This window comes from Chiloscyllium punctatum, chromosome 15 (assembly GCF_047496795.1).
Source record: "Chiloscyllium punctatum isolate Juve2018m chromosome 15, sChiPun1.3, whole genome shotgun sequence".
Classification (NCBI taxonomy): Eukaryota; Metazoa; Chordata; class Chondrichthyes; order Orectolobiformes; family Hemiscylliidae; genus Chiloscyllium; species Chiloscyllium punctatum.
The window spans coordinates 81,636,931-81,704,694 of record NC_092753.1 but is presented as its reverse complement, the minus strand read 5'-3'; the positions used below and the strand labels follow the sequence as shown (position 1 = coordinate 81,704,694).

At 40.3% G+C, this 67,764-nt stretch overlaps 1 protein-coding gene across 10 annotated transcripts; it reads left to right on the top strand.

The window, feature by feature from the left end:
* Window positions 1-7,731: 7,731 nt before the first annotated feature.
* Window positions 7,732-64,606, top strand: sh3bgr (SH3 domain binding glutamate-rich protein). Of its 10 annotated transcripts, none has more exons than XM_072585643.1 (11): window positions 7,732-7,946; window positions 39,131-39,316; window positions 41,923-42,003; window positions 46,100-46,159; window positions 50,153-50,248; window positions 51,120-51,191; window positions 56,514-56,543; window positions 59,202-59,228; window positions 61,650-61,679; window positions 62,765-62,835; window positions 64,042-64,606. In XM_072585643.1, the coding sequence occupies exons 1-10, from the start codon at window positions 7,902-7,904 to the stop codon at window positions 62,789-62,791; spliced, it is 654 nt and encodes a 217-aa protein (XP_072441744.1). In that variant the 5' UTR covers window positions 7,732-7,901; the 3' UTR covers window positions 62,792-62,835; window positions 64,042-64,606. The 10 variants fall into 10 exon arrangements, with proteins under 10 accessions (XP_072441744.1, XP_072441746.1, XP_072441747.1 ...); XM_072585644.1 differs by lacking the exon at window positions 7,732-7,946 and adding an exon at window positions 12,657-12,723; XM_072585645.1 differs by lacking the exon at window positions 56,514-56,543 and having other exon boundaries at window positions 7,733-7,946.
* The last annotated feature ends 3,158 nt before the right edge of the window (window positions 64,607-67,764 follow it).

The following is a 67,764-nucleotide window of genomic DNA, read 5'->3' as shown; positions in this document are numbered from 1 at the left end:
TTCCTGCTGCTGCTGACACTCAGAGAAGAAATTGCTTCTGTCGCTGCCAACACCCAATTACAATTGGCCTCACTGAAGTTGAGGTTGTCAACTTCCTGCTTCCAAGTTTCCTGCTTCTTGCTACTGATGTTCTCTCTGGAGTGTGAGTAAATAGATTTTATTTAAAGTTAGACATCTGTATCAGGCCCATTATTCTTTCAGTACCGAGAAGTTTTGATTAAAACTGAGTAGTGCAATCACCACCAAATATCCCCACTACTCTGTTGGAGGGAAGGTTACTTTTGAAAGGCTGAAGGTAATTCTGCATAAGACACTACCCCAAAGAATTCCTGCAGTGATGTCCTAGAATTGAAATGATTGCCCTCAAACAAGTACAATCATCTTTGTCTACGGTAGGGGTGACTCAGTTGGTTCGGAATGAAGTGTGTGGGGATGGGTAGTGTTCAGCACTAATCAAAACTGAAAATTTAACTAAATTATTCATATGAAGTAGGAGGACACAGACTGGATATTGTTCATTTACTGCTCACAGTGCCTTCCCATGATTTATAAGGCTCAATTTAAGATTGTGATTGTTTGCACATAGTTTACCTGGATTGTTGCAGTCACAAACACTCCACAATTTCAATGTCACTAAAGACGAGGCAACTTGCCCTCTAGATCACATGGCATCCTGACTTGGACACTGACAACCACTCCTTTATTGCCACTGAGTTGCTATTCTGAAAATCCTTGCTTAGTCATGGTGAAAACACCATTCCCGCAAAGAATGAACTTGTTGAAAGGATAGATCCATGACCATCTTCCCAAGAAAACTCAGGATGGAAAATAACAGTGGCCTTTCCAGTATCATTGACAAAACAAGACAAAGAGAAAATTTTCCACTTCTACCTCGATAAAGTCCAACCAATCTTCCCACATTTTATCCTGGTTTAAGACAGCAAAAACCTTCGGACTGCACAGCGCTATTCTGGAATATTCTCTCACAGTTGCCAACTGTCTGCTCTCAGACCACATATGTTTTCTCCGTGTAACATTTGATCATCTTCTACTATGGTGCGAAAGTTCATTGATCTGAAGCTACGAACACTAGTGCTACAAATATCTCAATATCAACCATGGCATGGTTGGTATGGTGTTTAATTTTCAGAAGGTTGTTCAGTCCCCTTAGCAGGGAAACAATCACTATTTCAATGCAGTACTGAAGGAACATGTTGAATTTCTAGTAATGCTGTCTTTCAGATGAGAAGTTAAACCTAAGGCCTGCCTGCTCTCGCAGATGGACACAAAAGAGCCCATGACACGATTTTGAAGAAAAGTACAGGAGTTAGCCTGGGTATTCTGGCCAATATTTATTTATCTGATTCTGGGTAATCCAAGATGGAGGACAGGAAAAATTGCTGGCTGTAACAGCTACTCCTTTTTTTTTGAAGTATTTTAGGTGTTGGAGGTGATTTCCTCGAATTCCAGGAGCAGCAATTACTGTTTCATATGCTGTTGCATTGTTTTGGAACTTTGGGAGAAAAAAGTCAAAACAACAGCAGTTTTAAAAAGGAAGAGGTACAGACAAAGGAAGCACATGGTGAGATCAGTGCAGGAGAGAGAGAGAGAGAGAAAGAAACTGACACCACAGTGAACCTGCACAGTTACTGCCTTTGCTGTTTGAGTTCATGTATCGCTGTACATTGGAGTGCATCTGGGAAAATTAACAAACAGTGAAATTCACAACTGATCTTGGAGAAACTGTTTGGGCGAAGTCACAGCACAGAAACAGATAAGTGAATAGTTTTAAGTGTGGCCTACAGAATATCTGCAGTAGTGAGTAGAGTGGGTTCTTTGTTGATTATATGTTTTTGGTATATGTCTCTTGATTAAACTTAAAATATAAGCCATAACTATTAATTTAACCTGGGGCAATGTTTTGTAGATGAATAAGACAGTGTTATTTTCTGGGTCTGTAGATTGTAAAGGAGTAAAAACGGTCTTTAGTAGAGTGATATGTGCTTCTTGTCAGATGTGGGAGTTTAAAGAGTGTTTACGGATTACTGTGGATTATATCTGCAATAAATGCTGTTGGTTGCGAATCCTATCAAATTGAATGGATTGGTTGGAGAGACAGTTAGATGCAATGAGAAATTTGCAACAGCAATGGTATGTGATGGATGGCAGTTATAGGAAGGGGGAAAAGTTACAGAGACAGCCACACAGATGTTTTAACTCCAGGAAAGGTAATAGAGGTAGGTAGTTCGTGCAGGAGTCTTCTGTGGCTATCAAACAAGTATGCTGTTTTGGAAAATGCAGGGGGTGATCGATTCACAGGCGAACGTAGCACAAACAGCCAGGTTTCTGGTATTGAGACTGGCTCTAATGCAATGAGGGGCACTTTGGGTTCCAAGACATCAATTGTGTTAGGGGACTCTCTTGTCCAAGGTACAGACAGATAAAAAATTAGAGTAGTGTGTTGCTTCCCTGGTGCCAGGATCAAGAATGTCTCAGAAAGGGTGCAGAATATTCTCAAGGGAAAGAAGGGCCAGCAAGAGGTCCACATTGAAACCAACGACAGAAGAAGGGAAAAGGTTGAGATTCTGAAGGGAGATTACAGAGAGTTAGGCAGGAATTTAAAAAGGAGGTCCTCGAGAGTCGTAATATCTGGATTACCTCTGGTACTATGAGCTAGTGAGGGCAGGAATAGGAGGATAGAGCAGATAATTGCATGGTGGAGGAGCTGGTGTATGGGAGAAGAATTCACATTTTTGGATCATTGGAATCTCTTTTGGGGTAGAGGTCACCTGTACAAGAAGGATGGATTGCACCTAAATTGGAAGGGGACTGATATACTGGCAGGGAGATTTGCCAGAGCTGCTCGGGAAGATTTAAACTAGTAAGGTGGGGGGGGTGGGATCCAGAGAGATACTGAGGAAAGAGATCAATTTGAGACTGGTACAGCTGAGAACAGAAGCGAGTCAAACAGTCAGGGTAGGCAGGGACAAGATAGGACTAATAAATTAAACTACATTTATTTCAATGCAAGGGGCCTAACAGGGAAGGCAGATGAACTCAGGGCATGGTTAGGAACATGGGACTGGGATTTCATAGCAATTACAGAAACATGGCTCAGGGATGGACAGGACTGGCAGCTTAATGTTTCAGGATACAAATGCTACAGGAAGGATAGAAAGGGAGGCGAGAGAGGAGGGGGAGTGGCATTTTTGATAAGGAATAGCATTACAGCCGTACTGAGGGAGGATATTCCTGAAAATACATCCAGTGACCTTATTTGGATGGAACTGAGAAATAAGAAAAGGATGATCACCTTATTGGGATTATATTATAGACCCCCTAACAGTCACAGGGAAATTGAGAAACAAATTTGTAGGAGATCTCAGCTATTTGGAAGATTAATAGGGTGGTTATGGTAGGGGATTTTAATTTTCCAAATATAGACTGGGACTGCCATAGTGTTATAAAGGTTTAGATGGAGATGAATTTGTTAAGTGTGTACAAGAAAATTTTCTGATTCAGTATGTGGCTGTACCTACTAAAGAAGGTGCAAACCTGACCTACCCTTGGGAAATAAGGCAGGGCAGGTGACTGAGGTGTCAGTGGGGGAGCACTTTGGGGCCAGTGACCATAATTCTATTAGATTTAAAGTAGTGATGGAAAAGGATAGACCAGATCTAAAAGTTGAAGTTCTAAACTGAAGAAAAGCCAATTTTGACGGTATTAGGCAAGAACTTTCAAAAGCTGATTGGGAGCAGATGTTCACAGGTCAAGGGGCGGCTGGAAAATGGGAAGCCTTCAGAAATGAGAAAACGAGAATCCAGAGAAAGTATATTCCTGTCAGGGTGAAAGGAAAGGCTGGTGGGTATAGGGAATGCTGGATGACGAAAGAAATTGAGGGTTTGGTTAAGAAAAAGGAGGAAGCATATGTCAGGTATAGACAGGATAGATCGAGTGAATCCTCAGAAGAGTATAAAGGCAGTTGGAGTATAATTAAGAGGAAACCAGGAGGGCAAAAAGGGGACATGAGATAGCTTTGGCAAATAGAATTAAGGAGAATCCAAAGGGTTTTTATAAATACATTAAGGACAAAAAGGTAACTAGGGAAAGAATAGGGCTGCTCAAAGATCAGCAGGGCAGCCTTTGTGTGGAGCCGAGCATTTTGCATCAGTATTTACAATGGAAAAGGACATGGAAGACATAGAATGTAGGGAAATAGATGCTGACATCTTGAAAAATGTCCATATTACAGAGGAGAAAGTGCTGGATGTTTTGAAAAGCATAAAAGTGGATAAATCCCCAGGACCTGATCAGGTGTACCCTAGAACTTTTTGGGAAGTTAGGGAAGTGATTGCTGGGCCTCTTGCTGAGATATTTGTGTCATCAATAGTCACAGGTGAGGTGCCAGAAGACTGCAGGTTGGCTTATGTGGTGCCACTGTTCAAGAAGAGTGGTAAGGACAAGCCAGGGAAGTGGAGACTAGTGAGCCTGACGTCGATGGGGGGGCAAGTTGTTGGAGGGAATCCTGAGGGACAGGATATACATGTATTTGGAAAGACAAGCACTGGTTATGGATAGTCAACATGGCTTTGTGCATGGGAAATCATGTCTCACAAACTTGATTGGGTTTTTTCAAGGAGTAACAAAGAGGATTGATGAGGGCAGAGCATTAGATATGATCTATATGGACTTCAGTAAGGCGTTCGATAAGGTTCCCCATGGGAGACTGGTTAGCAAGGTTAGATCTCACGGAATACAGGGAGAACTAGCCATTTGGATGCAGAACTGGCTCAAAGGTAGAAGACAGAGGATGGTGGTGAAGGGTTGTTTTTCAGACTGGAGGTCTGTGACCAGAGAAGTGCCACAAGGATCGGTGCTGGGTCCATTACTTTTTGTCATTTATATAAATGATCTGGATGTGAGAATAAGAGGTACAGTTATTAAGTTTGGAGGTGTAGTGGACAGTGAAGAAGGTTACCTCAGATTATAACAGGATCTTGATCAGATGGGCCAATGGGCTGAGAAGTGGCAGATGGAGTTTAATTCAGATAAATGCGAGTTGCTGCATTTTGGGAAAGCAAATCTTAGCAGGGTTTATTCACTTAATGGTAATGTCCTAGGGAGTATTGCTGAACAAAGACACCTTGAGGTGCAGGTTCATAGCTCCTTGAAAGTGGATTCGCATGTAGATAGGATAGTGAAGAAGGCGTTTGGTATGCTTTCCTTTATTGGTCAGAGTATTGAGTACAGGAGTTGGGAGGTCGTTGTGGCTGTACAGGACATTGGTTAGACCATTGTTGGAAATATTGTGTGCAGTTCTGGTCTCCTTCCTATCGGAAAGATGTTGTGAAACTTGAAAGGGTTCAGAAAAGGTTTACAAAAATATTGCCAGGGTTGGAGGATTTGAGCTATAGGGAGAGGCTGAAGAGTCTAAATAGACAAAATCTGGGGTGGGGGAGTCCAGAACGAGAGGGCATAGGTTTAGGATGAGAGGGAAAAGATATAAAAGAGATCTAAGGGACAATGTTTTCACGCAGAGGGTGGTACATGTATGGATTGAGGTGCCAGAGGAAGTGGTGAAGGCTGGTACAATTGCAACATTTAAAAGGCATTTGGATGGGTATATGAATAGGAAGGATTTAGAAAAATATGGGCCAAGTGCTGGCAGGTGGGACTAGATTGGGTTGCGATATCTGATCGGCATGGACGGGTTGGACCAAAGGGTCTGTTTCCATTCTGTAATCTCTACGACTCAATCATCAATATCGTCAGAACAACATTATCAAATTGCTGTTTGTGGGAGTGCTTTGAGCTTGAATTAACTGCTGCATTCCTTCTCTTACAATTGTCAGTACACCTCATAAGTGTGTAATTAATTGTAAAGCACTTTGGGATATCCATAAAATGAAAGTTGTTCTGACGTTAGGTCTTCTGCACAAGCATTTCAACCCATGAACACACAATCTGAAATATTGCTATAATGACTTTTGCTATAATGATCTATTCCTCTTCATACTTGTCAATTCTTTTCCCATCTTTTAAGATAGTTGACCACACCATCTTTTCCCAACATCTCTGTTGTCTAGATGGACAGGACTACCTTCATCTGGTTCAATTTCTATCTATTCAGTTGCAGATATGAAGTATTCAATGATTTCAGCACTGGCATTGTTACCTTTCGCATTCCCAAAGGATCAATCCTTGGCTCTGTCTATTTTTTCCTCCAAAGGTTTCCCCCTCACCTGTAAACATGACAGGTTCCATACTGCCCAACCTCTCTTGCCAACCCCACTGCTCCTGAAATATCACTCAACTTTTCTGATGCTCAAATGAGCAGAAATTTCCTCCATTTAAACTGATATTTCTCCTGGCCTTGCCTTAAATTATCTGTTCCTGAAACCCTCAACATGTCTTTCTTATTGTAGTCCTGACTATTCTAATGCTGTTATAAACTGGTCTCCCAGTTCCCCATGTGTAAATATCAATTCACCCAAAATTCTGCAACTGGTGTCCTAACTTGCACCACGTTCTGTTCATCATCATCCCTTGTTCTCAATGACCTACACTGGCTCTCAGTCTGGCAATACCTCATTCTCAACTGTGTACAAATCACTCCAAAATCAAATCACTCCATAGTCAACGCCCTCCCCCCAACCACCCCAACAAAGTTTGCTCCCGCCCTCAAACCCTGCCCTCTATCAAAATGCTAATTCTCATTGTTACATCATTAAGGGTTTGTATTTAGTTGCCAAGGCCTTGACATGCCAAATTCTCTTCACAAACTCTCTTTTTTCTCTAATATGCTACTTTGATGCTATTTTGTTTGATGACGCCATTGTGTGCTGGACATTTTAATTAATTCAAATGTGCTACCGACATGCAGTTGTTATTTTAGAGACTCACACGCCCTTTTCAATCTTAGTTTGTTTGCTAGTTCTTTAACATCCATAGCACCGTACAATTTGAAGTCCGTTGCTATATATGTTGCATCTTTACAATCTCGATTTAAAAAAAAGTCGATGGACAAAAATGTGACTTTTTCCACCATCTCAGCTTATTGGTAACATTGTACTGTACACCGTCGCCAGTTTTCTGCTGAACTAGTGTACAGGGAGAAAGTGAGGACTGCAGATGCTGGAGATCAGAGCTGAAAATGTGTTGCTGGAAAAGCGCAGCAGGTCAGGCAGCATCAAAGGAGCAGGAGAATTGACGTTTCGGGCATGAGCCCTTCTTCAGGAAGGGCTAGTGTACCTACATCGAGTGTACAGTCCTAGTTTGTTTTCTTTCTAATTTGAATACGGAACTAGCAGATGTTTTATCTATCTTGACTTATCAATCAGCCCGTTTCCGCGATAAGCCCCATTTCACGAGCTGGAATGGAAATCGCTTGCTCCTGTTTTTTTTTCAATCAATAAGCTATATAAATGCTTCTTCGAGAACCTTTACTCTTGGTGCTGTAACCATCAGGGACAAAATTTTAGATTATTAAAAAATATATGCAAACTGCTCTAAACTTAAACTAACTACACCTCTGCAGTTGCGTTCCTACGATCTTATTGGTTTGTGCCCTTCACTTGCCATATAGGGAGGGAGCGCAACTTCACACCCGGCCGTGGAGAGGCAATGCTTGTTGGGAGGGGGTATGATTGACGGGGAGCTTGGCCACTCGTGAGCAGGATTGTCATCAGGGCGCTTGTAGCTGTGCTGTTAGCGACCAATCAGAGCGCGGGTTTTCGTTCTCCTGTAGCGGGACTCCCCTGGGCTACGCTGAAGCTGCTTGTCTGTGCATGGGTGGGAACCTGCCAGGTTCAATTCGTTGCAGATATTTTCGCCTCCTCTGCCTTTTTTTTTGTTTTTCCCTCTATTTCTTTGGTCGGAGGCGGTGTCAACGTTGAGAAGCCATGGTGATCAAGGTCTTTATTGCAAGCCAGTCCGGTTCTACCGCGGTAAGTGAGGCTTGTTTTAAGTTTTTTTTTGTCTCCATTCACTGTGGAGGAGCTGCGTTTATTTTTATATCGAGCACAGCTGATAATACATACCAGACACAGACCAGCAATCAGTCAAACACAGACACTTCCCCACGCAGATAGTGTGCAGAGAATCTTCCAGAACCCAAAGTTGCATATTTACTTTCTCACAATTTGGACGAAATTTTGAACTAAACAATCCTGCATTAATTTATGAATTATCTTGCATTTAAACGGTGTGTTATAATAAGGCGACAGCTGTATATAATCGGTTGCAGAGAATAGATTTTAGGCTTCCACGATGCTTAAGACAATGGTGACTGAGCTGTACAAGGTTTCGCAATGTGTCACTGATCTCTGAATTGGTTGACCTCAGCACAGTTGATTCTGCGGCTGTTGCAAAAACTTTCAATACTGTACTCCAGGGCTAGGGAAGAAAAACTCGTCTTTTGGAGTCCTAGTCCAGTGATCCTTTTTGGCAATATGTCTATGTACCCATGCCTAGTTATTTGATCTCAACGAGAGTGCTGTTTCTGGGGGAGAAGTGATGGCTTGTTTCAGCTGGGTTTCTGTGCCTGATTATTACCTGTTAACGCGCTGAAAATGTGTCTTTGAAGAACAATTTGCGCTGATTGCATTAATAAGCAATGATATCGGTGAAGTTGTATTCCATCATGCATTCAGTGGTTTCAAAAGAGGAGGGAGAACTGAAGTAAAAATGTAATTTTAAATGAACTATTTTTCATGTTTAAAATATCATTTGCATTAAGCCTTGTTGGTTAATGGCATAAAACACAAACCTTAAGTGAAGGGCAAAGAATAAAACTGCTTTTGATTTTGCTGTTTGGATTCTACAGCAGATAAGTTTATTTCTAAATTACATGGGAGTGGACTTTTAAAGTCTTAACTATTAAAGTGATCAGAAGGTGCCCAGCCTAAAAAAACGACGCAACATCTGCTTATTGAGAGTGAGAGCAAGTATGGGAATCTTAAGCACAGAATGCTGGAGAAACTCAGCTGGTCTGGCAGCATCTGTGGGGAGAAGGCAGAGGTTCCTTTTTTTTTGATTGGTGACTCTTGAGTTTTGAGAAACTGGATTGGATGTTACTTTGCTTTTTCCTCATGATACCAGGCCAGCTGATTTTTTGCCAGCAGTTTGTTTTTGTTTCAAATCTCCAGTTCTGTTTTAGTTTTGAGGTTAAGTACAGCCCAGTCCCCTCGTTTTTTTTATCAGAACTGAGACACCTGTTGCAAAACATTAACTCAGCTTTGTCCCCAAAGATGCTGCCAGACCAGCTGAGTTTCTCTAGCAATTTCTGTTTTGTTTCAAATTTCCAGCATCTGCAGTTCTTTGTTTTATATTAAACTTTGGATATCACTGGTTAGGCCAGCATTTATTGTCTATCCCCAATTGCCTGTTTGGTACTGAAGAGTCAGTCACATTGCTGTGGGTCTGCAGTCATTTGTAGTTGAAAAGTGTGGTGATGCAAAAAAACACAGCAGCTCAGGCAGCATCTGAGGAGTAGGAGAGTTGACAGTTCAGGCATAAGCCCTTCATCTGACCTGCTGTGCTTTGTCCAGCACCACATTTTTTTGACCCTCTGACTCTACAGCATCTGCTCACTTCCTCCTAGTTGGAGTCATTTGTAGTCACCCTGCGCCCACACCTCCTCCCTCACCTCTATCCAAGGCCCTAAAGGAACCTTCTGCATCCATCAAAGTTTTACTTGCACATCCACCAATATCATTTATTGTATCTGTTGCTCCCGATACGGTCTCCTCTACATTGGGGAGACTGGGCGCCTCCTAGCAGAGCGCTTTAGGGAACATCTCCGGGACACCCACACCAATCAACCACACCGCCCCATGGCCCAACATTTCAACTCCCCCTCCCGCTCTGCCGAGGACATGGAGGTCCTGGGCCTCCTTCACCGCCACTCCCTCACCACCAGATGCCTGGAGGAAGAACGCCTCATCGTCTGCCTCGGAACACTTCAACCCCAGGGCATCAATGTGGACTTCAACAGTTTCCTCATTTCCCCTTACCCCACCTCACCCTAGTTCTAAACTTCCAGCTCAGTAACTGTCCCCATGACTTGTCTTACCTGCCTATCTTCTTTTCCACCTATCCCCTTCACCCTCTCCTCCCTGACCTATCACCTTCATCCCCTCCCCCACTCACCCATTGTACTCTATGCTACTTTCTCCCCACCCCCATCCTCCTCTAGCTTATCTCTCCACGCTTCAGGCTCACTGCCTTTATTCCTGATGAAGGGCTTTTGCCTGAAACGTCGATTTCGAAGCTACTTGGATGCTGCCTGAACTGCTGTGCTCTTCCAGCACCACTAATCCAGAATGTAGTCAAAAGCAGGTGAGGATGACCGATTTACTTAAAAATGAAAACATTTATAAGTCTGTCTTCAAGTTAATAATTTCTCCTTAGTTTGAAAATATAGCGAAATGTGGACTCCAATTTGAATTCCTGATCCAAGACTTTGTGACTTCCAGACTTGATCTTGTTTGGCCTGTCACTATACATCATTTATACAACAGTGACTGCATTTTAAGATAGTTTCATTGGCTGTAAACTACGCTGGCACATCCTGAGATCATGAAAGGCTCTATTTGCTGACTACCTTACACAAAGTCCCAATCACTCTGCTCTCTGACCTATTTTGGATCCAAATTCCATCCCCAGTTTTCACTGCTGTTTCACTATAGGCCATGCATTCAATAGCTAAGGCCTCAAGCTCTAATTCCCTCCTTAAACACCTCTACTTCTCCTCCACCTTACTTTAAGACACCGCTTCTACCTCTTTAACCATGTTACTGTCCTCATAATGTATTTACTGGGGCAGTGTCACAATTTCCTTAGAAGCCATTCCATTAAAGTGCCATGGAATGTTTCACCATGTTAAAAGGTGCTATATAAGATACAAGTTGTTGCTGTAAGATGTTTGTGGTCTTTTACAGCAGATGATGAAATTTGAATTTCAAACCATTCTGGTTTAAAATACAGCCAAATGCACATCTTGCAAACACTGTTAATTCTTTAAAAACATGTGGTGAGGCATTCATGATAGCTGGATGTACCAACAAAGTTTACAGCCAATGAAACAACCTTGAAATGCAGTCATTGTTGCATGGATGATGTAAAGTGACAAGCCAAACAAGATCAAGTCATGAAGTTTTGGATCAATTCAAGTGGAGTCCTCACTTCGGTTTACTTTCAAACTAAGGAAAAATTATTAACTTGAAGAAAGACTTATTATAAAGGCTTTCATTTTTCTAGCACCCTTCACAACCATTGTCTGGAAAGATGTTTGAGTGACGTTTTGAAGTGTTGTCTGTTGTAACATTGAAATGTGGCAGCAAATTTGCATTTAGAAAATTCCATTAAACTGTAATATGGTAATAACCAGATAAAATGTTTCTCTTAATGAAGTTGATGGGTGGGGTGGGGGAAACGCATGAAGTTTACATGACTAGGAAATCAGTTTTACGACTACAAGAGGTTTCAGTTGATTTTCTTCTGAAAGTATTTTTGGGAAGAGAGCAAGAAGTATTGTATTTCTCCATTTTGTACTCCAACTGTCAAACATTCAAATTTTAGATGTTGCACGCAAATAAAAGATTCATTTTTGCTTTCTGACTACTTGTGTTTTTAATGCAGTTTATGAGGTGTGTTTGTTAACATTGTGTTTTTTTGATAATTGCAACACCAGTGCTAAAATAAGCAGAATTCCATCTACTTCTTCCCCAAAACAAGCTACCTGTAATCTCATGATTTCTTGATGGAATTGTGATCATTGTTGGTATTGTAAAAGGGACCCAATGATCTGTCAAATTTGTATCTATTTTATGAAATACTGATACTAGGCATGACTCCTTCAAGTGATGAGCCTGTTTACATTTTTAAAAGTATGTCTTTTGGCTTTCCTATTATGTTAATTTTTCACTCTTGAGACCTATTTTCTCTTGGGTAAAGATAACCTGAATAAAAAGATTTGCAGGCTGTTATAGTTCAGGAAGACGGTCTACAGCAATCTATTTAAAGATGACCTGCATTAAGCAATATATGTTTCAGGTGTCCACATTGGGGGGAAAAAACATTGTTTTTAAAAATGTAATTTGTATGATTTGGGGGATGGGGTTAGTGAGAAGAATGATGTAATTAACTAATTGTTTTATTTGTATTTTTAATTCATACTGCAGTCCACAATTAGGCTGTTTGTAATATTACAGAGTGATTGCAACACGACAAAATTATTTCAGCATGGGAGGAGGCCATTTGGCTCACCAAATTCGCACCACCACTCCAAATAAGCATTGCACACAATGCCAATCGCTTGCCTTCTCCCTATAACCCTACATGTCAAGTTGCAGTCTAACTCCCTTTTCAATACATTAATTGTGCCTGGCTCTTTAATTCCCAGAGACATAAAGTAAAAGTTGATCTGTTTCCAAAATTCAGTTGTTGTAAGATTTAAAAAAATCTTCCTTGAATGAATTTATGGTTAAACTCATCAAGTTTTACCTATCACTGTCTCATAGACCAGGAAGTTCCAGGGTTTATTAGCTTTTAAATTAGGTGATTTGGAAGGCAGATGTTTGTTTTACTAGAGTTGATCTTAGTACCCTGAGCCAGGGCACAGGAAGTGATCTGCCATTGTTCCTATAGCCACTTCCTGTTCAGAGGCTTCTGTGCAAAGTGCTCACTTAAATGTTGAGAGAAATCAGAATCCGGTTTATCTTTGTAAGTCTAGTATATGGATACTTTATCTGTTTACAGTGTAACTGTGTAATATTGTTTAATGAAATGGAATTGAATTGAACCTTGCTGATTTATTGACTGAAAACCTGACAAGCAGTGAGTCAGGGTCAAAGCATGACTATTTGGAGTGGCATAGCTTACCATAAAGAAGGGTTCAAGGCCTGGTGTGTTTATTTTAAATAAGGGCAAGACATTTGAAATCATTGTTCAGGATCAGGAAATATCAAGGCTTAACCTGAGACATTGCGAGTGAATAGTATTTGACTTAAGCTTGGGTTTCAAAGAATTGGATACATTGAATGTTGCATTAAAACTGATAAAATGAATGTAGTTTGAAGGACATTTCAGAAGTCAACCTTTAAATGCTGAAGCTGCATATTTTGGGTTTCAAAGGCAGAGGAAGGAATGCAAGAGGAAAACATTGTCAAAGAAGACATACTATTGAAACTACCAGATTAAGATTAGGTCAAAATTAAAACCGATGGGAATATTGTGTACCATCTGATTCAGCCTGACGGTGTTACTGAGAAGGTATTTTGAGATGCAAGACAGTCATAGATGCTGGAAGAAACCAAAAAGTGTGGCTTTGTTTTGTAAAATCCTGACCTACACAAATTTGTTTGCCAACCAGACTTTAACATAAAACTAGACAGTCTGAGTCAATGGTGAAAGCAAAGAATTTAGTTACAAATCATTACATGGGTCCAAAACTAGCGCACAAAGTGCTGGTGAATTTCAGTAGGCCTGACAGCATATGTGAAGAGAGAAACAGTTAATGTTTTGAGGCAAATGTGAGTTTTTGGAATTGGAATTCTGGTCCATTGTTTTTTGCATTGGATGTAATGCCAAGGATCTCCCGCTTCAGGCATATTTTAAAAGTTGTGATGAGAAAATAGTATTCTGGAGTGATGAACTCAAATGAGCCACATTCATTTTAAATGATATTGAGCAAATTTGGTGACTGTTTTGAAAACTGAGGCACCGTTGCAGAGCAAAAGAAGAGGTCAGTGAAATGTTGGTGTTTGCACTGTGATCCAATTTCAAATTGAGCTGATTTTTGCACCATGTATGTTATGATTTGTGATTTTGCTTGTTTTCATTCCCATCTCATGTCATAGAAAACTCAATGTGAGTCCACATCAGTTAAAGGTTAATGACTTGAATATTTGTCTAGCTTCCCAATCAACCTTAATTCTTCTAAACTTCAGTTCAGAGGTGAGTAAAGCTCAGTAGTAGACCATTTGACTGCAAATCAGGAGGTATTAGGTTCATATCCAGGTGCCTGCTTAGAATTAACCCAAGGTGTGTAGAACTGGAATTGACTGTTCAACCTGTTTAAATTAGGCAAGGCATTTCTGATGAAAGTGTTCTCCTGAGTTTAATGTCCTTATCACTGGGTCAGGAGGCCTGAGTTCCAGTGCCACCTGCCACAAGTTTAGAAAATAAACCTCCGTTCATCTGAAACTTTGAAACCTGAATCCAAATGCGCACACTTGTTACTGTTGATCATGTTAACCTTTGTTAATTCCCTGTTCCTTTAATCTACTGACCTACACAAATGCCACCACAATCTTGATCATTTCTGTTGAAGTTATTAGTGTCTCAGCTTATTTTGACTTACAGGTCTCTTGTCACAAAGCACTTGAGCCTGACTCAGTTGTATAATATTAGAAGGTTATTGGTTTCCAAATAAAGAAAATGCTTGCAGTTTGCAACACAGCATTTATTCCCAGAGTCAGATTGGAGACATCCCTAAAGAATCAACAGTTTGGCAAGTTAACTACTTGGGCACACTGCCACTGACTCAGACATTATTCCTTGTGTCTGTTGAGTTAAACTAGAGCCCAAAAAGTACTGTATCAAATATTTTCTGTCTTTATTTTTACAATGTCTGTGGAGGCACAAATGTACAAGCTTAAAACAAATGTCAGTAATAAAGATGAACCAGTTGTTGGCTATGCAGTGAGGTCCTTGGACATGTTTACCATTATGTAGGGGAAATGCGATTAATATAACATCAGAACCCTGTACACATTATCACTTTTCTCTGAAACAATTGTTACTTCAATTTTAAATGAGGTGACATGGGGGAGATAATTACATACATATAAGTGCCGTTTGAATAATGATGTAGAAAGAATGAACTGGATGGTTATTTCTCAGATCTCGTTGTATTATCTTACTATGGTGTTGGCAGTCTTACTTTTGAGTTAGATGGTTGTGCAGTCAAAACCAGCAATATAATTGAGCATATAATGTAGGCTGACCTGTCAGTGACACTTTTGGATATATGAGACTTTGTATTAATTATGATGATAAGACCATAAGATATTGGAACAGGATTAGGCCATTTGGCCCATTGAGTTTGCTCTTGCCATTTGATTATGGCTGATATATTTCTCAACTCCATTCTCCTTGCTGTGTACCCATAAACCCTTGATTCCCTTACTAATCAAGAACCTATCTATCTTTTTCTCAAATACACTGAATGACTTGGCCTCCACAGTCTTCTATGGCAATGAGTTTCACAGATACACTGAAAAAATTCCTTCTCATCTCATGGCTAAAGGGTTATTCCTTCACTCTATTGGGGCTGTGCTCTCAAGTCATAGTCTCTCCTGCTGGTAGAAATATATTCTTCACATTCACTCTATCCAGACGTCTTGGTATTCTGTAAGTTTCAGTAGATGTAGTGGATAGTGAAGAATATTACCTGAAAGTTCAACAGGATCTTGATCAGATGGGCCATGAGTGGCAGATGGAGTTTCATTTAGATAAATTTGAGGGGCTGCATTCTAAAAAGGCAAATCATGGGAGGACTTATACACTTAATGGTAAGCTCCTGGGGAGTGTTGCTGAACAAATAGACGTTGTAGTGCAGGTTCATAGTTCCTTGGAAGTGGAGTCGCAGGTAGATAGGATAATGAAGAAGGCGTTTAGTATGCTTGACTTTGTCAGTGCATTGAGTATCAGAGTTGGAAGTCATGTTGTGGCTGGACAAACATTGGTTAGGCCAGTGAAAAGATTTACAAGGATGTTTCTGGGGTTGGAGGGTTTGAGCTATAGGGAGAGGCTGAATGGACTCGGGCTATTTTCCCTGGTGCATCGGAGGGGTGACCTTATTGAGGTTTATAAAATCATGAGGGGCATGGATAGGGTAAATAGACAATATTTATTTGGTAAGACAAGGTAAATAGACAAAGTCTTGTTCAAGAAATTGAGTAGAGACAATGGTAATTAAAGACCAGTGAGCCTTACTTTGTTTGTGGGTAAATTGTTAGAAAAGGTTATAAGAGATAGGATTTATAATCATCTAGAAAAGAAAAGATTAGGGATAGTCAGCACAGTTTTGTGAAGAGTAGGTCATGCCTCACAAACCTTAGAGTTCTTTGAGGTGGTGACCAAACAGGTGGATGAGGGTAAAGCAGTTGATGTGTATACTGATTTCACTAAGGTGTTTAACAAGGTTCCCCATGGTAGGCTATTGCACGAAATAGGAAGGCATGGGATTGAGGGTGATTTTGCGGTTTGGATCAGAAACCGCCTAACTGAAAGAAGACAGGGTGGTGGTTGATGGGAAATGTTCATCCTGGAGTTCACTTACTAGTGATGCACCGCAAGGATTTGTTTTGTGTCCACAGCTGTTTGTCATTTTTAAAAATGACCTGGATGAGGGCGTAGAAGGATGGGTTAGTAGATTTGCAGATGGAGTAAGGTTGGTGAAGGTGTGGATATTGCTGAAGGATGTTGCAGGTTATAGAGGGATGTAGATAAGCTGCAGAACTGGGCTGAGAGGTAGCAAATGGAGTTTAATGTGGAAAAGTTTGAGGTGATTCACTTTGGAAAGAGCAACAGGAATAGAGAGTACTGGCCTAATGGTACAATTCTTGGTAGTGTAGATGAGCAGAGAGATCTCGTTGCCACCCAGGTTGAAAGGGTTGTAAAGAAGTGATACGGTGTATTAGTTTTTATTGGTGGAGGGATCGAGTTTTGGAGCCATGAGGTCATGCTGCAGCTGTACAGAACTCTGGTTTGATTGCACTTGGAGTATTGCATACAGTTCCGGTCACCGTATTATTGGAAGTTTGTGGAAGTTTTAGAAAGGGTTCAGGGGAGACTTACGAGGATGTTGCCTGGTATGGAGGAAAAGTGTTATGAGGAATGGCTGAGGGACTTGAGCATATTTTGTTTAGAGAGAAAGATGAGAGGTGACTTAATTGAGACATTAGATAAGATAATCAGAGGGTTAGACAGTGAGAGCCATTTTCTTTGGATGGTGATGGCTGGCAAGAGGGGTGAAAGATATTGGACAGATCTCAGGTGGTCTCTGACATAGAGTAGAAGGGGCGTGGAATGCCCTGCCTGCAACAGTAGTAGACTTATCAACGTTAAGGGCATTTAAATGGTCATTGGATAAACATATGGATGAAAATGGAATACTGTAGGGCTTCAGGTTGGTTCCACAAGTCGGCGCAACATCGAGGGCCAAAGGGCCTATACTGCACTGTAATGCTCTATGTCTTCACCCCAGATTGGGGGAATCCAGAACTAGAGGGCATAGGTTTAAGGTGTGAGGAAAATGGTCCTTTTTAAATCTAAGGGGCAACATTTTCATGGAGAGGGTGGTGTGTATATGGAATGAGTTGCCAGAGAAAGTGGTGGAAGCTGGTACAATTACAGCATTTGAAAGGAATCTGGAGGGGTATATGAATAAGAAGGGGTTTGAGGGATATGGGCTAAATATTGGCTAATGGGATTAGATTAATTCAGGATATCTGGTTGTTGTCGACGAGTTGGACTGAAGTGTCTGTTTCTGTGCTGTATATCTCTCTGACTTTATGGCTGTATATCCCTCCCCTCATCCTTCTAAACTCCATTGGGTGCAGACCCAGAGTCTTCAACCATTCCTCATATAGGAGAAAGTGAGGACTGCAGATGGCTGGAGACCAGAGTTGAAAAATGTGGTGCTAGAAAAACACAGCAGGCCAGGCAGCATTCGAGGAGCAGGAGAATCGACGTTTCGGGAATAAGCCCTGAAGAAGGGCTTATGCCCGAAACGTCGATTCTCCTGCTCCTCGGATGCTGCCTGGCCTGCTGTGTTTTTCCAGCACCACATTTTTTAACACCATTCCTCATATGACAAGCCATTCATCCCCCGAATCAAGACTAGCTATCCTTCATTATATACAGGGCTTAAAACTGCTCACCTGATTCCAAATGCAGTCTGAACACAGCCTTAGCGTCTCAGCAGTACATCTATATCCTTGTATTCTTGCCCTGTTGAAATATATGCTAACATTGCACTTGCCTTCCTCACTGCCTACTGAATCTTAAGACAGTCCTGAACTAGAGCTCCCAAGTCAGACTTCCCAAACTTTTCCGCATTGTATTCCATCTGCCACTTCTTTGCCCATTCTCCTCGCCTGTGCATGTTATTCAGCAACTCCCTGCTTCCTCATCACTACCTGTCTTTGTGTCATTTGTAAGCTTAGCAGCCATGCTCTTTTGGATTGTTAATGTGTAATATTGTGGTCCCAACACAGACCCCTGAGTAACTCGACTAGCCAACAGCTGTTATCCTGAAAAAGACTCCTTTGTCCCCACTCTCTCTGCCTTCTAAAAGTCAGCTCATCCATGTCAGTACCATGCCGATAACACCATGGGTTGTTATGTTATTTAACAGCCTTCTGTGCAGCACCTTCTCAAAGGCCTTCCTCAAATTACGTCCCCTGGCTCTCCTTTGTCTAACTGCACATTACCTTCTCAAAGAATTCCAGCAGATGTGTTGGGCATGAACACTCCTTGATAAAGCCTGCTGACTCAGCCCTGTTTTGCTATGAAGCCTGCAATCTCATTCTTAATAATAGACTTGAAAATCTTATCAATGATTGAGGTCAGGCGAACCAGCCTGTTTCTTGTCTGCTATCTCCCTCTCTCCTTTAAACAGGTGCCTTGGGTTAGCCATTTTCTGGTCCTCTGGGACCCTCCCTGATTCCAGCACTTCCTGGACAATCACTACCAATGCCTCTACAATCTCCTCAGCTATGTCTTTCAGAACCCTGGGGTGTTGTCCCTCTAGTCTGAGTAACTTATCCACCTTCAGACCTTTCTGCTTCCCCAAACTTTATCCTTAGTAATGGCAAGTGCACTCACCTCCTCCCCCTAGCTCTTGGATTTGTCAAATGCTGCTGGTATCTTCCACCGTGAAAAGTGCTTAACACCTGTTAGTGGGAAAATGTTACAGTCTGTAATAAAGGATATAACAGCAGAGAAATATATAATTTGAGTCAAGTCAGCATGACAACATACATGTGAAATCCTGTTTGACAATCTTAAGAGATTTTTTTGAGGACGAAACAACAACAACCAGGATAGATATTTGTCCCATTCTGTCAGATGTACTGTTCTTTGCATTTTTTGAGTCCTTTTAATTTTATATTGAGATTAAATGCAATATACTAGGTTAATTTAATTACTGTATGTCCAGTGCAACAGAGTCTACAATGTCTCAAACTCAAAAACATGACAGCCAAAGAAGTAGTAAAATGTACTGAAGTTATTGTTCAGAGATGTACATAAACAATGACAAAATAAATGAAGTGGCAACAATTGAGTGCAAAAAATTCAGTACTATTTCAATGATGGCACAGTGGCTCAGTGGTTAGCACCACTGCCTCATAGCTCCAGGGACCCGGGTTCACTCTCTGGTGGCTGTGCAAACTCCACACAGACATTCTCCCCATGTCTATGTGGGTTTCCTCTAAGTGCTCCGGTTTCCTCCCACAGTCCAAAGATGTGCATGCTAGGTGGATTAGCCATGGGAAATGCAAGGTTACAGGGGATAGGGTGGCAGTGTGGCGGGGTGGGATACTCTTTGGAGGGTCAGTGTGACTTCATGGGCCAAGTGGCATGCTCCTGCACAGTAGAGGTTCTATGATTCTATGAATTACAATGATGTTGAAGTATAGTAAGAGTGTTTTGTACAATTTGCTGCTTTAGCTCATATGGAGGAGCTAGTGATATTGCAAGAGTGTCTGTATACAGTAACTACTAATTTGTTGGAGGATCAGGAACACTTTTCTTGAGTCTTTCTTGGCAGTTGCTGCAACTCTGTTTAATTGTTTGGAACCATTCCATTTTAATGTGTGAAAGTTAACAGCTTTGACTTTGTTTTTGAATAGTTTTGTTTATACTGATTAATAGCAGAACAAAATAGCATGACATTAGTTCTCAATCCTGACTTTGTAACAGCACTGAAATACTAGAATGTTTATACTTAAGACACTAATGCACTTACCCACAGGTTAAGTAGCTATATGACAAACTCTCTTTATATGTTCATTAATTCTGTGCTCATGGTGTCATCAGTACTTATGCTTTTGCAGAAATAATATGTTTATGAATAGGCTAATATTAATATGACTTAATAGTTAGCTGATCTTCAAAAGGAAATAAGAAATTAGTGGTCAATAGTTGGTCAGGATAGTATCCTGTTAATATAAAAAAAATTTCTAAATACAAGATGAGCCAATTTGCAGGTCTTATTGCAATGCTCACAATACTACAAATAAACGGGTTGATAGTAACAGTTTGATTTGAACAGTAGAACTTCTTCACTGTTGTATTTATCAATCTGGTAAGAGATTATTGCTTCAGTTCTTGCAAATTGTTGGACTAGCAGAAGCGTACTTTTTCAGTCATAATGCAAATAGTCACATGTTGAGTATTCCAAGAATACTGTTTGCACTTGAAAAGGAGGAAGAAAAGAGACCAGCAATGCTGTGCTGCTAATTCTACACCTAAGTCTTAACTGTCATTTTGATAAACCTTTTCTATATTATGGCTTACAATAATCCAACTAAACTCAAGGCATATTTAAGGAATGAAGCCCATCTTTACTTCTGAGGACTTGAAACTAGTTGCTCTAAACATTAGGCATTCATGCCCACCATCTTCATGGCAATGATTGGATGCATTAGATGTAGTCCATGCCTAGCTGGGAAGAAATGAAACATCTCTGTCGACTTTTTCAAACCACGTCCTTGAGAATGTTTTTTAAAAGCACACTTTGTTCAACCTTTTGTAAAAGAAATCTTTGAATATTGCAAATTAAATTTGTAAACGGGAGATACAAAAATGTTTCTCTCTCTCTCTCTCTCTCTCTCTCTCAATTGTAAATAACTATTGACTTAGTGGGTGGGTAGGATGTAGATTTTAATAACCTTTTGGAGTGCCTAAGGTAAATAACATAAAGGCCCTTTCAAGGGACAACTATATGAGGAAGAAAGGACCCACAGATAAGGTTACATGAGGTAAGGTATAAGAAGGCTAATGTCAAACATAAACACTGTTATGAACCTTTTTGGGCTGAAGTACATACTTCTGTGTTATAAATTCTAAATTGTTGTCTCAGATAAGTATTCCAGCTTGTTGTGAACTCACATTTGCTTGTATTTGGCCCATATCCCCCTCAACCCTTCCTGTTTTTGTATTTTTCCAAATGTCTTTTAAGTGTTGTCATGGCACCTGCTTCTACTGCTTTGTCTGGCAATTCGTTCCATATGATTACCTTCTAGTACAATCCCATCAAAAATGATCACCCCCTTCTGATTTCTCAGTTCCATCTATATAGCTTCACTTGATGATCCACTAGGAATATCTTCTCCAGGTACAGCAGTGATGTTTTCCCTAAGCAAAAACACCAGTCCCCCCTCCTCCTACCTACTTTTCTATCCTTCCTGTTGTATCTATATCCTAGAACATTGAGCTGCCAGTCCTGTACCTCCCATGTTTCTGTTCTCGCTATGATATCCCAGTCCCATGTTCCCAACCATGCCCTGAGGTATTTTAAAGAGTTTTGCGAAAGAAGCAAATGTGAGGTGAGGAAAAACTTTCTGTGAATAATCCAGATTTGGAAATACATTGCCTGGGAGTGTGGTGGAGGAAGGTGTAATTGAGGCATTCAAAAGGGTGTTGTATTTAATTTAAATAATCATCAAATGTGCAGTGTTGCTGGAAAAGGCAGGAGTTTGATATGAAGTTCAAGTACTCAGAGCCAACGCAGTCATGATGGACCGAATGGTGTCCTCCTGCACTGTAACAATTGTTCAACATTTAATATAGTGCTTTTCCCTTTGTTCCACAAATGACCCTGAGGCACAAATTGCAAATCTGGATGACGTTCTTCATCTTGGGCAGAACAGACATCATTAATCCAAATTACTTAGAGCGAAAATATGGGGCTGGGAAACAAGCAGGTGATTGACACTGGAAAAGAGAGCTGGTAGAGAAAAATGATCTTCAGTGCTGTAACATTCAATGGATAACCAAGATAGCTTCGTTCTGCAAGAATAGTCACGAAATATTTTCAAGAGTAACTTCTTAAATAGATTTTGCTGAGCTTTTGCTTCTGTAAGATTAAAAGGGTTGTCATCTTGGTAGTTCAACTCCAAATGATTGTGTGCCTGGTATTTACATACTGCAGAGAACAGCATGCGAATATTAGCAAAGGAAATATTGTAACCTATCAATGCAAACAGTGCTGTCCGAGCAGAAAGATCTCCAGCTGCTTTGTATGTGTATTTCAGTTGAAATTGCATGGTAGTCAGTGAGCGATTTAGATATCTAATGACATGAGGAATCCATTGCAGATTCCTAATGTCCAAAGAATCAAGTTCAAATGCGTATATGCTTCATAGAGTCACAGAGATGTACAGCTTCGGTACAACTTGTCCATGCCGACCAGATATCCCAACCCAATCTAGTCCCATCTGCTAGCGCCCAGCCCATATCCCTCCAAACCCTTCCTATTCATATACCCATCCAGATACCTTTTTTAAATGTTGTAATTGTACTAGCCTCCACCACTTCCTCTGGCAGCTCATTCCATACATGTACCACCCTCTATGTGAAAGACTTGCCCCTTAGGTTTCTTCTATATCTTTCCTCTCTCACCCTAAAACTTCCAGTTCTGGACACCCCACCCTAGGGAAAAGACTTTGTCTATTTATCCTATCCAAGCCCCCTCATAATTTTGTAAACCTCTATAAGGTCACCCCTCAGCCTCCAACGCTCCAAGGAAAATAGCCCTGGCCTATGCAACCTCTCCCTATAGCTCAAATCCTCCAACCCTGGCAACATCCTTGTAAATCTTTTTCTGAACCCTTTCAAGTTGCGCAACGTCTTTTCCGATAGGAAGGAGACCAGAATTGCACACAATATACCAAAATTGGCCTAACCAATGTCCTGTACAGCGGTTCCATTCAGTATCATTCGAGTCTCTGATCAGGAGATATTTTTTTTTAACTCCATAACTTGAAGAAGGATGTGTGTTTATGTGGTAGCTTGAACAATCTCAGAACATTGCAAAGTACTTTTGAGCCAGTGAAGTAAATATTTCAAAATCAGTGTGTTCAGAGATGTCATTACGCACTTCTGGATCAGGTGGGACCTGAACCTGGGCCTCCAGGTTCAAAACTAGGGACACTACTCCTGCACCAAACAAGTCCCTTAGCATCTTTTGAAGTGTCACTGCACAGGGGTTTGTTTAAATAAAAAAAAATAGATACACGTCTGGCACAGGTGAGACTTGACCACAACAGCCCTATCACCTTTTTGAAGTTGATTGTTTAAAAACAAACTGTCACAGATGTGCTGCATTGCACACTTCTGGAGCAGGTGGGACTTTGAACTCATCATGCCTTCTGATCCAGAGGTAGGGACACTACCACTGTGGTGTATGAATCTTGAAGTGTCATCACTATTGTAATGTAGGAAGTCCTATAACTAATTTGGGAAACTTATTCGTTTAACTTGAGACAATTATCTCTGCAGGCCTGCTGTTCAATTTTGGCAGTGTTGTGTGAGGCAGTATTTATAGTGGTCTGTACTTAATGAGGCTTTCTAGTCACAGAACCTTTGCATGTCTGTTTTCCAATTTACTCTTGCAGCTTCATTATCAAAGCACTTTGTGATCTGATTGTAAAGTAAAATTATAAATGATAAACAGACTTAAAATCAGGCCATTTGATCCAATCACTGTAATTTATATCCATCTTTCCTCCTTTAAATCTATTAATGTTCTGCTCTGTTCAATTCTTCCCCTAAATGCTGATCCAGCTCCCACTTTTTTAATACTTCAGTGGTACTGTAACCATTCCCTCTGGTGAAAAGCAAAAACATCTATTTTGTCTTAGCTTTGCAAATGTTTTTAAATTTGAATTTGGCATAATCTCCTAGACTACTTTGAATCCTTTGTGCTTCAAATGTAGAGTTTGGAAACATGGCCCCAGATTAATATAACGTAAGAGGTTACTTATGTGTTTACTCTAAGAATAGCTACTGAGTATGTGCTTAAGGAGTTATGTTATAGTGGTGTCAGATCAAATGGAACTGCAGCCTGAGCATGGAGTTCCAGAACAATTTCCTTTTATTGCCATACCTTCTAAACAGTTGTGTATAATAAAGCTTGTCAGTGTTCATTGTCACAAGTGTAGACCTCATTTTTCCACAAATAATGGTGAAGTGGTCTGTATTACAGAAGAGACAAGATTGGCATTTTTTCGGTGGAAATAATTTTCTTGCAGTATCCTTTTAACCAGTCGATTTATGCTGCAGCATTAGTTCAAATATAAGGCAGACCGATTTGCAAGTTCACAACTCAGTTCTTTGCAAAGTTGTGTTCTATTTTCTGTTCTTGTTCTAGCCACTTCCTGATACTGTGACTTTTTGTATTGGATAAAAACCAAGGCAATTTAAAAGTACACAATTATGAGAGAAAAGTTCTTTTCAGTCTCCTTAACACTGAGGTACATTCATCATCACAAATATACTGTTTTCCTTCCTATGTTGACATTAACAGCACTGAAAGCATCCCATTTAAATTTGTAAAATAACAGTGCTAAATTCAGCAAATACCTTTTCTGCCACTAAACAGCTTTTTTTATTTTGTTTTAATTAATGTGCCAATTCCTTTCTTTTGGAAAGCAACAATTGACACATTGTTATTCTCTGCTTTTCTTTCAGCAGTACAGGTATTGCTTGAAGAGGATTGACAGGATCTTTGTGCATTATGCTGACCTAATGGCACTGTCTACAACAATGCAACCCTGTCTCAGTATAATGTGGAAGTGTCAACTTTGTTTATGTACTTGTATGCTAATGTAGGGCTTGAAGTCACAATTTGCTGTTTTGGAGGTGAAAGAACAGGTTGAACTGATACACTGCATGAAAGTACTGTGGAGTTACTCGTGAATTAAGAGTAACTAGTTATCCAGTCTAATCTTAAATTGGTGTTCATTCCATCTGTAGGTTTTAATTTTTGAAATATTTGTAACTATAGATTTGGTCATTCATTACTCCAGAATGTGATGGACACTGGGACATTAAATAAGTTTGAAAAGGTAGATAGACAGACAGATTTTTAATTAGTAATGGGTTGTGGGGAGTAGGCAGGAAAGTGTTGAGGCCAGGATGAGATCAGCCATAATTGTATTAAATGGTGGAGCACACTCCTGGGGCTGAATTGCCTGTTCTTGCTGCTTGTTCTTAGGTCGTCTCTTTTCCTATGTATCATTGATAATTCCTTCAGATGAGCAATTTTATGTATGATAATTTAAGTCCATCAAGGTTTGAAATGGTAAATGTATATAATATTACATGAATTACATGAATAGTTACCTCAACTGGTTTGGTGTTGAAAAGCAATTATGCTTTATTTTTGTAAGCCCAGTATGATGATGGGTTACCCGACAGGTCAATATCCCTCACAATATGCTGCCTTTCTATTGTGATCAGATCTATGCTAGTAGTACTGATTCCAGATGGTATGGCCTTGCATCTGCCTCTATTATGGAAATAGCTAATTTGTTTTAGTTATGGTAGCTCAATCTTTATCAAGACCCACCAAATACTTCATCTTTCATGCAACAGGTTTCAAAGTCACTGCAATGTGACAACTGTGCTAAGAATCCCATTGCTCCCCCATATTAGAATGTGATGTGATGCATGGATACCAACCACTAGTGTGGTTGGGGTAGAGTGCTGCTGCCAGTTCTCCTCCCCATGTTCCACAGTCTCTGATGGAGGATGGATTTGAATAGGTATCAGCACAAGAGACTCTTTGATAACAATGTACTTTAGTTTTCCATATATAGTTGTAGTTAACATGCTGAAGAATTACTACCACAAAGAATTAGTGAAGACACATCTACATTAGGTAGAGTCTAACTGCTGTCAGCCTGACCTGACGCATGTTTCAACCAATGACATTGTTATCTATCAGAATGAGCTCCGGTTCACTCTTGCTGAATATTCACCCTTTCCTATCCATTACCTTATAACTTGCCTTCCAACATATCCACCAACTGCCCCAGTCAACATTTTTTAGTTGCTGTGGTAACATGCAAACATTATTTTAATCTTACAAGGTGTTCCACCTGAACCAAAACTGTAGACTGTAACATCCTTCTGTACTCACAGTATTTGGTTAGATAGGACAGTGACAGTCTCCACCAAATGAAGCTTAAATTGAGTATATATTTCTTATTGACATACAATCTCTCCTGTCAGTTGCGATAAATCTTCTACTTATCTAGATTTACCATGAATGTAGAAGAGAAATCTTTGAATGTGGATCACTCTTCTCACAGATGGGGACAATCTACTGTGTAGAGTTATTTATCCATGTATCGGCTGGTACGTCTACTGTCCTGGAACGTTTCTTGCCTCTGTGTCCATAGTTTTACAAAAGTAAAACACCTCTGTCATAACTGAACATTATTTGCTTGAGAGACTTCTTTGTTTCACAGTGTTGATGCTAATGCTAAATCTGTTATATTTTGCCTTTTTTTTTGTTGTGTTGGATTTGTCATGTCAGCTTAGTGTGTGTTTGTACCTTTTTCAAACCAATAGATTTTGTTGCTCTTATCTGGTAAAATGTTTCTTTCAGGATTTGTTTGTGATTTTCCCAGGTCCCTGCCTTCAAGATGATCTGGATAGCTTTTTCCAAGGATAAGTCTCTCCTGGATGAAAAAGATAGTTTGATTTAAAGCAAAAAATTCCAACACAACAGAAATTTGTCAAGGCTCTTTAGACAGCTCTTTCCAAACGCAAAACTACTCCCCATCTAGAAGGACAAGGGCAGCAGATACAAGGGAACACAACCACCTGCAAGTTCTCTTCCAAACCACTTCCCATCTTGACTTAGAAATATATCACCATTCCTTCAATGTCACTGGGTCAAAATCTTGGAACTCCCTCCCTCATGGTATTGTGGGTCGATTGCAGAAGGTCAAGAAGGCAACTCGCCACCACTTCTCCAAGGCAACTAGGGATGGCAATAATTGCTGCATAACCAACAGTGCACACAATTCTATAAGTGAGTGTACTCTGATTAGGGTTATCACTGCCTACAACCATGCGTGGCATAGCAGCTGCACTACTTACCAAGCTGGCTGGGTCCGAAAGGACATGGATGGCAAGACTGGATTGGTGTCTGGTGATAAGGGAGCCAACAGGAGGGAAAAACATTTTGGACATCAACCTGCCATGTATTCACTAATATTAGTCAGTGACCTCTGCAGTCCTTGTGGAGATAAAATCCTGCTTTCACATTGAGTATGTCTTCTATTGTGTAGTGTGCTAGTATAACCATGCTGACTTGAAAAACTTTTAACCACTGGGCATCCATGAGGTATTGTGGGCTGTTAGCAGAAGACATATTGTCATCCCAAAGCAAGCTCCAACCTTCTGGCTTGGCACCTCCCACACTCTACCATTACTTTCAAGCCAGGGGTTCAAACCTGACTCAATGAAGAGTGAAGGAGGTCATGCTTAGAGCAGTGCCACCTAAAACTCAATCTAACTACCAAACAGGACTAATTGCATGTCATAAAGTATAAGAACAAGTGATTGTCAGAGCTAACTGAAGCCATAACCAAAGGATTGGATCTAAAGTCTGCAGTCCCCCCACATCCAGTCATGAATGGTGGTGGACAATTAAACATCTCACTGGCAGAGGATGAGACTCCACATATATCCCATTCCCAATAATGGAGGTGTCCATCACATCAGTGCAAAAGATAAGACTGGAGCATTTGAAATAATCTTCAGCCAGAAGTACTAAAGAAAATTGGACTAACTGGAAATTGGAGAAGTTCTCTGCTGATCAAAGTCATATCTGGCTCAAAGGAAGATGGTGTATTTGTTGGAGGTCAGTTGTCCTGGTTGTAAGCCAGCTCTGCAAGAGTTTCTCTGGGTAATATCTTTGGCCCAACCATCTTCAGCTGCTTCATCAATGATCTTTCTTCCATCATATAGTCAGAAATGGCGATGTTTACTGATGATCACACACTACTTAGTACTTTTCACCACTTGTCAGGTATTGAAGCAGATCATGTTCAAGTGCAGCAAGACCTGGGCAATGTCCAAGTTTGGACTGACAGATGGCAAGTTATGTTCACACTACACATGTGTTTGGCAATGACCATCTTTAATGAGAGACAATTTAATTATTGCTCCATGACATTCAGTGGCATCACCATCACTGGATTCCTCACGATCAACATCCTGCGTGTAACTGATGAGAAACTGAACTTGGAGCTGCAGCATTTATCTGGCCAGTCCAGTTAAGAAAAGGTCAGAGGATAGGAATTCCACAGTGAGTAACATTCCTCCAGAATTCCCAAAATACATTCATGATCTACAAAGCAAGTCAGAAGTGTGATAGAATACTGCTACTTGCCTGCAGTGGCTACAAGAGCAAGTGAGTGGCTAAGAATTCTGCGGCGTATAACTTCCATCCTGACTCCCCAAAGCCTGTCCATCATCTACATGACACAAGTCAGGGCTGTGAAGGAATACTCCCCACTTGCCTGGATGAGTGCAGCTCCAACAACATGCAGGAAGCTTGACACCATCCAGAACAAAGCAGCCAGTTTGATTGGCACAACACCCAAAAGCATCCACTCCCTCCACCACTAACAGTGGCATCAGTGTGTACTATCTACAGGATACACAAGAGAAATTCACCACATATCCTCAGATAGCACCTTCCAAATCCATGACAACTTCCATCTAGAAGGATCAAGGCAGCAGATATATGGGAATACCATCACCTTCAAGTTCCCCTCCAAACCACTCACTATTCTATTTTGGAAATAGATTGCTGCTCCTTCACTGTCACTACCCTCGCTAATGGCATTATGGGCCACCCACACAAAGTTACTTGCAGTGGTTCATGAAGGCAGCTCACCACCACCTTTTCAAGGACTACTTGGGACAAGCAATAAATGCTGGTCAGCCAGTGATGCCTGCCTCCTACAACGAAATAAATTTTTAAAAGATTCCAGTAGTCGCAACATGCCAAGCTGAAAAAGATCCAGTATCTCTGCTCTTTGCCACCTGTTAGCTAACCAGTTCTTTATCCATGTTAACATTTTACCCTGTGCATCATAAACTGATAAGACATCTTATCAAAAATATTTTGGAAGTCCACACACACTCTACATCTGCAATTCCCTTTATCCACTTTGCTTCCAGACCCCTTCCAAACTAATGACCACTTCGAAGGTTTAAGTTATAAAGAAAGGTTGGATAGGATGGGCCTTTATCCACTGAAGTGTAGAAGGTTGAAAGGTGACCTTAGAGGTTTATAAAGTCATGAGCTGTCAACAGCGTTAATGATAAATGTCGTTTCCCTAGAACGGGGGATTTCAAGACTGGCGGGTGTACTTTAAAGTGAGAGATGAGAGATTTACAAAAGATACAAGGGGCAAATCTTTACTCAAAAGATAGTTCACCTGTGGATGTGAGTACTTTTACAGTGTTCAAAACACATTTGGATAAGTACATGAATAGGAAAGATTTTTGAGGGATATGAGCCAGGAGTAGGCAGGTGGGACTAGTTTAGTTGGGGATTATATTTGGCATAGACTGGTTGGACTGGAGGGTCTGTTTCCATGCTGTGTGACTGTGTTCCAGCTTCAATAGCACTTGAAGCTTTACGCTATCCAGGTCGAAGCAGCCCCATTGATTGATATATCATATCATATCATATCACACCACATTCACTCCATGCACCACTGTTCATTAGCAGCAGTGTGTACCATTTACAAGATGTACTGCAGAAATTCACCACGGCTTTTTAGACAGCACCTTCCAAACACATGACTGCTAATATCTCAAAGGGCAAGGGTAACAGATACATGGGAGCACCACTACCTACAAGGTCCTCCTCTGAGGCATCCACCCTCTTGACATAGAAATCGATCAGTGTGCCTTTGCTGCTTGGCCAAACAGTGAGACTTTCTCCTTTGATGGCATTGTGTGTCCACCAACGCCAGATTGTCTGCAACAGTTCAAGAACACAACTTATGCTACCTTCTCAAGGGCAACTTAAAAATGGGCAATAAATTCTGGTTTGCCTGGTGACATCCCATGAATGACTTTCTTTTAATATAACGTTCAGTAGTCTCTTCTTTCCTTCCAAAGTGCATAACCTCACATTTTTCCACAAGGTATTCCATCTTCAAGCTTTTCCCTTTCACCAGCACTTGCTTTTGCATCCAGTTTTTTATCAATCCCAAAACTTGGTGATAGATTGTGGTTATGAATGTACAAAGTCATCAATACAGATTGTGAATGATTGTGGCACCAGCACTGATCCTTGTGGCACTCCACTGCCCGCCCCCCCCCCCCCCCCCCCCCCACTTATTTTAACTGTCTTCTATTTGTTTGCCAATGCTCTATCATGCTGATATCCTGCTCCCAACATCTCAGGCTCAAAGTTATTAAGTAGCCTTATATGCAGTAACTTTATCACATGCCTTTCAGAAACTTTAAATATGTTACACTTATTGCTTTCCCTTAACGTAGTCTGCATGTTGTCACTTCAAAGTATTCTAATAAATATGTTGATCACTATTTGTCCTTCATGGAGCTTTGCTGATTCTGCTTGATTAAATTATGTATTTCTAAGTGCTCTCCTTAATGTATCCTTTATAATTGATTTTAACACTTTCCCAGTGACAGATGACTGGCCTATAGTTGCTTGTATTTTACGTCCCTCCATTTTTGAGTAAAGGTGTTTTATTGGCAATTTTCCAAACTGCCTTTCCAAATAATAGTTTTTTAAAATTTCTCAACATTGATCCCAGTAATTTGTTTAACATTGAAAACTATCCTTTCCACTATTTTTGAATAATAGAACAACTTTTGCTTACTTCAATATTCAGGAACTTCACCTGTATCTAGTAAGGGTTGCAAAATGATCTACAGAGCATCTGCTTTTTCTAGTATGGTTTCTATTAACAGCCAGAGATGTAACTCCTTTGGTATTAATGGTTTATCCACATTCATAGTTTGAATGTTCCTCCACGTAACACTTGTTTTATTTATTATTTCATGCTCCTTTTTAAAAGTACCCTTCCAGTATCATCTGAATCCATGCACAAATTCCCACATTAACATTTGACTTAATCAGAGTTGCATAGCACAGAAACAGACCCTTTGGTCCAATTCGTCCATGCTTCCCAGATATCCCAAAATAATCTTATCCCATTTGCCAGCATTTGGCCCATATCCCTCAACCCTTCTAATTCATGTACCCTTCCAGATGACTTTTTAAAATGTTGTACTCGTACCAGCCTCCGTCATTCCCTTTGGCAGTTCATTCCAAACATACACTACACTCTGCGTATAGCAGTTGTCCTTTAGTTCCCTTTTTAAATCTCCCCCTCTCACATTTAAATGCATGCCCCCTAATTTTGGACTCCCCTCATTTCAGGGAAAAGACCTTGCCCTTTTACCCTATCCATGCTCCTCATGATTGTATAAACTTCTACAAGCTCACCCCTCAGCCCCCGATACCCCAGGGAAAACAGCCGCAGCCTATTCCGCCTTTCCCTACAGATCAAATCTTCCAACATCCTTGTAAATCTTTTTGAGCCTTTTCAAATTTCACATCAACCTTCCTATAGGAGGGAGGCCAAAATTGCACACAGTATTCCAATAGTGGCCTAACCAATGTCCTGTACAAACTGTAACATGACCTCTCAACTCCTATACTTAGTGCATTGACCAATAAAGGCAAGCATACCAAATGCTGCCTTCACTATCCTATCTACCTGTGACTCAATTTTCAGGGAACTGTGAAATTGCACTCTTTGTTCAGCAACCCCCCATCTTGTGGGATCAAGAGCTCTACCGAAACTGGAGTCAGTGGAAATGGATTGGAGAACTATCTGCGGGTTGAAGTTGTAGCTTGTACAAAGGAAGGTGGTTGTGGTGATTGGAGATCTTGGTCACAGGATGGTTCAGCAGGTGTTGCTCAGAGTAGTGTCCTAGGCCTGGCCACCTTCAGCTGCTTCATTATTTTTTTTCCATTTATTGTAAGGTCAAAAATGGCGAGGTTCCTTTTTATTTTTGGTAAAACCTTTCTCTGGAATGATTGATCTTGATCTTCTCCTGCATGGACTTGGTGTTTAAATTTATTTCTTATATTCCCAACTTCGATATAGAGTTAAGGCCCTGCTTTAAATTTTTCAGCTGTTCCTATGGTGCCCATTCACACCTGTAACGATGATTGATTGTTTTCCTGGTAAGCACTTCGGTTTAGTTTTTCCAGATGTCAACCTAGGATTTGCACCAATTAAGGCAATTTTTCTAACCTTTTTCCTTGTTGGGGTTGGGGATATAACTTAATACTGGAGCTCCAGCATCCAATTACACTGCAGCCAAATCTTGACTCCGATCCAACCCTTATTGCCCAAGTATGACTCTGTAACCCATGCTGATTTTTTTTTTTCTTGTGCCTTTCCCTGTGGGTTTGGCTGTCTTTTTGCCTTGGAGTGCAGCTGCTAGCTGTCATAGCTTGCAGAAGTCTCTGCTTGCTGACTGTTTAAACTCTCTCAGATGCTGATTGGTTGCATACCTAAAAGTAGTAATGCACACTTACACATTTTTGCAGACTTTTCTGTTCCTTTCTCTTCAAGATTCTTATGAATTCTTTTCACTGTTGGTTTCCTTAGGACCTCTGTTCACTGCTATCAGCATGCCACAACAGTGATGAAAAATGCATTGTTGCACTGTTATAAAAATATGTCTGGGTAAAAACCACTGGTGGCTTGTGGTTGGGGTAGAGTTCTATCACCAATCCTCCTCCTAATGTTAGTTCACTGAGCTGTTCTAAAGTTGTGGCAAGGATGGATCACAAATACAGCTAAGCAATTTACCTCAGCAACTGTATACATATTGCATTAACTCGTTAGCTTTTTGCTAGGAGCAGTATTTATGCCAAGTGTCTCCCTGGTGTGAGACCATGCCAGAGTCCATGCTGTCAGCACAAACTTCTGGATTGTCCGAAGTTCCACCAAGTGGTGCCTTTATGTATCAGAATGGGTAGAGCTTTAGCTAAAGTGCAATTAGTCTGTTCGTATCATTACCTCCTGCCGCATCCATTAGGTGCAGAGTAAAAATGTGCTGCCATTGTGTGACTGAAAAGTAGAGTCTCGTTTCAATCCAGATCAATTTAGAGTGAAGAAATAACACTTACCCTTTTTAAATGTTGCTTCTTTATGCATTGTTAAGGCTTAGTATCTTACAAGATTTAGTTCTCACGTGAAGTAAAACTTCCAAAACTACATGGACTTTTGTTACAATATAAATGCAAACTATACCTTGATAATGTGAGCAGTGCATCTGGGGGCTAACAATGTAGTTTTGTTTTAGGGTTATTTATTCATGGGATATAGACATTATTCACTTGAGTTTGTGATGAACTGCCTTTATAACTGCTGCAGTCCCTGTGATGTGGATCTACCAACATTGGCTGTATCATGAGTTTGATACAACAGGCAATTTCAGAGGGCACTTAAGAGTCAAACATACTGCTATTGGTCTGGAGTCACATGTAGGCCAGATCAGGTACAGAAAACCTATTTCCTTTCCTAAAGGGCAGAAGTGAACTACATAGGTCTTAGCAGAATCATCATTTGTTACTTGGTCATTTATCAATTCATCTCAAATTCCACTAGGTACTGTGATGGGATTTGTGTCCCCAAAACATAAGATTAGATTAGATTCACTACAGTGTGGAAACGGGCCCTTTGGCCCAACAAGTACGCTGACCCTTCGAAGAGTAACCCACCCAGACCCATTTCCCTCTACCTAATACACCTAACACTATGGGCAATTTAGCATGCCCAATTCACCTGACTAGCACATCTTTGGACTGTGTGGGAGGAAACTGGAGCACCCGGAGGAAACCCACACAGACACAGCGAGAATGTGCAAACTCCACACAGACAGTCGCCCGAAGTTGGAATTGAATCTGGGTCCCTGGTGCTATGAGGCAGCAGTGCTAGCCACTGAGCCACCATGCCGCCCCGGTGTTAGGCTTCTGATTACTGGTCCAGTGATATTAATGCTACTCTTCCATCTTTGTTAATATAGTATATGATCGATTATATAAGTATTCCATTAAAAAGTCCAGGCCAAGAATGCCATATCTCTTCATACGGTATCACATGTTTCAGTCAGTGTTCAGGGGGAGGGGGAGGAGGTGTATCAGTGATGACTGTAGACCTATGCCATCTTTGCCAGTCAGCTTCTCTCCCTGTATTCTTGCATCACAGATGCAGCTTGTGTGTTGGTCTTGCTGAACTGAATTAAAATGATGTAGGATTCCATTTGCCGATTTGATTCTTTTTAATAGCTGTAATATGCAAATCAACTTCATTTTCTTGGAGCTAAAATAATGGGGAAAATATATTAATAGTGAAGAGTAATGTAGTGAAGATGGCAAATGTAGAGCAGTCTACTGTGACCAAGTGTGACTGGATTTATTCCAGTAGCATGTAATTTGATATTTTTTTTTTGCATGACCTTATTAAATCTATTAAATCCAAAATACCAGTGTGCAATGTTAAATTGCCCTGCCCCTCCCATTTTGGGAACTGAGTTTAGAGCACTTCAATTTATAATGTATATAGAATTAGTGAATCATACAATAGTTAGATCTTTAAGACAATTTTTCAACTGACCTCCATACATTTTTAAAAAACAGTGTAATAAACTTTAAAATGCCAAGACTGTACTGGGAATGTTGAGATGAAGATGTGAATTGGTTCGCTTTTGCATTAATTGCGTAAAAGCTCTGTGATATTACAGAAACTTCAATTCAGTAACAGTCATGTTTTGAAGTTTGATCCTAAAATTGCATTCCTTATTAGTTATTTTTAAATTCTAGTGAGTGCTGAGTGTAAATTTATTGCAGTTGGCTTACCATCAAAGTTCTTAATAAGTTGGAACATTGAACATTTTGCAGTGCCTTATCTGACATGTTAGTAACCTTTTTCATAAGTGGATTGCTTATAATTTAATTTTAAATCCTGAATGTTGTTATCTTGGTAAATACAGCCATTTTGTACACAGTAAGATTATACGTATAGCATGGAGATGAATGATCAGCTTTTCTGTGGTATTGATTAAGGGAAGTATATCAAATAGGACATAATGAAAGCTCTCTGCTTCTCCTTTGAACTGTGTGGGATCTTTAGTCACCTCACCTTGAGCAAAATAAATAACAGCCCTCCATATCACGTTCAAAAACTGCAGTAAAGTTGCAAATTTTTCTCATCATTCGTTCATACCTTGATTCACAAATGAGAATATGATCAACACTGACTTTTACTTAGATATCTTAATCTTTATGTTGATGATAAAGTGACCAAAACTACCTGTTGCATTATTTCTCTTTAAAAATACATATTTGAGTAAGGTGGTTATCAAACAGGAAATTCATTTCTTCAGTTAATGTAAATAAGTTGGCCAAGTTATAAATATCAGAGTTTAATCCCCAAAACACTTTTAAAATTAGAAATCATTATATTTGGAATGGAATTTGCTCATTCAGTTGGAGTAAAATAGTGGCCTTACACATACAGTAAGATAATGAAGGCTCCATTCAAGATTCAAAAGTCCTTCTAAACTAAGATGTTTTGAGAAGATGCTAATAGTTGCATTAAAAAGGACAATTAGTTTTCACATGAGATTATCATGAAACATATTCTAGATTAGTGGTGCTGGAAGAGCACAGCAGTTCAGGCAGCATCCAAGGAGCTTCGAAATCGACGTTTCGGGCAAAAGCCCTTCATCAGGAATGAAAGATATTCTGTCTGTAGCCGTGATTTACTTTTATTCATTCATGGACCATGGGAGTCACTGGCTGGCCAGCATTTATTGCCTGTCCCCTAGTTACCCTTGAGAAGGTAGTGGTGAGCTGCCCTCTTGAACCATTGCAGTCCATTTACTGCAGGTAAACCCACAGTGCTATTGCGGAGGCAATTTCAGGATTTTGACCCAATGAGACAGATGAAATGATGATATATTTCCAAGACAGGATGGTGAGTGAATTGGAGGGAAATTGCATGGTGTTCCCATGTATCTGCTGCCTTTGTCTTTCTTCGATCAAAGTTGTCATGGATCAGGAAGGAACTGTCTGAGGACCTTTGGTGAATTTCTGCAGCTCTTGTAAATGGTGCACACTGCTGCTACTGAGCACCAGTGGTGGAGGGAGTGTTTTTTTTTGTAAATTTGCCAGTCAGTGGACTCCTTTGTCCTGGTTGGTGTCAGGTTTACGTATTGTTGGAGTTGCATCCATCCAGGCAAGTGGGAAGTATTCCACAACACTGTTGACCTGTACCTTGTAGATGATTGACAGACTTTGGACAGTCAGGAAGTGAGTTAGTTGCAGTACTCCTAACCTCTAACCTGCTCTTGTAGCTACTGTTTATGGCAAGTCCAGTTGAATTTTTGGTTAATGCTAACCCCAAGTCTAATGTTAGTGGAGGGATTCAGTGATGATAACACTATTGAATGTTGGAGGGTGATGATTATATTGTCTTGGAGTCTTCGAGATACTCTGCATGGAAACCGACCCTTTGGTCCAACTCGTCAATGCTGATCAGATATCTTATCTAATTATAGTCTCATTTTCCACTATATGGCCCATATTCCTCTTAAACCCTTCCTATTTCATATATACCAAACCAAATGCCTTTCAAATGTTGTAATCTTACCAGCCTCCACCACTTCCTCTGGCAGCTCATTCCATACCCACGCCACTCTGTGAAAACGTGGTCCCTTAGATCCCTTTTATATCTTTGCCCCACTCACCTTAAACCTATGCCATGTAGTTTTGTGCTGCCTCGCCATGGGGAAAAGACCTCATCTGTTTACCCTATCCATGGCCCTCATGATGTTATAAACCTCAAAGGTCACTCCTCAGCCTCTGACCCTCCAGAGAAAACAACCTCAGTATATTCAGCCTCTCCCTATAGCTCAATCCTGCCAACCCTGGCAACATCCTTGTCAATCTTTTCTGAACCCTTTGCAAGTTTTGTAACATCCTTCCTATAAGAGGGAGACAAGAATTGCATGCAGTATTCCAATAGTGGCCTCACCAATATCCTATAGAGTTGCAACACTATGTCCCAACACCTATATTCAATGCACTTGCCAATAAAGGCAAGCATACCAAACGCCACTTTCACTATCCATCTCTTACTGGTGATTGTCATTGCCTGACATTGGTGAGGTGTGAGTGTTACTTTCCACTCATCCGCCCAAGACTGGATATTGTCCAGATCTTTGTTGTATTTGAACATGTACTGCTTCAGTTTCTGAAGTCATGAATGGTTCTGAACATTGTGCAATCATTTGTGAATACCCCCATTTCTGACCTTATGATGGAGGGAAGGTCATTGATGAATCAGCTGGATATTTGGGCCGACAACACTATCCTGAGGAATTTCTGCAAAGATGTCCTGGAGCTGAGATAACTGACCTCCAACAACCACAACCATTTTCCTATGTGTCAGTTATGACTCCACCCAGTGGAGAGTTCATCCCCTGTTTCTCATTGATTCCAATTTTACTAGGGGTCCGTGAGCCACACTTGGTTGGCTGTGCCTAGATGCCAAGGGCTGTCACTCTCCAATCCCCTCTGGAATTCAGCTGTTTTATCCATGTTTAAAGCAGGTCAGGAGCTGAGTAGCTGGCAGAACCCAAACCGGTGTCACTGAGCAGGTTATTCCTATCTGCATTGCGAATTCTCACTTCTGTAACTCAGATGGACAGTAAACAACTCCTGTCTTCCCTCTGTAAAGTTTCTGTATAATTGTGACCATTTGTGTTACTATGAGCAACTTTGGCAATCTCATTTATGATCATTTCTTATCTATATTATTTTTAACTATGTTCTTCATTTTATATATTTTCTTAGTCTCTGATACAATTAAAATACAACTTTCATCTTTTCTTTACTACCCAACTTGCTTCAAAGCAAAATTTTTGGTAATGTTTTCTTTGATCTTCAATGAATGTGGTCATTGTAGGAATGTAAAGTGATGTATAATGGAACTGACAACCGGAAGCGGCAGACAGGGCACTATAAATGCCAGAGGAAACATCACAGAAGCGCTTCACAGGAGGCTCCCAAGCACTGAGGATGTCACCTAGGCAGGGGACGAAACGTTTGCAAGATAAATTCCCAGCTCGGTGAACAGAACCACAACAGTGATGTATAATTCCTAGCATCTGAGCTTGATTCCACTGGCAATTGTTTCTGTTCAGGTTATCTCAACAGAGCTTATGTTATTTGGAGAGTTTAACACTTGTTTGAATCAGTATAATTTGGACATAGATATGATCCTGAAACTGTTTGAGGTTTGACCCAGATTTGTGGAATTTAAGTAGAATACTGTAAATAAAAGGAATTGAGAGAAAGAAAATTTCCGTTCGAACATTTTGGGGCTCCTTAGTTTCTCATTTGCTTAACTCAGGTGGACAATATTCTCTCTTCCCTGGTCCTTCGCTTTGTAAAGGCTCTTTAGCTTGGAACAGGTTTGCCTTCCAGTCAGATGTAAATAGGTTTACCTGCAGGAGAAATCCCTTATCCCATCCCCTTGGCAACCACTATCCTTCACCAAACCTACCATTCCTACTGGACCTTTGTGTACAGTTAGGTATTTGACAACCCATTACTTGATTGTATTTAACATGTACATTGACTGTCATTGCTTCAATTGACCTGGTGTTTTAGGTAATATTGAAATGTGCATTGGTACCAACTTAATGTCATAAATTCATGTCCTATTAATGCTGTCTCATTCACCATCCACATGCACATTTATAAATTCTTAAATGTGCTAGGGGAAAGGAGTGCTGATCCAGTCATAAATTGTTCATAGAACCGATGTGTTTATGTTAGAAATACTTGCAGAGATTACTATGCAAAATTACAAAAGGACTGTCTGATCTGTTCTTCCTCTGCTTTATTTATTATCTCACTTGGCTTATGCGCACAACTCAACAGTGATCCTGTTCACAGATCAAGAAGAAACAACAGGATGTGCTGGGTTTCCTCGAAGCCAACAAAATTGATTTTAAAGAACTGGATATAGCAGCAAATGAAGACAACAGAAAATGGATGCGGGAAAATGTTCCAGGAGAAAAACGTCCACAAAATGGCATTCCCCTCCCTCCACAAATCTTCAACGATGAACTGTATTGTGGGGTAAGTATTTTTATTATTTAATATTTTCTTTGTCTTCTGTTTTAAATTATATTTTATGCTTTTCTGCCCTCATCCCTTAAATGTGATGCCTTTTTATTTACAGTTAGCCCTGGGACTAAGTTATTAAACTATCTTCACTTGCATCTTTATTGGACCTCATTGTACAAACTAAGTACACAATGTCTCACTGCTTGAGAGAGGCAAATTGATGCCATCAAGCACATTGTTCCTGAACTCCTGCTTGTGGCTTCTCCTTTTCTTCAGCTACCTTTATAACTAACTGAGAACACAGCTGTCAACTGATGTCTGTCAGTTAATTGTTAATGCCTTAACTGCAAATAAGAGTATTGTGGTCTATGCTCTTTTATAATTATAAAATCTCAGTGGACGTCAGTGAGTTTAGCTGGCTGGCTGGATGGTTTGCAATGCAATGCAATGACACTGAGAGTTCCGGTTTACGTCCTGAACTGGCTGAAGTCACCATGCCTTCTCAATTTGTGTTATGATGTCATCATTATTGCATACCTCTTATTGGTAAGAAGCAGAATTGTAATGCTGTATTACAGCTATATTTTGCTACACAACTATATCCATTTTATACATTTAGTGTTGAAGTCTGATGGCTAATACGAGGTGAAAATGTCCTGAAAAGAAACACCTGAGAATGGAAACTGCAGTCCACTGTCCTCTTGACATTACGAGAGGCTTTGCTGGTTACTAAGTTGGTTAAAGGAACAGTCATTTCATGTATTAGCTATCTCCTATGGCAAGTCTAACATGAAAACTTACTCCATGGATCACCTCTGAAACATCTAAGTCTAGGCCAGTCCTTCAAACATATGTGAATTTATACCAAATGCTGTATTGGGGATTTTCATCTGGTTCCATGAAATTGGTCAATATTTTGTAGAAAAAAAAATTAAACAAAAGATTAAGAATCAACAAATAAAACCATATGATTTTCTGGTTTTCCAAATTTTAAAGTCATTCATGAGATTTGGGATTGCTGGCTAGGCCAGCACTTATTGCCCATCCTTTAAGAGTCATTGCTGTGGGTCTGGAGTCGTGTGTAGGCCAGACCAGGTGATAATGGAAGATTTCTTTCCTAAAAGATATTTGTGTTTTTATGACAATCAACAGTGGTTACATGGGCACTGTTAGGCTAGCTTGCTTTTGAAATGAATTCAAATTCATCTGCTATGTTGGAATTTAAACCCATGTCCCTATATTAAAACTAAAAATTGATGGAAAATCTCAGCAGGTCAGGCAGCAGCTTTGGAGACAAATCAAAGTTGACGTTTTGGGTCCAATGACCCTTCCTCCTTCAGAACTGCTGGTGGCTAGGAAAAGGATGGTTTTGATAAAAAGATTGGGTGGGTGTGGAGTAAACAATAGTTGGAGATAAAGCCCAGAGAGTAAGAGACTGTTATACAGTCAAAGGAGTAATTAAAGGTCAGTTTGGGGGAATCCAAAGCTGCTAATGGGGCCAGTTAGTGACTAACAATGGGTGGTGTATGGTTGGAAGCCTGGGGAAAGGTGCTCAAGCCCTAAAACTGTTGAACTTGATATTAAATCCAGAAGACTGCAAAGTTCCCAAATAGAAAATGAGATGCTGTTGTTCCAGCTCACACTGAACTTTGCTGGAGCACTGCAACAAGCCTAAGACAGAGATGTTGGCCTGGGATCATGGTGGTCTGTTGAAGTGGCAGGCAATTGGAAGTTCAATTTTTTTTTTGTGGACAGAACATGGGTGTTCTGCTAAGTGGTCACCCAGTCTAGATTAGATTTCTGCACTTCATTTTCCCAATGTAGAGAAGACCACATTGTGAGCACTGAATACTGTAGATTAGATTTGAGTGAAGACATTGCTTCACCTGGAAGGTGTGTTTGGATCTTTGGATAGTGAGAAGGGAGGACACATGGGCAGCACAGTTGCTCAGTGATTACCACTGCTGCCTCACAGCACTTAAGGACTTGGGTTCGATTAGGGTGGCATGGTGGCTCAGTGGTTAGCACTGCTACCTCACAGCATCAGGGACCCGGTTCACTTCCACCCTCTGGCAACTGTTTTTGTAGAATTTGCACATTTTCCCCGTGTCTGCATGGGTTTCCTCCAGGTGCTCTGGTTTCTTTCCAGAGTCCAAAGATGTGCAGGTTAAATGGATTGGCCATGCTAAATTGCCCATAGTATCCAGAGATGTGTAGGATGGGTGGGTTAGCCCTTGGGAAGTACAGGGTTATAGGTTGGGGGGGTGTCTGGGAGGACTTGATGGGCTGAATAGCCTGCTTCCACACTGTAAGGATTCTATTTTTATAAAAAAAGAAAAACAGACAGGTATTATTGTCTAGTGATTGCCTGGGAGAGTGCTATGGGGCTGTGGGCCATGCTGGGAATGAAGGAGGAATGGACCAGGGTGTCCCGGAGGGAATGGTCCTTGCAGAAGGCTGACAAGGGAATCCCTATGTATAACTCATTCTACCACTTACACCTCAGGTCTTACTCTCATGTTTTTGTGTTGATATTTCCAATGTTATTTTAAAGGAACATTTGATGCATTGCAAACACATCACAAACTTCTAAGCCATTGATCATTTTGATATTGTAGGATTTTGAAGCTTTCTTCAATGCCAAGGAAGACAATGGAGTTTATGCATTTCTTGGTCTGGATCCTCCTCCTGGTTCAAAGGTAAACCTTGACAATGTACACTGAACTGCACTCAACTTTCCAAAAAAAACCTACTTAATGTCATAAAGCTATGGTAGAAATGAATGTACAACTTATTGTTAATAACATTTTCTTTAACAATTCAAACAGTACTAAGGGAATTGAGAATAGGGATTAGGACCAGTCCTTGAACCTTGAGACTTCTCAATAGAAATAAACTGACTTGTGAAGCAATCCCTTTGCAAACCCCTCCTGGGCTATTATGAATCTGAATACCGTACTCTGCCAAATACTTCCTCTGTCGAACTCTGCTAGATGTAAAAAGTAAGCACTTCATGCTAATCAGAGGTGTCTCTCTTCAGGAACAGGGCTGGCTTTCCTTTTCATTTTGTTCACTCTCCAGATGTGGAAAATGTCAGCAAGGTTATATTTGTTGATAATCTTTATTTGCCTTGCTGGTGTTGTCTTTTTCCCACTTGTGTACTATTTCAATCATTTAGTTTGTCTATTGTCAGAAAGGAGTTGAGCAATTAAGAATTTGTGCAATGTGGCCTTCGCTGCCTATGCCAGCATTTATACATTCATCCTGAATGCCCTTGAGGTAATAGTGATAGTGAGCTTTTTTCCTGATCTGCCGTAGTCCGTGTGGTGTAGGGGAGGGAATTTATGGATTTTGTCCTAGCGATGGTGAAGAAACAGCAATGTAGCTCTAAGTCAGGATTGTGTGTGACTTGAGGGGAATGTGTCCGCGATTTATTTATTCACTTACAGGATGTGGGCATCGCTTGTTGGCCAGCATTCATGCCTGTCCCTAGATGACCTTGAGAATGTGGAGGTGAGCTGCTTTCTTGAACCGCTGCAGGTTGATCCACAATGCTCTTAGGGAGAGAATTTCAAGATTTGATCCAGTGGCGATCTATATCCAGGTCAGGATGGTGAATGGTTTGGAGGGGATCTTGCAGGTAGTAGTATTCCCATGTATCCACTGACCTTGTTCTTTTTGATAGAAGTGGTAAACACACTCTGCCGATTTCCTAAACAACAAACCCAAACAAGCAGACATAATGTGCCCAGAAACTCTAGCCACCTTACCATACATAAGACATCTCTGAAATGGCCACCAGACTACTCCGACACCTTGGCATCATGGTAGCCCACAAACCTACCAATACAATTAAACAGTGGCTGAATAAACCTAAAGGAACCTATACCAACAACCACCAAAACCAATGCCATTTTCAAAATATCGTGCAAACACTGTAAAACACTACGTCAGACAAACAGGCAGAAAACTAGCCACCAGGATACACTAACACCAACTAACCACCAAGAGACATGACCTACTATCACTAGTATCCTTAAATATAGACTAAGAAGGACACCACTTCAACTGGGGCAACACATCCATCCTAGGACAGTCTAAACAGAAACACGCATGGGAATTCCTAGAGGCCTGGAATTCAAACTGAAACTCCATCAATAAACACATCAATTTGGACCCCATTTGAGAAAAAGAGCTGGAAATTCTATCACCCACTTAAAAGACCAAAACACATCGATAGAGAGCGGGACATAATGTCAGCACTTCGCTGGAAGCTTACTGATGATACCTAACATGTGACGAAGCATTGGAAAAAAGCCTTCCAGCTCAATGAGCAAACTTAAAACCTGAGCTACAAATCTTCTCAAAAATTGCAAATTTAAAAGACATTTGGATGGGTACGTGAATAGGAAAGTTTAGAGGGATACGGGCCAAACAGAGAAATTGGATTAGTTTAGTTAAGGAAACCTGGTCGGCATTAATAAGTTTGACCAAAGCTGTATGACTCTCTAACTATGGTAAGGCCTTCCAGGGTCAGGATGCAAAATAGTTAATCTTTGCGAGGGTAGACGCAAGCCAAAAATAACTAGATTTCAGGAATGAAACTGGCTCTTGACCATATCATTGGGCAGTACGGTGGCTCAGTGGTTAGCACTGCTGCCTCATAGCGCCAGGAACCTGGGTTTGATTCCAGCCTCGAGCGACTGTCTGTGTGGAGTTTGCACATTTTCCTCGTGTTTGTGTGGGTTTCCTCCGGGTGCTCTGGTTTCTTCCCACAATCCAAAGACATGCAGGTTAGGTGAATTGGCCATACTAAATTGCCCATTGTGCTCAGGGATATGTAGGTTAGGTGCATTAGTCAGGGGTGATATAGGATAAGAAGGTTGGGGAATGGGTCGGTGTGGACTTGTTGTGCTAAAGGCCCTGTTTCTACACTGTAGGGATTCTGTTCTATACTCCTGGAGCAAGAGATCTAGTACAGCAAGTTGTATCACCATTTATTTAATTTTAAAATTAAAGACCAAAGTCTTAATTATCACTCTCCTTAGTGTCATGAGATTTGAGGGCTAGGATGTAATGTATTTTTATTTATTGGTGCTGGGGTGGCATTGCTGGCTGGCCAACTAGTATTTTCTGCCTGTCCTGAGGTGCCTTTGAGAAGACTGGTGAGCTGCCTTTTTGAACTGTTGCACATGCTGTAAGTTGACCCACAGTGTCCTTTGGGAGGGAATTCCAGGATTTTGACCCAGCAACTGTAAAGAAATAAAGATCTGTATCAAAATGAGGATGGTGAGTGGCTTGGAGATCTTGTAGATCATGGTGTTTCCATGTATCTGTTGGCTTTGTCCTTCTAGGAGGAAATTGTCCTGGGTTTGGATAATGCCTCCTAAGAATCTTTGGTAAATTTCTGCAGTGTGTTTTACAGATAGAGGCAACTGAATGTACTGAGTGTTTGGGGTGGAGGGAATGGATATTTGTGGATGTGGTGCCAATCATGCAGGCTGCTTGGTCCTGGATAGCGTCTAGCTTTTTGAATGTTGTTGGAGTTGTACCCCTCCAGGCAAGTGCAGAATATTCCATCTCTCACCTGGCTTGTGGATAGTGGACAGGCATTTGGTAGTCAGGAGGTGCGTTATTTGCTGCAGTGTTACTAGCCTCTGACCTGCTGATTAGCCACTGTTTATATGGTGTGTTCATTTGAGTTTCTGATCAACGGTAACTCCAGGGATGTTGATCGTGAGGAATTTAGTGATGGTGACACCATTGAATGTCTAGGGGTAGTGGTTGGATAATCTCTTATTGGTCATTATCTGGCATTTGTGTGAAATGAATGTTACTTGCTACTTGTATGCCCAAGACTGGATATAGTCCAAATCTTGTTGCATTTGAACATGAACTGACCATATCTGAGGAGTTGTGAATGGTGCTGAGTATCCCCACTTCTGATCTTATGTTGGAATGAAGGTCATTGAATTAACTGAAGGTGGTTTGGCCTGAGACACTACCTTGAGGAGTTCCTGCAGAGATGCCCTGGAGCTGAGGTGACTGACTTGCAACAACCAGAGCCATTTTCCTATGTGCCAGATAAGACTCCAACTAGCAGAGAGTTTGCCTCTTGATACCCATTGCTTCCAGTTTTGCTAAGGTTACTTGTTGCCCCGTTGAGTCCACTTTGCCTTGATGTCAAGGACTTTCACTCTCATCCCTTGTCTGGAATTCACCTCTTTTGTTCATATTTGGGTTAAAGCTGTGAATAGATCAGGACCTGAGTGGCCATGGCAGGACCCAAACTCAGCAGGTTGTTGCTGATCAGGTGCTCAGTCATTTCTCATTTCAGTCTTAATCAGCCCCATATCTGTGCCCCCATGTTTGAGATTGGAAACAGTCCCTTCATTTTTCTGTATTATGAGCTCTATATATTCCTGTTAATTTGTAGATGTAAAAATGCTTTATTTTTGGAATGTGTTAGCTGGATAAATGACTTCCATAATGTAGATTTATTTTTGCTTTCCTCTTTTGTCTTGCATGTTACAATATTTCAGATTCTGTACAGTGTACTGGAAGCGTTGTGATAGGTTTAGGCACACCAATTTAAAACTTCCAGTAAAAATTTAAAATCTGGTTTCTGAACTACATTAAGATTAACTTTTTTAATAGACGATGACCAATACTCAAACGTACTGAACATCATTTTTGTCATTTTTGAATTGTTGAAATCATATTTCCTCATATTTATAATTAATGTAGTTTATATACAATTCTGTGTTTCCTGTTTTTGGTTTTGCTCTGCTACAGGAAGCACATCAAGCTGCAATCATCCAGAATGGTGAAGTTCCGGAAAATGATAAAGCAGATGTAATTAAACTTGAAGTTTTTTTTCTCTTTTTTTTTGTTCTGCTCTACCTCATCATCTGAACTAACCTGTTCAACTGTTAATGTTTTTGCTTGGTGCTTTTGAAGCATGCACTGTAGACCATTGGTTAGATCATTGCTGAGGAGCTGCATAACCACTACTTTGTTGGTACATATCGATTGGACAGAATCTAAGTTTAGGGTGTGTTTCACAATTGTAACTTCATTAACTTATTTGTTTGAATCTGAGCTCATCCAACTGCAACAGTGTGCATTGAGAGTTTCCCAGTTTTTACAAGTTTTGGTTTTCTCACAATGATCATGTTTATAGCCATGTTGATATCAGCAGTACAGAGGTGACATGTTACTTTGTCATTTAGTCAGTTTAGGTTAAGTAACGGTGCAAGAGGTTAAAGAATTGTGAATGCAATTGTGCAAAGAACTATGAAAAGATAAGACCAGAGTGTACATAGCAACCAGTTTAACCACAGTGATGGGAACACTTCTTTGCTAATCCAGGACAAAATTAAGTCACTGACAAGGAACGGCAAAATTAATCTTAAGGGCAAATTGTGTTTAAACTGAGTTTTTAATCAGCAACAGAATATATGTGGAAATAATCTTTTGAGGAGGATAGTGATAAATGTAAAGATAATATTTGGCTGCTTTTGGAATACTGCATTCAATTCAGGCCTCCCTGCTATAGGAAGGATGTTGTGAAACTAGAAAGGGTTCAGAAAAGATTTACAAGACGTTGCCAGGGTTGGATGGTTTGAGCTATAGGGATAGGTGGAATATGCTGGGACTATTTTCCCTAGAACATCAGAAGCTGAGGGGTGACCTTCTAGAAGTTTTGTAGAAGTGACCTTCTATAAAATTATGCCGACATAGGGTGAGTAGCCAAGGACTTTTCCATGGGGTGGCAGAGTCCCAAACAAGAGGGAAAGGTTTAAAAGGGATGGAAGGAGCAACTTTTTCACAAAGAGGTTGGTGCTTGCGTAGAATGAGCTGCCAGAGGAAGTGGTCGAGGCTGGTATACAAACAGGAAGGTTTAGAGGGGTATGGTCCAAATGCTGGCAAATGGGACTAAATTAATTTAGGATATTTGATTTGAAAGATCTGTTTCCAAGCTGTACTTCTCTATCATTCTAAGACATGGGTGGATGTATGAAAGATGACATATGCAGAAAGGTTTTATTCATTTTGTAAGGAGGAAAGTGGAAAGATGATAATAGTACAGTTCTAATAGGGTTGCAGAAGCAGTGGTATCTGTGCAAATCATTAATTAAAGATGGCAGGATAGGTCAGCAAAATGGTTGATAAAGGCCAGGAGGTTATATGCTTTATAAGTAGGGACATGGAGTACAAAGGTAATGAAGTTATGAAAGCATTACTTAAGCCTTAACTGGAATATTTTGTCATGTTCTGGGCATCAAGCTTTAGGAAGAATATGAAGGCATTGGAGATGATGTGGGAGGAAAGAAAGAGGAGATATTACAGGAATATAGAACCTGTCACCTGGATAGCTTGGAGCAGTTTGGCAGCTCTTGCCAGAGAAGAGAAAATTTAAGTGGATATTTTATATGTCGAGACAGAGTAGATGGAGATAAACTGTGCTCTTAAGCCTAAGGATTAAGAACCAAAGGGAACAGAATTAAGGTGATTGGCAAAATATACGATATCTACATGAGAGAAAACAAATTGCAGCAAGTGGTCAGGATCTGGAATGCCTTGTTTGAGAGAATATTGGATGTGGATTCAATTGAGGCTTTCAAAAGATAATTGGATAATTTTCCAAGGGCTAAACAATCTTCGGGGCAATTGTGAGGATTACGCTAAATGAGTTGCTCTTGCAGAATTCTAGCACAAACATGATGGACCAAATGGCCGCCTCCTGTGCTGTAACTGTTCTGTGATAATGAAATTAGGTTGCAAAAGTATCTAAAGTAAACTAGTGACTCATTTTACATTGGAACTGATCAGGTCTGCTGAGGTCTGCAGTAGTTCAGGGCTACTGAATAAAATACTGATGTAATTGGGTTGCGTGAAAGCAAACAAATATTTTAAGATGATTTTCACCACAAAAAAGTTTCTTTAATTCCCATTCCAAATATGGTAAAAAGTGAAGAACACCGTAACCAACTCAGGAGGACATAGACTGGAGATGGACAGAGATGGCGATGAAATTTAATGCTGAGGAATGGAAGGGATTGTTGGAGGTATCTGGAGAGGATATTAATTAAGTGCATAAGTTTAAGGGTTTATAGGAAGATTTGAGACCAATACACCAATCTTTGAGGGTGACTGAGCAAGTTGATGTAGCTACATTAAAAATGTATGAGATATTTGAGTTAAGAGCTGGTCACTGATCTTCTGTATTATAAAAAGAGACAGGGTACAAAAGAAAGGAAATTATGTCCACCCTTGTTATAAATCACTGGGTCTAAGCTGGCATGTCCAATAATTTTCAAAAACCTGTCAAGAACTTGCAGAGACTGCAGTGAAGTTATGCCAGGATATGGGACTCCAGTTACATGGAGAGAATGGAGAAGCTGAGGTTGTACTTGGAACATAGAAGCTGAATGGATAATCTAATGGAGCTGTTCAAACTCATGAACGAGAAATTGTTTCCATTGTCAGTGGGTTGCTAACGAGAGGGTAAGATAGTTGGCAAATTATAAGTGTTGGAGAAATGGGAATTTTATTTTCACAGCAATTTATAATCTGGAATGTGCATAAAAACATATTAGAAGCAAGTTTAGTCATAACATTCAGAAGAGCATTGGGTGTAAACTTAAATAGGAAATCATGCAAATCTATGGGGGAAGGATGAGTGAGTGAGTAACTGGATGGTCCTGTCAAAAGAATGACAGATACACAATATACTAAGTGCTTCTGAGCTCTAAGATCCCATATTTCTATCAACAGGTAAGTTGATGCAGGAATAGAATAGATAGAAATCTACTGCTTCAACTCGTGAATTAATAGGAATGTGCATGTGAGATAAGAGATTCAGTGTAGAAGATATGGGAAAGAGCATTAAAACTTTTTTTTAACATATTAGTTTGAAGCTGTGGACAGATAGGTGGGCAAAGGAACAGGTTCAGTGGATAGATGCGGAGATGGATAATGGGGGTATTTGGAAACAGTACCATAAAGAATTAATGTTGCGCCAGGGCTTTAGGCCCCTGGAACAACTTTGCAATAGTAAAGATCTGGACACTGTATTACAGCTGAAGAAGTGAGAGACACTGAAAAACACGGAGGACTAGATAGGAGCCTGAAGTCTTGCCATGTGGATGTCAGAAATCAGTTTCAAGTAGCATCAAGAATGGACCAATTAGCACGAGGTGGTAGCTTCATGGAATTGTCTTTCTATAATGTAAACAGTAAGATTAGAGCTGAGTATCTGTGAATACCATATATTGTAGTGTTGAGTCTTAATATTTTAATGAAATCCAAGACTGGTAACAGTTCTTGACTTTGCCATCTACCAGTCTGTCTTGAACCCAAACTTATGGATATGGCTGTGAAGCCACACCAGAAGAATTAAGGCTATTACTCTGAAGATAAGTATGAACACCAGCAAATTGGGCCATTGGGCTCCTTCCATGTTGTAATTTCAATGCAATCTCCAAATCTAATTTTGGATAACAAAATGCTAGAGAAATAAGGACGTATATGCATTTCAAGTAGGGAAGAAAAGTAGCTTTAACCAAATCATTATGCCACAAAAGAAATGTGAAATAAGTTGTGATAATCATAATTTTTAACATAATTACCACCAACATTTTGAACACAGTTTTAATAACTCCAATCGCATGTATTGATTTAAAAACTAGAATGCTGGGTTCAATTTTATGTCTCTAACCTTTAAGCTTGGTTAACTGAAAAGAATGTTGCCTGTCAACAATGTTCTTTCTGTACCTAAAACTTGCCTTGTATGCAATATCTTTGCATGATCCTTTCCTTCAACTTGATTTTTCACTTTGGTAGGGCAATGAGCAGCATTTGCTTATAGCTGCAGAAGATCAGCCTGAAGAAAATATTGAAATGTTGCATAATCATTTTGAGCAATCACCAGATATAAATGTAATTATGCATTTGCTTATGTTGCTTTTATCATGTGTGGTGTATGTTTTGTGTGTGCTTTCTTGTTTAATTTTTTTTCCACCTCTTTTCTGTAATGGTGTGTGGAGATGCAGTGGTCGTTTTGTGCAAGCACAGTAATGGTTCAATGTGAATTTAACCTAAAAATTCAAATTTGGCATTTTGATGTAAAGAGGTTTAAAGCATATGTTTTATCAAAATAATATTACATCTTAACATTTAATTGATAGTGACAGAGATGAAACTCCTTGGGAGATATAGCAAAGGATTGAAGGATTATCAAATTTTACCCATATCATACACAGAGCAAATGTAGACTACTTAGCTCCTGTAGCCTGTTTGGGTATTTAGTAAGCTCTGGACTGACTTGCAAACTAACTCTACTTGCATGATTTCTACTGTTTTGTTTAACAAATTTCAATCAATCTCTGTTTTAAAATTAGCAATTGATGCGATATTGATTGTCGTTTTGAGGGAAAGAACTAACAGACTGAGAGGATAGAGTAGTAGGTTGAGATTTTCTTGTACGTTATATCAAGGAAAGACATAATGCTACTATCTGCCATTTAGTCATCACTATTTCTCACTTAACTACCTTATGTGCACTTTTATATTCTGAGTATTTTTTATCCTTTTTTTGTTTTGTCTCTTTGTTTTTTAAATTGGGAATTCTTAACTTTTCAAGTATCAGCATGTTTGTTCTTTCCACAGAGATTGCTTGCTTAAACCACTTTGTTTTGTTTTAAAATTGCAGTTTCTACAGTGTTTGTGTTCCATTTGAACTTTTAGAATCTGGTAGATTTTATATTGTGTACATTGCTTTCCTTTTGAAAATTGATATTGGCATGTGCAGGAAAACATTGGTGAGAATGAAGCTGACAAACATGAGGAATCTGTTCATCAAACAATTGAATCAGAAGACACAGTAAGATAATATTTCAAACCTGTAAATGGTCCATATTTTCCCATTTTAGTGGCTTAACCATTTCATTCTCAATGCTAATTCCTACCTTAAATCAATTCAATTCACAAGGCAAACTAATAATGCAATGTCATTTAATAACCATCTAATGTTCAATTCAGCAATCATTTTAATTCTAGGTAGCTTGATCAATTTGGGCATATTCACAAAGGATTGGGAAAGAAGCATGAACATTGCTCTTTAATTTAAAGTTGAGGTAGAATATACAAGAGGGGACATTGGAGATTGTTTTATAATATTGTCCTTTGTCTTATTATGAACTTGGTCACCTGAAAATAGTAGTTAAGGTACATTGTACCTATGGATAATTATTTTGATGTTGCATTGCATTGAGAAGTTCAAACTTGATTTATTGGTAACTATTGATCTTGCCAGGCTCCCCAAGTAGATTCCTTGCATACTGAAAAGGCTTCCCATAATACCCTGTTTTGGGTAGTGAAAAAATTCTTAGGTCATTGCATTGACCTTGTCAGTTTGATGGTTTTGATAACTTCAGTTTGCAGTTAGTATCAATGATCCTAATTACCCCAAATGCCTGGATAATTTGTGAATATTCCCAGTTTTATTGTACAGTGATGATTGTTAAAATGTAACTGATTTTGATTCCTTGCTTCATAGATAAATGAAGTGTTAACAATTAGTTATTTTTGTGGCTTTCCTCTTTCAGACCCAGATTTAACATAGTGAAACACCATTCATTATAGTGAATTATTCCTCCCTGTTTTGCTGCTTGTAATCCTCCAGAAACAACCTGGTTGTAACATAGCATGTCATGTGAAAATATGAAGGAATATCTCTATCCAGTAAAAATACCTGAGTGCTCATCCATAACCAAATTCATGTTTAATGCAAGATTATGGCTTGAGTATTTCCAATCACAGTGCATAGTGGTGGACTGTGTGTAGGCTTTCATTGTAGCTAAGGCTTGCTCCATCTGTCATCTTGCATTTATTCACAGAGTACTTCTATTAACTCTTTACCTTTTTCAGGTGTTGTGGATTGAATTTCATTTGGACATACAGATAGTGCCTTATCCATTATCTAACATGTTAATCTTTTGAGTGTTCATCTCATTTCCATCTTTCTACTTAACAAACACTATTCTTCTAAACACCTAGGATGTTTTGAAATGTCTTTCAAAATGAATTTGTAATCTAATATGCATGTTTTCCTTTTTAATTTCATGCTTTTGTCCATTTCAGTTTCTACTAAGGAGACTAGTCCGAAAGACAAATGTGGGGGAGAAAAGTGATACTTAGTGCAGTACCAGCAGTTCACACTTTTTGTGAAACAAAACTTTTATATAGCAAAAGATTTTCAAATGCTCTACAGACAGACAAGTTTGCAAAAATTTATGAACATTAGGCTTTAGTTGAATAGGTAAAAACAATGACTGCAGATGCTGGAAACCAGATTCTGGATTAGTGGTGCTGGAAGAGAACAGCAGTTCAGGCAGCATCTGAGGAGCAATAAAATCGATGTTTCAGACAACAGCCGTTCATCAGGAATAAAGGCAGTGAGCCTGAAGCGTGGAGAGATAAGCTAGAGGAGGGTGGGGGTGGGGAGAAAGTGGCATAGAGTACAATAGGTGAGTGGGGGAGGAGATGAAGGTGATAGGTCAGGGAGGAGAGGGTGGAGTGGATAGGCGGAAAAGAAGAAAGGCAGATAGGACAAGTCATGGGGACAGTGCTGAGCTGGAAGTTTAGAACCAGGGTGAGGTGGGGGAAGGGGAAATGAGGAAACTGTTGAAGTCCACATTGATGCCCTGGGGTTGAAGTCTTCCGAGGTGGAAGATGAGGCGTTCTTCCTTCAGGCGTCTGGTGGTGAGGGAGCGGCGGTGAAGGAGGCCCAGGACCTCCATGTCCTTGGCAGAGTGGGAGGGGGAGTTGAAATGTTGGGCCACAGGGCGGTGTGGTTGATTGGTGCGGGTGACCCGGAGATGTTCCCTAAAGCGCTGTGCTAGGAGGCGTGCAGTCTCCCCAGTATAGAGGAGACCGCATCGGGAGCAACGGATACAATAAATGATATTAGTGGATGTGCAGGTAAAACTTTGATTGATGTGGAAGGCTCCTTTAGGGCCTTGGATGGAGGTGAGGGAGGAGGTGTGGGCGCAGGTTTTGCAATTCCTGCGGTGGCAGGGGAAGGTGCCGGGATGGGGGGGGTGAGTTGTAGGGGGCGCGTGGACCTGACCAGATAGTCATGGAGGGAACGGTCTTTGCAGAAGGTGGAAAGGGGTGGGAAGGGAAATATATCTCTGGTGGTGGGGTCTGTTTGGAGGTGGCGGAAATGTTGGCGGATGATTTGGTTTAAGCGAAGGTTGGTCGGGTGGAAGGTGAGCACCAGGGGCGTTCTGTCCTTGTTATGGTTGGAGGGGTGGGGTCTGAGGGCGGGGATGCTGGATGTGGATGAGATGCGTTGGACGGCATCTTTAACCAGGTGGGAAGCGAAATTGCGGTCTCTAAAGAAAGAGGCCATCTGGTGTGTTCTATGGTGGAACTGGTCCTCCTGGGAGCAGATACGGCGGAGGTGGAGGAATTGGGAATACGGGATGGCATTTTTGCAAGAGATTGGGTGGGAAGAGGTGTAATCCAGGTAGCTGTGAGAGTCGGTGGGTTTGTAAAAAATGTTGGTGTCAAGTCGGTCGTCATTAATGGAGATGGAGAGGTCCAGGAAGGGGAGGGAGGTGTCAGAGATGGTCCAGGTAAATTTAAGTTCAGGGTGGAATGTGTTGGTGAAGTTGATGAATTGCTCAACCTCCTCATGGGAGCACGAGATGGCGCCAATGCAGTCATCAATGTAGCAGAGGAAGAGGTGGGGAGTGATGCCGGTGTAATTACAGAAGATGGACTGTTCTCCGTAGCCAACAAAGAGACTGGCATAGCTGGGGCCCATACATGTGCCCATGGCTACCCCTTTGGTCTGGAGGAAGTGGGAGGATTCAAAGGAGAAATTGTTAAGGGTGAGGTCCAGTTCGGCCAAACGAATGAGAGTGTCAGTGGAAGGGTACTGTTGGGGAGTTGGGAGAGGAAAAAATGGAGGGCTTGGAGGCCCTGGTCATGGTGGATGGAAGTGTAGAGGGATTGGATATCCATGGTGAAGATGAGATGTTGGGGGCCGGGGAAACGGAAGTCTTGGAGGAGGTGGAGGGTGTGGGTCGTGTCTCTAATGTATGTGGGGAGTTCCTGGACTAGCGGGGATAGGACAGTGTTGAGGTAGGTAGAAATGAGTTCAGTGGGGCAGGAGCATTCTGGGCCAGGGTGGTCAGGCTTGTGGACCTTGGGAAGAAGGTAGAACCGGGCAGTGCGGGGTTCCCGGACTATGAGGTTGGAAGCTGTGGGTGGGAGATCTCCTGAGGTGATGAGGTTCTGTATGGTCTGGGAGATGATTGTTTCGTGATGGGGGTGGGGTCATGGTAGAGGGGGGTAGGAAGAGGTGTCCTTAAGTTGGCGTTTGGCTTCAGTGGTATAGAGGTCAGTGCGCCAGGCTACACTGCGCCCCCTTTATCTGCTGGCTTGATGGTGAGGTTGGAATTGGAGCAGAGGGATTGGAGGATAGTAAAGAGACTGACCACACAGATTTTTTGAAAAGGTAGACTTTAAGAAAGCATTTTAACTGTCAAGAGGGAATATCAGGTAATAGGTCCAATGCTTCAACAGTATCTCCACAGAGAATACATGAGAAAGGGCTTTGCAGAAATAGGTCAGGTTAGCATCTAATTATTGTTGGCATTTTAAAGACCAATAAGTTACAGGAGCAGAATTGGGCCATCCAGACCATTTGAATCTGTTCCGCCATTTGATCATGACTAGTGTTGGAAAACACATTTTCCTACCTCATTGCCATAACTATTGATCCTCTTACTAATCAAGAACTGATCTATCTCTATCTTAAATAAACTCGATGATGTGTACTTCACAGCCTTCTATGGCAGTGAATTCCACAGATTGACCACACTCTGGCTGAAAGAATTCCTCCGTGTCAGTTCTAAAGGGTCTTCGCATCACCCTGAGGCTGTGCCCTTGGGCCCTGTCCCCTCTTACTATTTGAAATATCTCCACATGTACTCTTTCCAGGTCTCTCAATATTCTGTAAGTTTCACTCCGATCCGCCCTCATCCTTCTAAACTCCATCGAATACAAACCCAGAGTTCTCAGCTGCTCCTCGTATGACAAGCCCTTCATCCCCAGAATCATTCTTGTAAACCTGCTCTGAGGGTACATCCTTCCTTAGACACAGGGCTCAAAATTGCTCTCAATATTCCAAATGCAGTCTGTCCAGAGCTTTTCACCGCCTGAGCGGTATATCTGTTCTTGTATTCTAGGCCTCTTGAAATGAATACTGGATTAGTGGTGCTGGAAGAGCACAGCAGTTCAGGCAGCATCCAACGAGCAGCGAAATCGACGTTTCGGGCAAAAGCCCTTCATCAGGAATAAAGGCAGTGAGCCTGAAGCATGGAGAGATAAGCTATGCTGCCTGAACTGCTGTGCTCTTCCAGCATCACTAATCCAGTATTTGCTTTCCAGCATCTGCAGTCATTGTTTTTACCTCTTGAAATGAATGCTAACATTGCATTTGCTTTCCAGATTCCTAACTAAACCTGTATCTTAACCTTAAGAGAATCCTAACCCAGGACTCCTATGTTCCTGTGTTTCAGATTTTTGTTTAGAAAATACATATAACTTCCTACCAGATTCCATAACCTTGCACTTCATGGCATTGTGTTCTGTCTGCCCCCTCTTTATCCACACTTCTAGCATGTCCAAATACTTTTGCAGCCTCCCCACTTCCCTCCAACTATCCTTATGCCATCTGCAAATTTAGCAACAATGCCCTTAATTCCTTCATGCAGATTATTAATGTGTAACATTGACCCCTGCAGAACTCCTAGTTACCAGCAGCCATCCTGAAAAAGATCCCTTTATCCCTACTTTCTGCCTTCTGCCAGTCAATTACTCTTCTGTGTCAGTACCTTACCCTTAACTCCCCCATGGGCTCTTATTTAGCAGCCTCTTGTGTGGCACCATGTCAAAGGCCATCTTAAAATTCGAATTGATCTTGTTCACTGGCTCTCCTTTGTCTCTTGACTCCAAAATAGCTGTGAGCAATGTCACGAGAAAGGAGTTGTTTTTCATTCAGTAGAAAAACCTAACTGTTTAGAATAAAAATTGAGTTTTTGAAGTAATGGTTTTAACTGTATATGTATGCAGATGTTTGTTGATCCCTACTCTTTTCCGATCTCATCTTTTGTTTTCATGACTCTGCCAGGCAAAGGAAGAGAAAGAGCCAGAAACAGAGGTTGGACCAGTTATGTTTTGTTTTCCTCAGGTTTTGTGAAAGGAATGAAGAATGTGTCTACATGTGCATGTGATTATACATGTTATGAAAGGAAAATATAAGAGGGTGATTTTCACTTTCTAAACACAGGATAAATTGAGTGAATCCTTAGAGTATAAAGACAGAAGTATACTTAGAATCAGGAGGGGCAAAAAGGAGACATGAGATAGCTTTGGCAAATAGGGTTAAGGAGAATCTAAAAGGTTTTTATAAATAGATTAAGGACAAAAGAGTAACTAGGGAGAGAATAGGGCCCCTCAAAGATCAGAAAGGCAGCCTTTGTGGAAGCCGCAGGAGATGGGGGAAATACTAAACGAGTATTTTGCATCTGTGTTTACTGTGGAGAAGGACATGGAAGATATAGAATACGGGGAAATAAATGGTGACATCTTGCAAAATGTCATATTACAGAGGAGGAAGTACTGGATGTCGTGAAATGCAGAAAAGTGGATAAATTCCCAGGACCTGATTGTGTGTACCCAAGACACTCTGGGAAGCTAGGGAAGTGATTACTGGGCCTCTTGCTGAGATGTTTGTATCTTGATAGTCATAGGTGAGGTGCCAGAAGACTGGAGGTTGGCTAACATAGTACCACTGTTTAAGAAAGGTGGTAAGGAAAAGCCAGGGAACACTAAACCGGTGAGCCTGACATCGGTGGTGGTTAAGTTGTTGGAGGGAATCCTGAGGGACAAAATTTACATGTATTTGGAAAAGCAAGGACTGATTAGGGATAGTAAACATGGCTTTGTGTGTGGGAAATCATGTCTCACTAACTTGACTGAATTTTTTGAAGAAGCAACAGAGAGGATTGATGGAGGGCAGAGCTGTAGATGTGATCTATGTGGATTTCAGTAAGGCTTTTGACAAGGTTCCCCGTGGGATACTGGTTAGCAAGGTTGGATCTTATGAAATACAGGAAGAACTAGCCATTTAGATACAGAACTGGCTTGAAAGTAGAAGACAGAGGGTGGTGATGGAGGGTTGTTTCTCAGACTGGAGGCCTGTGACCAGTGGAGTGCCACAAAAATCGGTGCTGGGTCCACTACTTCTTGTCATTTATATAAATGATTTGGATGTGAACTTAGGAGGGATAGTTAGTAAGTTTGCAGATGACACCAAAATTGGAGGTGTAATGGACAGCAAAGAAGGTAATCTCTGAGTACAGCGGGATCTTGATCAGATGGGCCAGTGAGCTGAGGAGTGGCAGATGGAGTTTAATTCAGACAAATGCGAGGTGCTACATTTTGGAAAATCAAATCACAGCAGGACTTTACACTTAATGGTAAGGTGCTGAGGAGTGTGGATGAACAAAGACCTTGGAGCGCAGGTTGATAATTTCTTGAAAGTAGAGTCAAAGGTAGATTGAATAGTGAAGGCGTTTGGTATGCTTTCCTTTATTGGTCAGAGTATTGAGTACAGGAGTTGGTAGGTCATGTTGTGGCTGTACAGGACATTGGTTAGGCTACTTTTGGAATATTGCATACAATTCTGGTCTCCTTCCTATTGGAAGGATGTTGTGAAACTTTGAAAGGGTTCAGAAAAGAATTACAAGGATGTTACCGGGGTTGGAGAGTTTGTGCTATAGGGAGAGGCTGAATGGGGCTGTTTTCCCTCGAGTGTCAGAGGCTGAGGGTGACCTTCTAGAGGTTTATAAAATCATGAGGGGCATGGATAGGGTAAATAGAAAAGGTCTTTTCCCTGGGGTGGGGGAGTCCAGAACTAGAGGGCATAAGTGTAGGGTGAGAGGGGTATGATTAAAAGGGACACAAGGAGCAACGTTCTCTCACAGAAGGTGCTGCGTGTATGGAATGAGCTGCCAAAGGAAGTGGTGGAAGCTGGTCCAATTACAGCCTTTAAAAGGCATCTGGATGGGCATATGAATAGGAAGGATTAAGAGGGATATGGGTCAAGTGCTGACAAATGGGACTAGATTACGTTCGGATTCTGGTCAGAGTGGATGAGTTGGACCAAAGGCTATGTTTTCATGCTGTACATCTCTATGACTGTATGACACTTCAACTTCCTCTCTGGTTTCATATTTTAGAATCAAAGTGAAATATTGTTCTCCTCACTCTCCACTTCTGCTGCATGAATTCCTCTCCAAAGCCAACTTGTCTCTTTTTAAGAAAAAGTACAAAATTTTGTCTTGAGCTTCTTTTCTGAACACCTGTGGTTAACATAGAAATGGCTTCATGACTGAGGGGGGAAAAAGAACACTAAAATGGAGCCAATGCAAAGTCATGGCATGTGTTGGAATGACTTTCAAGTGGCTGTGTCCTTTTACACATACCTACCATGTGTTATTTATAATTTTACTCTGACAAGGAGGAAGCGGAGCCAGTTACAGAGGTTCAATCAATAGATTCTATGGACATCTAAAAATCATTGGTTTAGAAACTAATTCATAGATTTTATTTTACAATAATTCCAGTTTTCCTGCATGCCCTGGTTTTGACTTTTTATAAAAAAAACACCTTTCAGATGCAAACTTATTGAAGGTGCTTCATTGGTTTAGATTGATTACATGTCTTTGTCTTTATCTCACTCTGACTAATCAAAATCTTTCACTTTTTGTTAATTACAATTACTTAGCCACTTGTCTATAATTTCCTTGTTTAGGATGAAGAAGAGCAACCTGTTACGGAGGTAGATAATCTGTTACATGGGTCATCAGTTTTCATCACCTCATACTAAACATCATCTTTTGTTGTGTTTCCATCTCATCTTCATGACAGATATGTTATTGAACAATTATTAATTCCTTTGAATCAGAATATACTGTTGCCAGATAACAACATCTAGAATTTTGAGCAATTTGTTGCTTTTATGGGGTAATGCCATGCACACACATGGCTCTTCTACTTATTTGAGGAAAAAGCGTTTTGAATCGATAATCTGACATTGGCATTGTTCCATGGATTCTCTTTGAAATATACTTTTGATAATACTCGTGTAAACTGTTACCTTAATGATTAGCATTATTGCTTGTGATGAGTGTTACTTGAGAATTCTGTTTGAAGAACTGGGCCTCATGGCATTGGCTGTTGCTACATTTGATAGAAATCTATTATAATTAGAGTTAAATCAGGAATCGGATAGTAGGTGATGAACCCTGGGTTTTTGATTGCATCAAGAAAAGATTGAGTCATTCTAAAAGGCTAAGTTGGAATAGACACTGCAGGAGTCTTCATTTCAACACTCTGAAAATGCATGAAGGAGAAGAGCATACTTTATTTTTGGCTTGTTAGTGTTACCCTCTGCTAATTAAAACTAATACTCCAGAAAAGCTCTCTACGTCTTGTAATCTGCTACAAGTGTGAGTGAAAGAAAACTCCCAATTTCCATTGTCTAAATAAAAAACTACTTAATGCTAACAATGAAGACTAAACAAAAAGCTATTAACAAACCCACGCCTCCTTTTTCTTAACTAATCACTATCTGACCCCAACTCTATTAAAATGCTGCTCCAATATCTCCATTATTAAACATTAAGTTAACTTAATCTGTCAAAGTCCGTACGGTCTGTTATACTGTCTTCCCTCTGGTCTTCTGAGTCTGCTGCTTCCTTCCGTCCTTCCAATTCTACTCTTTTCTCCCTGGACCATTGTCTTAACTTTTCTTTTCCTGCTTTTACTGGAAAAGGTACCTTTTGGTGCCTTCTGAGAGATTTCTTTGAGAGGCCTTTCAGATGATAAATGCTCTCGTGTTCGATGGCTGTTGCTCTGACTAATTTTCAAAAAGCCCTTTTTTCCACCCTCTCATTGTATTGTCAATGTTGAACCAATCAAAATCAAATTCAAATTTAATTGATTTTTGGTATCCTGAGCATTATTTAAATTAATTGGTTAAATTCAAAAACTGTTGCCTTAACATCAAAACACAATTCCAAGCTGATTGTTACATATTATCAATTCTCAGCATGCTCTCTACCTGTCAGCTAGTCACAAACACGTGCTGTCACAACCTCTCAGCTTAGAAAAGGCACCTCTCTCTTAAAATAACCATACACACTCTTTTGACTTCATGGTAGTTGGAGGAATATTATTTCTGGATTTTTTTTTCTTATCAGTCCAGATGTTCATTATGCATATAGTCACTGAGCATATCAATAATGTGTAAAGTCATGTCATTGTTTACCAAAGGAACATTCCTTGAAAATTAGTTAGAGTCTAGAATGTATAATTATCCTTCAATGGAGAATGAATGGGATTAAAATTAAACTTTAAGCTTCCCTGATGATTGCTTAACAACATTAAATTTAAATCCTACTTCACAAAGACTAGCAAGGATTAAGGTTTTATATCCAGTTGATCTTAATCATTTGGCAGCTGTGGTGCTAGACTTGGCATCCAGTAATCTTCATCTGTCTCGAGAAAAATCATAAATTTCCATGTCCTGATTGCTCAGTCTAGAGAAAACTGAAAACGAAAAGGTATTAAAACTGAAGAATACAAGTAATGTTTCTAGAATTATTCCATTGCAATAATGAAGCTTGCACACCTGCCCCAGCCACCAGCCTATCACAAAAAGTGTTTTAAATATACTACGATACATTGACTTTACAGTTCTGGGATAACTAGGAGTTGTCTGCCCTTGAGTATGTAATTTTTTTTCATATTATCAGCTTGCAAATTTAATGAGTTAATTGCATGTCTAAACTTTTTAAGTATTCCTGAATAATGCTCTTCAAAATCAAAGCATGAGCCATAGTCAGCAAACCATTCAGTTTGTGAAAGAAGAAATTTGAACAGTCAAACACTTAAATATTCACCTTTCCCTGTTTGCAACATGAAAGATTGAATGTGTTTTTGAGGGAGTAAAATTAGAACTAGATGTTTGTGGCATCAGTCTGTTCCGAAAGAGAATAGTGGACTATTCTATCCATATCCATTATTTCCTTTTACTGCAGTTTTATCCATTGCTTCCTTGCCTCTCCTTTTATTTTCTGAAGTCTTCTTTGATTCTGTTGTTCACTTTGTTTTTTGAAAATTAAGTCATGTCCCTCTTTCTTTCTTCCTCTTCCATTTTCTTTCTTGCTCTTCACAACTACCACTCTAATGTGTTTAGGAGGAGGATGAAGAACAACCAGTGACTGAGGTACTTGTATAAACTCCTCCAATTATAACAAATAGAAATTTCAAAAAGGTTATCTAACTATTTTCATAATCTTGGTTGTTTGTATTTTAAGATGCTTAGTTTAAATGGTGACTATGTGCTCCTTTTTATTGCTTTACATTCCACTAATTTCATGATGGCACTTAAATGGATGGCGACGTAAATAGCTAGGAGGCAAGCCTTGAGACTGCAGGATGATATAGATGGTCTAGTCAGATGGACTGAACAATGGCAAATGGAATTTAATCCTGAAAAGTATGAGGTGGTGCATTTTTCGAGGCAAGAAAATACATTGAATGGTGGGACCCTAGGAATTGGAGAGAATCAGAGGGACTTTGGTGTGCATGTCTATACATCCTTGAAAGCATAAGGACAGGGAGGAAAGATGCTTAACATGCATATTGGGTAATCTTTGTTTGTCAGCACATTGAATACAAGAGCAAGGAGGTTATAATTAGTTGGCTATGGCTGATCACTATACTATCTGTGCTGGAGTGATCTGGAGGGGCAGCGCTCGAAAGCTAGTGCTTCAAAATAAACCTGTTGGACTATAATCTGGTGCTGTGTGATTTTTAACTTTGCAATGGAGTGATTTAGCTATGAAGAGAGACTAGATAGACTCGGATTGTTTTCCTCAGAGCTGAGGACGGGGGGTGTGGGGGACAGGATTGATGTGTACAAAGTTGAGGGGCATAGATAGGGAGAAACTTTCCTCCATAGTAGACAGATCAATACTTGGAGGGTGCAGTTTTAAACTAAGGAGGGGAATTTGGGGGTGGGGGGGGGGGTAAGAAAAAGTTTTCACGCAGTGGGTGGTGGTATCTGAAACTCACTAAAAGAGTGGGCAGAAACAGGGATCCTCAAGACATTTTAAGACTTATTTTGATGAGGACTTGAAGCACCATAACACAGGCCAAATGCAGGAAAATGGGATGAGGATAGACCGATAGCTTGATGACCGTTGCAAGCACATTGGGCTGAAGGATCTTTATTCAGGATGTATAGTCTCTGACACTGCAATCAGTTGCCTTGTGTTTATTTTTCCTTTTTCTTTATTTGTTGAATAGGAAGAGGATGAAGTGGATGAATCTTAAAAAATGTTAATGCTTCTATATGATTTCATCTGTAAGGGGTTAAGGTAACAAGAATATATACTTAATTCAAGCATTCAGACCAAGCATGAAAAATAATTGATTTGCCTGTTGACTTTGCTTTTTGGATCTGAGATAACAATTTGCCTCAGTGGGTGATATATCAATTTATCTGTAAAACAACTAACAAACTGAGTATATATTTTACATAGTATTGACTAATCTCACCAAGCATCCTCCATTTGAAGAGTTTTGGTTGTTTCTGAATTTGTATTGTAAATGAGTTATTTACATAGAGTTTCATCATTATTACCAGGGCTAGTCTGCTGGAATGGAGTTTTTGGAGTTAATTGATGTTCATAGCTATTTGGTTGTCAGCTTGTCCATTTCCCTTCATTCATAATCGCTTGACATTTAAAGAACTTCTTTTGTGTGAAATTAAATTGAGCCTTGCATAGCATGTTAGCACCTGTATTGCATATTGTGCCTGCACTCTACTCACCCAAGGTTTATGCATTTGCTTTCTCTGTTTTGTTTCCAAGGTTCCCAGTGTCGTAGACTCCAGATGTGTTGTACTGAATAATGTAACCTTTGTTCTTCAGCTACCTATCTGCCTAACGGCAGTATTTTAATAATCTATCGTGAGGGTCTATCACTGTTGGAGATAATGACAACACAAACAAAAGCTCTTATGATTCCCCTGTACTGTGCAAAGTTAGTGTTTCGACTGGATCTTCACAAAAGGGTTAAAATGGATAGCATGTGAAAGCAGTTTTTTAATTTTGAAGTTCATTTGTCGATGTTATTTCTAATCGGAGCAGTTTCTATATTAATTGATCTGTTGAAGACTGTAGAATTGTGTCTGTATAAAACTGGGGAACCTTTTTTACTGGGATTGAACCATCTGGTTGAAAGATGTCCTCCTTTCTATACTTCCTATTGTGCCCAGACCCAAACATTGCACTTACAGACTGGATGTTTGGATCCAATTAAATGTGAAATTTTTAAATGTTCACTGTTGTTGTTTTCACACAGCAAAAATCAGAAGAATTTATTCACATATTAAGAACTGCTGTCCATTACAATAAGTTTGAATTCCTGTTTTGTTGGGAGAATATGTAAGCCCTTTAATACATTTAACAAGTGGCATCACTGGAAACTACATTGAAATAAAAGGGATCAATACTAGTGTTTAAGTAACCGTTTTTTTTTCTTCTCCGCCCTCCTCGCCCTCCCCCCACCTCTTCCTTTAGGAAGCTGAAGCTCTTGCGAAGAAATCATAAGTGGAAGAATGTGAACATTGCACCACCTGTGGTAACCTCAATAAAAAATGCTGGCATTGCCCAAGAAGATCTGCAATTCAGAAATAGACATGGATTTCTATAAAGGAGTAGCTTTGATACATCTACTCTTTTTCTTGCAAATATTGATTCACAATCAACCTTTTTCCTTCTGTTCGTAGATGATTAGCTGATTATGTGCTTGAACAAATGGACTTTGTAGAAGCAAAATTGGGTTTTTGTAAGCTGATCTAAGCACTCCCCACAATATGGCATGGTTAAACGCCCCTTTAAACCCTGAAACTTTCCTCCCTGAAGCTGCCAGTTGAAGCCTTAAATCGAAGCTTATCTTCAGCATAAGAACTGCCAATGTTTGCAAAGTTTAGCCTCATTTTTTGCAATTATGCCAAGTTGCCTGTTTCCTTTTTTTGCCAATGTTCCCTTCACTGAAAATCAGTTACTGTGAATGTTGGAGAGAGAGTAATTACTGGTAAATGATGCAATGAATTTTTGTAAAAAAAAACCTCCTTGCATTCTTTTCTTGCCTCACCTGATTTATTTCATTTTAGTAGAGCATTTTGGTGTTACACCAGTATTTAGGCAGAAGAAACTATTTAGGTTAAACTACAACTTCCCTGGAAAGACTTGATTGACTCTCATTTTCGCTGGTTTTCGAATGTCCATCCCAAGATCCAGGATTAGTCATCAGATACCACTTTCATGTTAAAACAGGGATCTGGGTTGCTCCTTGTCTCATTGTGTTTTGTGTGTGTACTATTCTAATCAGTCTCATGCAGCAGTTGTGAATGGAAGTCTGCTTAGGGAGAGAAAGACTCCTGAAAAACAGTTGTTCTGTCCTTTCTCAGGATATCAGATAAATATTTCACCCAGTATTCTACCAGACAGTTCTTATCTTTTTTAGTTTATATTAAAGGAAGGGTGGAGTGCATAAATTTGATGCACCACTTGCCCCTTATCAAATCTTTAAAGATATGGCAGTGGTGGGTAGTGATTGAATTTGATTTTTTTTGACTCGCACTGGTGGGCAGTAACCACAGCATTATGAATAGTTTGCTGATTGTGCCTCTTGCCAGTTCACTGCATTGAAGTTAGTAAGGAAAATGAATCAGATCTTCACTTCAACTGAATGGTGCTCCTTTATGGAGGTTTTTGCCTGGAACACTCGCTAATTTGAACTACTGGAACAACCTTCACAGCTAAATGATACTACTGTTTTCTGCTTCTGAAATGTAGCCATAATGTTCTTTATTCCCATGTCTAAAATCTATAATAACCCCCTCCTTTGCTGTGCTCTGTTCCTATCACCAAAACATTTGATCATTCAAAGCTTTACAAACTGTTTTTGCAAATATTTGTAGTTTGGAATGTGGATGTAGTTGTTGGTTTGCCCGCCGAGCTGGTTGGTTTTTATGCATACACTTCGTCACCCTGCTAGGTAATGTCATCAGAGCGACTTGCGTTGAAGTTTTGTACTACTCTGCCCTTTATCTCACCCAGTCTTTAAGTACGTTTAAGTCATCATTGGACAAGTATATGGACGTACATGGAATAGTGTAGGTTAGATGGGCTTCAGATTGGTATGGCAGGTCGGTGCAACATTGGGGGCCAAAGGGCCTGTACTGCACTGTAATGTTCTATGTTCAGTCTGTTATGGTGGGTTATGTCATTTCTGGTCCTGCTCCACTCATATATAGGATCCATTTCTGCATGTCTGTTGATTTGTATTCTGGGTTGAGAACTAGGCCTCTAGGAATTCACGTGAGTGTCTTTGGTTAGCTTGTCCCAAGATGGTTACGTTGTGCCAGTCTGATGGCCCTCCTTATCTGAGCGTATAGAGAAGCGTGAGAGTTGGTCGTGTCACTTGACTGATAGTTGGTGTTAGGGAATTCTGGTATCCAGTCTCCTTCTGCTCTGTCTAATGTTGTTTGTGGCAGTCACTGCATGGAATTTCTTGGAAATGACAAGATTCCTATGACCACTTGGGATCATGGTAGAACATAAACCCATAGCCACACTATGCCAATTGCTGTCAAGGACAAAAGACCCTATACCTGTAACATGCAGAACCAACATAATATACAAAATTCCATGCAGTGACTGCCACAAACTCTATATTGGACAGTCCAAAAGGAGACTAGATACCAGAATACACTAACACCAACTGGCAGTAAATTGACATGATCAACTCTCGCTCATCTCCATACCCTCTGACAAGGAGGGCCATCAGTTCGACTGGAATAATGTAACCACCTTGGGACAAGCGAACCAAAAACACGCACGGGAATTCCTAGAGGGCTGGTTCTCAAACTGGCACACGCTCAACAGACATAGTAGAAATGGATCCTGTATAGGAGCCACTGTGGTGCAGGACCGGAAATGACACAACCCACCATAACAGACTAGGTGAGATAAAGGACGGAGTAGTACAACAACACCTCATCGGAAATCTCTCTGATGATGTTACTTAGCAGGATGATGAAAAGTATGCATTCAAACCAAACAGTTCGGCAGGCAAACCAACAACTATTTTACGAATACCTTTCCACCCAGCAGTATTACTTAATGGTGTAGGCATTAGTGTATTTCCTTTCTGTATCCACAATGTGGAGGTGCTGGTGTTGGGTTGAGGTGGACAAAGTTTAAAAAATCTCACAACACCAGGTTATAGTCCAACAGGTTTATTTGGAAGTACAACTTGCGGAGCGCTGCTCCTTCATCACGTACCTGTGCTGATGAAGGAACAGGGTTCCGAAAGCTTGTACTTCCTAACTAATCCTGTTGGACTATAACCTGGTGTGTGATTTTTTAGCTTTATCCTTTTATGTGTTTAAAAGTATTTGGATAACAAAAAAATTACAAATGTCAGTATTTTTTAATAACTTTTAATTCTCTCTGGGTTCTGAAGAGATCCTGATCTACAGCAGCATGTTTGCAGATGAACCTCTAGTTTGATGTGAAAGACTTGTTCCCTGAATTCAGATAAATATTCTCATTACATCAATATGCAAATTATAACAAAATGAAGATTGGAGACATCTAACATCTTGATCATTTTGATTCACATTCAGTTAGTCCCTCCATTCACTTTCTTACAGCAATTCCAGTTTAATGTTGTGTTCCATTGAAAGCATCTTAAATGTTCATTTTATAATATGTGCAAAGTGATAATTGTTTTAACATCAGCTAAAGCCGTGTTCTCTGTGATCTTTATGAGCATGGTAAGTTTTAACACATTCTCTCCTCTCCCGAGGCTTATTAAATGCAGTTCCTAACGTACAAGTCTTGTCAGAGTATTTTACACTGAGATTATTACAGCTGTGCCCCTTCTGGTCTTCAGCAATATGAAACAAATAAATAAGTCTGTGAATGGCAGTTGGAACCAAGAACTCTGTAGATCTTTCTATTCCTTGACCTAAGACGTTGAGACTAAAAGCAGCAGCCTAGTACTGCTGTGTTAGAGCTTGTCTACCTCCATGTATAGAGGGAATGAAACCTGAGAACCTCCTGATTTTTAATTTTGCATGAGGAAGTACCTTCACCTACTGAGCCGTAAAAGTGAGCTTTAACAACTTTGAAATTAAACAAACCAAAAAATCTGACATTTTTCTGATATAAATGAAATTACTGTAAGACAGAGAGCTAACTGATCGAATGGTAGAGCAGTTGTGATTGTTT

Bases quoted from the DNA above. Each gene is read 5' to 3' on its own strand.
- sh3bgr (XM_072585643.1), top strand. From the start codon at position 7,902: ATGGTGATCAAGGTCTTTATTGCAAGCCAGTCCGGTTCTACCGCG. The intron at 46,160-50,152 runs GTAATTAAACTT...TCACTTTGGTAG, and splicing joins CGGAAAATGATAAAGCAGAT to GGCAATGAGCAGCATTTGCT. The intron at 61,680-62,764 runs GTACTTGTATAA...TTTGTTGAATAG, and splicing joins AAGAACAACCAGTGACTGAG to GAAGAGGATGAAGTGGATGA.